At 38.9% G+C, this 69,085-nt stretch overlaps 1 protein-coding gene and 4 non-coding genes across 8 annotated transcripts; all 5 read left to right on the forward strand.

The window, feature by feature from the left end:
* Positions 1-29,407: 29,407 nt before the first annotated feature.
* Positions 29,408-55,792, forward strand: NOP58 (NOP58 ribonucleoprotein). 4 transcript variants are annotated; one of them, XM_004262840.4, is made up of 15 exons: positions 29,409-29,680; positions 34,922-34,998; positions 36,803-36,855; positions 40,221-40,342; positions 42,414-42,550; positions 44,142-44,206; positions 45,177-45,311; positions 46,465-46,610; positions 47,230-47,356; positions 49,009-49,172; positions 50,047-50,181; positions 50,434-50,495; positions 52,425-52,558; positions 54,937-55,097; positions 55,488-55,792. In XM_004262840.4, the coding sequence occupies exons 1-15, from the start codon at positions 29,636-29,638 to the stop codon at positions 55,536-55,538; spliced, it is 1,614 nt and encodes a 537-aa protein (XP_004262888.1). In that variant the 5' UTR covers positions 29,409-29,635; the 3' UTR covers positions 55,539-55,792. The 4 variants fall into 4 exon arrangements, with proteins under 4 accessions (XP_033285708.1, XP_004262888.1, XP_033285714.1 ...); XM_033429823.2 differs by lacking the exon at positions 29,409-29,680 and adding an exon at positions 37,059-37,178 and having other exon boundaries at positions 34,920-34,998; XM_033429817.2 differs by lacking the exon at positions 36,803-36,855 and having other exon boundaries at positions 29,408-29,680.
* On the forward strand, positions 36,158-36,246 carry LOC117201910 (small nucleolar RNA SNORD70). Its single transcript, XR_004484056.1, has one exon. It is a non-coding gene; the product is annotated as a small nucleolar RNA SNORD70 (small nucleolar RNA).
* LOC117201908 (small nucleolar RNA SNORD70) lies at positions 36,953-37,039 on the forward strand. The gene has a single exon (XR_004484052.1). It is a non-coding gene; the product is annotated as a small nucleolar RNA SNORD70 (small nucleolar RNA).
* On the forward strand, positions 46,664-46,749 carry LOC117201920 (small nucleolar RNA SNORD11B). The gene has a single exon (XR_004484065.1). It is a non-coding gene; the product is annotated as a small nucleolar RNA SNORD11B (small nucleolar RNA).
* LOC117201914 (small nucleolar RNA SNORD11) lies at positions 47,514-47,596 on the forward strand. Its single transcript, XR_004484059.1, has one exon. It is a non-coding gene; the product is annotated as a small nucleolar RNA SNORD11 (small nucleolar RNA).
* Positions 55,793-69,085: the final 13,293 nt, after the last annotated feature.

The following is a 69,085-nucleotide window of genomic DNA, read 5'->3' on the forward strand; positions in this document are numbered from 1 at the left end:
TCCCTGAATAAATTGGACTGTATACCTAGAACTCTAGTGCTTCTTACACTAGAGCTAGCATTTTTGGTTAACCAACCCTGGCCAAACACATGAACTTAATTAAAACAAAACATGATCCCATTGAGCAGGATTTTGATGGCTACTGATGAAAAAGATGCTCCTGAAAGTTCTAAACTGGTGGCGAGAAGAAGCTGACTCCCACCCTTGACTTCATTGCTTTGAATTAAAGAATGGTCCTTCTGTGAGTTCTTTAAAATATAGTGGCCGTGGGCTTCCCTGGTGGCGCAGTGGTTGAGAGTCCGCCTGCCGATGCAGGGGACACGGCTTCGTGCCCCGGTCTGAGAAGATCCCACATGCCGCGGAGCGGCTGGGCGCGTGAGCCATGGCTGCTGAGCCTGCGCGTCCGGAGCCTGTGCTCCGCAACGGGAGAGGCCACAACAGTGAGAGGCCCGCATACCGCAAAAATAAATAAATAAATAAAATATAGTGGCCGTACTGACAAAAGCATAGAGCATAAGGATATGGACAAACAGAACAGAATTGAGATTCCAGAATAAATCAGTAAATCCTCACACATCAATTAATTTTGGACAAAAATGCCAAGACAATTCAATGGTGAAAGAAGTCTTTTAACAAAACTTACTCGGACAACTGGATATCCATATGCAAAAGAATGAATTTGGATCACTATCTCACAATATTTGAAAAATTAAATTGGATCAAAGGCCTGAATGTAAGAGCTAAAACTATAAAACTCTTAGGAGAAAACATAGGTATAAATCTTCTTGACCTTGGATTAGGAAATGGCTTCTTAGATATGACACCAAAATCACAAGTAACCAAAGAAAAATAAATAATATAGACTTCATCAAAATTAAAACTTTTGTCTTTTATGTTGGAAAGACAACCTAAGAAATAGAAGAAAATATTTGCAAATAATATATCTGATAAAGGTCTAATATTCAGAATACATGAACTATTATAATTCAACAATTAAAAGACAAGTAATCCAATTTAAAAGTGGACAAAATATCTGAATAGAAATTTCTCCAAAGAAGATATACAAATGGACATGAAAAGATGCTCAACATCATTAGCTATCAGGGAAATGCAAATTAAAGCCACTATGAGATACCATTTCAGACCCATTAGTATATTGTCTATAAATTAAAAGAAAAATAATAAGTGCTGAAAAACATATGGAGAAATTGGAACCCTCAAACTCTACTTAGTGGGAACATAAAATGCTTTGGAAAACACTTCATTTGAAAAACATTCTGGCAGTTCCTCAAACTGTTTAAACATAAAGTTACCATGACCCAGGAATTCTACTCCTAGATATACACCCAAGAGAACTAACGATATATGTTCACACAAAAACATGTACACAGATGTTCACAGCAGCCATATTCATAATTCATAATGAATTCATAATTCATTCATATTTTTGCTATTCATAATAGCAAAAAAAAAGAAAACAACCCAAATGTACATCAACTGACTAATGGATAAAGAAAAGTGGTATAGCCATATAAAGGAACATTATTAAGCCATAAAAAGGAATGAAGTCTTCATATGATGTGGATGAAACTTGAAAAAATTATGCTAAGTGAAAGGAGCCAGTCACAAAGTATGATTCTGTTTATATGACATACACAGAATAGGCAAGTCTATAGAAACAGAAAATAGATTAGTGGGCTACTGCTCCAGCATTCTACTAGGGCTGGAGGATTAGTGGGGAAATGGGGAGTGACTATTAAAGAGCAGAGTTTCTTTCAGGGGTGATGAAAATGCTATAAAATTGCTTCAATGATGACTGTACAGCTCTGTAAATACACTGAAAAACTAAAAATTGTACACTTTAAATAGGTGAGCTCACAGGGAATTACATTCCAGATTTAAAGAAATGAATGGAAAGGATACGAAACATTAAAGTGTAGCAGGTTATTGTTCATACTTGTAAAGCACCTTATATGATTGAGAAAATAAAGAACAGTGCCTTAAAAGACAGACTGAAAGGTAGACTGTAACTTAAAATGTTGGTGATTTGTTCTTTCACATTAATGAAGGGAAAGGTTGGTCTGAGGATGTAACTGTTGATGTAAGCAGTAGTAAACCAGCTTTTAGATACCATACTGTTAGTATTTAATTGAAAACTTACCTACTTTATTTCAAGCCTGAGTAACTTAAAGGATGTTATACAAAGTCAGAAGCCTTCATCTATTGAATCTCCCAACATTTTACTTATGGCTGTTAAACAGTATAGAGATAAAGTTGATTTAATTATATTTTCCCTTGTACTTCAAAAAATTATCCTAACACTGTTGTACCTTAAAAGGATTTCCACGAAGCTTTCTGGAAAAGTAACTTCTGTAAGGCAAGAAAGAAAGAAGTTGTTTTAGAATCATTTATTAACTCTTTAAATGAGGCAATCATTTTAAGTTTTGAGACAGCAAACGTGAGCAGTATAATTTCAGAAAAAAATTTTAGTTTATCATATTACTGTAGATTTTTAATGATGATTGCCCTGGATAAACAGGTTGTACTTTTTCTTTCTCCTTTTCCATCCTTTCTTCTTCTCAGTTTCAATTGCTGTAGTATAATAAGCATGCATACTTTTATTTCTTTAGCTTCCTTATGAAGCACTAGTTTATTCAGGTTTAGAGGGATACTTCTTCCCTGTCTTTGACACACTGGATTAGTTCAGAGGCTTAAATCAGTTTAAAATGAGCTTTTGCTTTTCTAGGTCATTAAGGGTTTTTGTTTTAATTTCTTTAGCCTATAGTGGCTGTGTTTAGCACTTGGTTTTCAATATTTTATAGTAAGAAATGACAAGTTGCTTTGGTCCATTTCATAAGCCAAAATTCCTTACATTTAGATAAATAAAGGTTCTTAAAATGAAGATTTACTGTTTCTTCTTTACTTGCTGGTACAGCTAAAGTTTGTTTTACTTGCACATTGGTACATATACCTAAGTTTTCAAGTTCCTTAATTGTTTAAAATCTCTGGCTTCAAAAGTTTTGGGGGAAAGGTAGGCTTACCTCACATTTTTGTTTCCCTCAGTAGTAATATTTTAGGTACCTCACAAAAAATTTTATTATGGTTCCATGGCTACTAGTTTTTAGTGAGTGCTTTAAGATACAAGATTCAGTTGAAAATATACAGAATTTCCATTCTCCCAAAGTGGTAAAAATTAGCTACAATGGTATAATTGTCATTTACCTAGATAGGAATACCTTGCCACACATTAATGTTAACACTATAGCTATTTTTGTGAAAATATAGCTGATGAAGCCTCTCATCTTCTATAATTTTGAATACTGCTCTAACTGAATCATAATATGGAATTAGATTTTACAAAAAGAGCTCTTACAACAGAACTCACAGGCTTTCCCCCTCTTCCTTTAGCAGTTTAGTATCTTGGGCCATTAATAATTTTGGGGTTCTTTTTAATCCGGAAGGTATATAGAAACCTTTTCAGATTTTTCATCTGATTTGTTCATGCAGATTGTAGTTCTATTAAAATCCCTTATTTTACCTTACAGATATTTGTTGCACAGACACTGCTGTATTTAGAAATTTCTATTTCAGTTCATTAAAAACTGCAAAACCAGAGGGAGGGAGACACAAGAGGGAAGAGATATGGGAACATATGTATATGTATAACTGATTCACTTTGTTATAAAGCAGAAACTAACACACCATTGTAAAGCAATTATACTCCAATAAAGATGTAAAAAAACTGCAAAACCAATCTGTATCATGTACCAAACTGATTTAAAATAAATCTACATGTTTGCTGGATTAAGAAATAATAATAATAATAAATAAATAAATAAATAGGTGAGCTGTATGATAATTATATCTCAATAAAACTTTTGTTATATAAAACAAAAACAAAAATATAATGCTAATAAGTGTAGAGCTGCTAATAAGTGAAGTATAGCGTATTATTAAGGGAATATATAGGACCTTCACATCCAACCAGGATGGTCATGAAAAGCATGCAAAAAAATAAATAAAATCTAAATTGAAATCCAAAGGGGAAGTTGAAATAGGCTAGAGCAGCAGTTTCAAAACATTTCGGTCACAGGACTCCTTTAAACTTTTAAATTTTTGAAGACCCCCAAAGAGCTTTTGTTTATGTGTGCTATATCTATTGATATTTACCATATTAAAAATTAAAACTGAGAAAATTTTAAAGTATGTATTAACTCACTGAAAAATAATAATGTCTTTTTTTACAAGCCCACATTTTTATTATTAGATTCAGCAAATGTAAAATTACATTTCAATAATATAATCAGAAAAAAACACAATAAAGATGACCAAAACTACACATTGTTCATTGAAATTATGGATATAGGTGATTAATAAGAGCATTGTACTTGTACCTTTTTATCCTTTTGCAATTTTAATTAAACAAAACATTATTAATGAAATAGTGATTCCCCATTTTCAAAATCTCTACATACATTTTGAACATAACTGTGGATATCTATGTATATCTTTTTTTTTTTAACCAAAAAACTTCCTACCATTTTATTGACATCATGAAATCTCATATGTAATCTTTTTTTCTTTTTTTTAACATCTTTATTGGAGTATAATTGCTTTACAATGGTGTGTTAGTTTCTGCTTTGTAACAAAGTGAATCAGCTATACATATACATATATCCCCATATCTCCTCCCTCTTGCGTCTCCCCCCCTCCCACCCTCCCTATTCCACCCCTCTAGGTGGTCACAAAGCACGGAGTTGATCTCCCTGTGCTATGCGGCTGCGTCCCACTAGCTATCTATTTTACATTTGGTAGTATATATAAGTCCATGCCACTCTCTCACTTTGTCCCAGCTTACCCTTAATAATAAGTCTTTGGGGACTTCCCTGGTGGCGCACTGGTTAAGAATCCACCTGCCAATGCAGGGGACATGGGTTCGATCCCTGGTCCAAGAAGATCCCACATGCCGTGGAGCAACTAAGCCCGTGCACCACAACTACTGAGCCTGCACTCTAGAGCCTGCGAGCCACAACTGCTGAGCCTGTGCACCACAACTACTGAAGTCCATGTTCCTAGAGCCCGTGCTCCACAACAAAAGAAGCCACTGCAATGAGAAGCCCACACACCGCAAGGAAGAGTAGCCCCTGCTCACCGCATCTAGAGAAAGCCCATGCGCATCAGCAAAGACCCAACACAGCCAAAAAAATAAGTAAAAAAAAATTTCAATTAAAAATAATAAGTCCTTTACGTGTTAGCATAAATAACATATTTGTATGAAAAATGACCATGTTTTCCCAATACAAAAAAAGCTAGTGAGCAGAGTGGCAGTGTTTTTGAGTTTTGCAAATGTCTTTAACTTCCTTAATGCCTAATTGGTAGAAGACAGCAGGATAGTTATATCTACTTCATTCAATTGTTGCCATATTGGTTGCAGTTGGTCGAAATATGTAAAGAAAATCCAGCCTCATACAGACATGTAATTGGGAGAGGGGAGAAGGACTATATTAATAGCCTTTGCTGATAAATGTAAATATTTTCTTTCATAGCACACCCAAACTTGACGAGTATAGTTTCTTAATTGAAATGTGGAATTTGAAACCGTATCAATGAACTTTTTGTGCTCTGTTACATTAAAAATCCATTGGTCTGTCTTGCACTTCAGAGAGCTCTTTTACTCATGCATAATTCTGTAACATGATGGATTGGTCATTTAGAAAACATTGATTCACTGAGTTATACAGATCTCCTAAATGTTGACACATTTCATTATACGGTATCTAAAAATCACATTCATTGTTTTCACAGACTTAACAGAAAAAGTCTTTAAATACTGGGAAACTGTCAGATTCACAGTGATCAGTACAATTTTTCCAAAATGCTAATTTTTGTGTGAAAAGTCAAATTTTGTCATTGACAACAAATATTGTCAGTTGTTTTTTTAAGTGTTAGGCTCATCTGTTCATTTTTTGAGAAAATGTCTGCTGTATTTCCAAGTCTGAATAACCATTATTGACCTGTCATTCATTCTGTCACATAAAAATACTGTTCCTTTTTTTAAGGGCTAAACAAGCTTATAACTCAATCTCTTGTGAGCTTTTCCTAGAGATAGCAATCTTTTTTAAAAAATAAATTTATTTATTTTTGGCTGCATTGGGTCTTCATTGCTGTGCACGGGCTTTCTCTAGTTGTGGTGAGCGGGGGCTACTCTACTTTGTGGTACACAGGCTTCTCACTGTGGTGGCTTCTCTTGTGGCGGAACACGGGCTCTAGGTGCGTGGGCTTCAGTAGTTGTGGCACACAGGCTCAGTAGGTGTGGCGCATAGGCCCAGTTGCTCCCCGGCATGTGGGATCTTCCCGGACCAGGGATCGAACTCGTTGCCCCTGCATTGGCAGGTGGATTCTTTTTATCATTTAAATTTTATTTTATTTATTTTTTTATACAACAGGTTCTTATTAGTTATCTATTTTATACATATTAGTGTATATATGTCAATCCCAATTTCCCAATTCATTCCACCACCACCCTCTCCACCACTTTCCCCCCTTGGTGTCCATACGTTTGTTCTCTACATCTGTGTCTCTATTTCTGCCCCGCAAACCGGTTCACCTGTACCATTCTTCTAGGTTCCACATATATGCGAGAATATATGATATTTGTTTTTCTCTTTCTGACTTACTTCACTCTGTATGACAGTCTCTAGATCCATCCACGTCTCTACAAATGACCCAATTTAGTTCCTTTTTATGGCTGAGTAATATTCCATTGTATATATGTACCACTTCTTCTTTATCCATTCGTCTGTCGATGGGCATTTAGGTTGCTTCCATGACCTGGCTATTGTAAATAGTGCTGCAATGAACATTGGGGTGCGTGTGTATTTTTGAATTATGGTTTTCTCTGGGTATATGCCCAGGAGTGGGATTGCTGGGTCATATGGTAGTTGTATTTTTAGTTTTGTAAGGAACCTCCATACTGGTCTCCACAGTGGCTGTATCAATTTACATTCCCACCAACAGTGCAAGAGGGTTCCCTTTTCTCCACACCCTCTCCAGCATTTGTTGTTTGTAGATTTTCTGATGATGCCCATCCTAACGGGTTTGAGGTGATACCTCATTGTAGTTTTGATTTGCATTTCTCTAATAATTAGTGATGTTGAGCAGGTTTTCATGTGCTTCTTGGCCACCTGTATGTCTTCTTTGGAGAAATGTCTATTTAGGTCTTCTGGCAGGTGGATTCTTAACCATTGCGCCACCAGGGAAGTCCCAAGATAGCAGTCTTATGGAGAAGAAATGACTGCTTTTCTTCACATAGAATATTTTTTAAATGCTACTCAAGCATTAAAACTTAGCAAAATTAGTGTTTTAGTTTCCTATTGCTGGTATAACAAATTACCACAAACTTCATGGCTTACAACAACACAAATTTATTATCTTACAGTTCTGGAAGTCAGAAATCCTAAAATCAAGACGTTGCTGGGCCAAGTTGCTTCTGGAGGCTCTAGGGGATTTTTTTTTTTTTTTTTTTTGTCCAGGCTGCACTGCTTGTGGGATCTTAGTTCCCCCACCAGAGATCGAACCCATGCCCCCTGCAGTGGAAGCTCAGAATCCTAACTGCTGGACCACCAGAGAATTACTGGGGAGAATTTATTTTCTTACTTCTCCAGCTTCTAGAGACCACCTGCATTCTTTGTTTTGTGGCCCCTTCCTCCATCATCAGGGCCTGCTGTATCTTTAATAACTCCCCTCCTCCCCTCCCACCTTCCCTCTCTCCCTTTCTCCCTCTCCATCTCCTTAGCTTCTGTGGTCACATCTCCTCTGACTCTGACCCTTCTGTCTCCCTCTTATAAGAACTCTTGTGATTTCATTGAACTACCCAGATAATCCAGGATAACCACCGCATCTCAAAATCCTTAACTTAAATCAAATTAGCAGGAGGGAGTCAAGATGGCAGATTAGGCAGACGCAGAGTTCGCATCTCCGCACAACTAGGGCACCTACCAGGCACTGGTGGGGAACCTAGGACACCTAAGGGGATGAGAGGAACCCCCGTGCGACTGGGTAGGACGTGGGGGGCAGCGAGGGGGGGAGGAGAAGTGGAGGCGGGACGGGACTGGTGCCCCTGAGGGGCAGCTGGGGGAGGGGAGGAGTTCCAACGCTCAGGAGGGGCCCACCCACTGTGAGGGGATCAGCAGGGATGGGGAGGGACCCTCGGAGGACCGAGGATCGGAGGGGACATGTGGACGCGGGGGGCGGGGGGAAGGGAATGGTGGGATGAATTGTGAGATTAGGATTAACACATCTACACTACCATGGGTAAAACAGATAGCTAGTGAGAACCTGCTGTATAGCACAGGGAGCTCAGCTCGGTGCTCTGTGATGACCTAGATGGGTGTGATGTGGTGGGGGAGAGGTCCAAGAGTGAGGAGATATATGTATACATATAGCTGATTCACTTCGTTGTACAGCAGAAACTGACACAACATTGTAAAGCAATTATACTCCAATTAAACAAAAAATCACATTAGCAAAATCCTTTTTGCCAAGTGAAGTAATATATTCACAGGTTTCAGGGATTAGGAAGTGGACATCTTTGGGAGGCCATTCATTAGCCTACCATAATTAATTTTTTACTGTTTCATCAAGGACATTCTCAGGTGAAACTTTTTTTTCAAGTGCATCACAGTATGGAATACAATGAATACTAGTACATTTGGTGTCACTCTCTTGATTCATGCTAAAATGACAGCAGTTTAACAAACCATTGGTTTTGCACTATCAGTGCCAATGTCCACATAGTGAAAAAAAACAAATAATGTCTTAATATTATTATGAAAATAGTCTTGAACTTGCAGACCCCCTGAAAAAGTCCCAGGTCCTCTAGTAGTCCAAAGACCATATTTTGAGGTAGAAGAAGGGAAGTAAAAGCTTTTCCTGGCCTAGACAATTGACAAGAGGTAAAGAAGAAAGCATGACAAGCTCTGTATAGTAGGAGCATGGTTTGGAAAGTAGGAGCTAGAAGAAATCGCCAGAAAGGAAAGTAAGGGCCCATTCACAGAAAGTCTAGTAAACCATATTAAGAAATTTGGACTTAATCCTGAAAGGCATAAGGATGGCAGTGAAGGGGTGTAGGAGGCATAAAACGTTTCTAATCAGGGGAAGTGATAATACCAGCTTGCAACGTGAAGAAGCAAGACAAAAAAAAGAGGAAAATAAGTTAGGAGGCTGCAACAGTAGTCCAGAAGAAAAAAGAGAATGACAGGAAATTAGATCAATGGTAGTAAAGATGGAAATGGAGATGATACAATCAACAGGTTTTGGAAATTGATCAGATTCTGACTTGGGTAACTTGACGTGATGTTATCATTTTAAGATTTGATAGAAAACCTTGGAGAAAAGGAACAGATTTGCAAAGAAAAAAAAAGGATAAGATTTAGATGTAAGTATGCAGTGCCCAGAGTCACCCAGGGAAACATGTCTAGCAGGCAGTTGATGTGATTTGGAGCACTGAGAAATCCAGGCTGAAGATAAGAGATTTGGAAACCATTGGCATAAAAATGTTGTTGATGTTGATCATTCTTAACATTTATTGAGCTGCAGACCCTCTTCCAAGTACTGTACATTGATTATTTCACTTGATCCTATAAAGTATGAATAAGTGATAATGTTATCCTCACAGGTGCAAAAAGAGAGGCAAGAGAGATTGAACTCACCCAGATAAGTGATAGAGTCAGTATTTGAACCCAGGAGATCTTTACTGCAGTTCCTTCAGTGATTTATAACAGGTAGAGAAGGCAGGAGAAATGCTACCTGTAGAATGCTCATCAAAATCACCCGTGAGGGTTTTCAAATTAAGCAAACCTCTGAGATTCAGATGAATGCCCTTAGCAGTTCATTCCTTTCTTCCTCACTCCTCACCTTGAGAATCACAGTCAAGGTAAACCACAATTACTGTTGGGGGGTCTTACATTCCTCAGGTGTGTGATGGCAGTAAGACTGTGGCTTGAATTTAAGATTTCAGAGGTGAGAAATTCTTGGTGATAACACAGAGTAGGGTGAGGGCTCTGAAGTGAGTGGCTAAAGTGTCCTGAGAAATGAGGAGATAGAGCAATGTAAGATTAGGGTGTTGGATGGGTTATAACATAAAAATTGAAGTTACTCTAGATGACAGTGTAGCTTGGGAGTGTAGGGAAGCCAGTGACCAGTGAATGAGTTTAGTGTATGGCAGCAAAGAGGAAGAACAAGTTTTTAAACTAAACAGAAGAATGCTGGTCTGAAAGTAAGATTGGAGAGGCTCGGAAACAAGAAGAACTTTGACCAGTCTTCTAGTGTTTCTCAAACAAAATTCTTGGAGAAATTAAACATTACCTGCAAATCTGTTCTGCCTCCATGCCCTGGGCCATTCTTTGGTCATCAGCTCTTTGTCTCTTCTCTCCTTCCCTTCCCCAAAAAAGAATCACAGCAGTTTCTTCCTACACTAGCAGGACACTATGGGTGAAGCAGAATTCCACAGCTGTGTTAATTAATGGACAAACGAGCCAAGAATAAATTCCTGAGTTGAGGGATAAACAACTTCTTTGCCATCTGAGGGAGTTAAGCCCTGTCTGTGGAAGCCATTGGTAGTTGGAACATTCTTAAGGGCTGGAAAATGCATAAAACGTAAAAGTAAGGAATGGTGGAAAAATGGTAGAGAGTTGCCTTTGTTAGGATGTGGTACCTTTTGCCTCAGGTGCAAAAGCAAAGTAACAAAAAGTGGAAGCATTTCCCATCCATTGGCAGATCATCCAACAGGCTTAGAAGAACTTCAACTATTCCTATTTTTCTAATAATTTCCCTATTATAATATCAGTAGCTCTGAAGAAGAGGCCTTTTCAATAAGACTACATGTGCAATCAACGTATTGTCTACCATGAATAGAAACAGTGCATAAAATTAGAAACCGGTGAAGCCTGCAATTCCCATACTCATATTTTCTCACTGGGGAATGAAAAGAAGTCAAAAGATAGAGAGGAAGTTTTTAACCAAAAAAAACAAAAGGAAGAAAATAAAAGAAAAATTGAGTCAAAGGGAAAAATACATAGAATGAAAAATTTGACTTCTTTCCAACTTGATTTTTAGAGTCAAAATATGACTTAGTTGCTCTTTGGAATGATTTTGGAACCTAATCTATTTTTTGTTTTTGATTTCAACATTTTAAGTATATTGTATTTATTTCAACAAATCCATTTTTAAAAACCTGTGTTAAATATTGACTAACATCAGAGTAATTTTTTTTGGAAATCAAAAGGAAATAGCCCACTCAGATAAAAAGAACAGATGAACTTAAGAGGAAACATTACTAAACAAAATATTTTACCTAAGTCACCATATCTCATAAAAATTACAAAGTTGGGACATAGTGAGAGTAACATATCTTATTTTTTCCTCTTTAGAAAAAACCAGTTCAGGGCTTCCCTGGTGGCACAGTGGTTAAGAATCCACCTGCCAATGCAGGGGGCACGGGTTCAAGCCCTGGTCCGGGAAGATCCCACATGCCGCGGAGCACCTAAGCCCGTGCACCACAACTACTGAGCCTGCACTCTAGAGCCCGCGAGCTACAACTACTGAGCCCACATGCCACAACTACTGAAGCCCACATGCTCTAGAGCCTGTGCTCGGCAACAAGAGAAGCCCATGCACTGCAATGAAGAGTAGCCCCTGCTCGCCGCAACTAGAGAAAGCCTGTGCACAGCAACGAAGACCCAAGACAGCCAAAAATAATAAATAAAAATAAATTTATATTAAAAAACAACAGTTCAAGGGGACTTCCCTGGTGGTACAATCGATAAGACTCTGCGCTCCCAATTCAGGGGGCCCAGGTTTGACTCCTGGTCAGGGAACTAGATCCCACATGCATGCTGCAACTAAGGAGCCCACATGTCACAACTAAGGAGATGGTGAGCTGCAACTAAGACTCAGCACAACCACATAAATCAATAAATAAATAAAACAAAACCAGTTCGACCCGAAGTGTGTATGAAATTAATGATCTAACCATTAGTGAAGAATTATTTCAACGGCAGTAATTTGATTGTACATAGCAAATGGGATATATTCTAGGAACAAAAAGAACAGATTTTTTTTTTAAAAAGCACAAATCTTGGGGCTTCCCTGGTGGTGCAGTGGTTAAGAATCCGCCTGCCAATGCAGGGGACACAGGTTCAAGCCCTGATCAGGGAAGATCCCATATGCCATGGAGCAACTAAGCCCGTGCCACAGCTACTGAGCCTGTGCCCTAGAGCCCGTGAGCCACAACTACTGAGCCTGTGTGCCACAACTACAGAAGCCCACACACTTAGGGTCCATGATCCGCAATAAAAGAAGCCACCGCAATGAGAAGCCCACACACAGCAACGAAGACCCAACGCAGCCAAAAATAAATAAATTTTTTTTTAAAAAGCACAAATCTTAAATGAGTTAATATTAATAACAATGTTAGCAGTGTTATTCTGAAACTTTATATATCAAGTATGAAGTATATAAATATTTTGCTATCTTTTTAATGTCTGTAGAATCAGAAGATCCCCCCCCCCTTTTTTTTTTTTTGCGGTATGCGGGCCTCTCACCACTGCAGCCTCTCCCGTTGCGGAGCACAGGCTCCTGAAGCGCAGGCCCAGCGGCCATGGCTCATGGGTCCAGCTGCTCTGCAGCATGCGGGATCCTCCCGGACCGGGGCACGAACCTGCGCCCCTACACCGGCAGGCGGACTCCCAACCACTGCGCCACCAGGGAAGCCTGTGCCCCCCCTTTTATTCCTGATATTGCTTGTTTATACCTTCTCTATTTTTTCTTGAACGGTCTCATTAGAGTTGTATTAATTGTATCAGTCATTTCAGAAAATAACTTTTGGCTTTCTTGGTTCTCTATATTGTAGGTTTATTGCTATTTTATTTCTGCTTTTATCCTATTTCCTTCCTTCTTCTTTCTTTGGGTTTAATTTGCTCTTCTTTTTCTAGCTTCTTGAAATTAATACTGAGGTCACTGATTTTTAACTTCTTCTTTACCATCTATAAATGGTAAATATTTCATTGTAAATGCAGCTTCAACTTCCCTCCCACAAAATTTGACATATAGTGTTGAAATTTTCATTACTATTTAACTCAAAATATTTTATAATGTTCACCATAATTTCTTCTTTAACTCATGGATTATTTAGAAGTGTATTCCTTAATTTCAAAATGTATAGGAGTTTTCTACATGTCTTTTTGTTATTAATATCTAGCTTAATTTCACTGTGGTCAGAGAATATACCATATACAACTTCAGTGCTTTGCAATTTGTTGAGACTTGCTTTAAGGCCTAGCATATGGTTAGTTTTGGTAAGTGTTACACATGTGCTTGGAAAAAAATGTGTTATTCAACTGAACTCCAGTTTTTGTGCCCCCTGCTCCAAAGCTCTGTTTAGTTTCTCCATCTCTCAGCCACTGCTTTCTGTTCAGTTTCTCATTCCCCTAGTCATCACCTTTGGGTTAGCAAATTCCACAAAGTGAGAAGTGGCACCAAAGTAGGGGCTCACTTCTCTGGACTTCTCTCTCCTCTGACATCTTTTCCTTGAAAATCCTCACTACCTTGGTAAGCCTCAGATACCTTCAAATAAGTGTATATTTTTCTTTGTCTTTCTTTTTTCTTTTCTTTTTTTTTTATATTGCTTTGGTGTCGGCTGAAAATTAAGTTAACTGATAAGTGTCAGACTATCTGATATCTTGAAATCAGATAGTGTAAGTCCTTGAACTTTGTTCTTCATTTTACTTTTTTATTATTTTTTAAAATAATTTTTATTGGAGTAGAGTTGATTTACAATGTTGTGTTAGTTTCAGGTGTACAGCAAAGTGAATCAGATATACATATACATATATCAACCTTTTTTTAGACTATTTTCCCATATAGGCCATTACAGAATATTGAGTAGAGTTCCCTGTGCTATACAGTAGTTCCTTATTAGTTATCTATTTTATATATAGAAGTGTGTATATGTCAATCCCAATCTCCCAATTTATCCCTCCACCTCTAGAGTCTTAAAATAAACCTTGGGGCCCCAACATTTCGTGAGCAGAAAGTAGACTGACAAAGCAGAACAAACTCCCCCCCAAATACATGCAATGTCCACTTCACATATGACCAAGGAGAATAACAAAAAGAACCTCCCAGAATGCAGCAGCAAGAGGCCTGGAGAACAATGGACAAGGGAGTCCCTCCCAAGGACAGAATTAAGGCCACATTCCCCACCACAAGGATCAGGGGTCCTTGGACAAATGACTGCTGTGTATCTCCCATCCTTCCCCACTTTCCAAATGGGAACTTTATTATAGTTACCCTGTCCCTGCTCTACCTTGGCATTCTGAGTATGTGGGTACAGATATCTTGCCCCTTTCGTTCATAAGTCTCTCGATCAAAAGAGGCCCACACGTGGGCATACTGAAGAGATATCCCCACAGCTTCCATGACATAGAGACTACTGTGTATGACCCAGAAACCCTGGGCTGTGAGCTTGATGCTGTGACTGGATGGCGTTTTTGGTTTGTCTCCCTAGAGGGATGGCGAGTGTATTTTACTGCAGGAAGGAGAGTGAGCCAAGTATATTATGACCAGAAGAGCAGACTTTGATATTTGTGGATGCCATTCACCAAATATTTGGGACTCTCAACTGTTCAGGCACATGATAGGACTACTGGCTCTCCTGCAGTTGAGTGAGGTCATGTGACTAGTACTGGCCAGTGGGTTGTGATTGGAAGTGACAGATGTCATTTATTGGAGAACATGTAACAGATGTGTGATTAACAGTGTGAAACAGCCCCAAACCCTATTTTCCTCTGGTAGAGAGTTCAGCACCTTTGGAGATGATGGCTGCTCCATTAGCCTATGATGAGTAGAGCCCTTTCCCTTGCCAACACAGAATAGCCATGTAGTGTGAGCAAGAAATAAAACACTATTGTTTTAATCCACTGACATTTTGGAGTTGTTAGTTACCACAACATGATCTGGCCTATCCTGACCAATACAGAGTCTTAATGAAATCATGAGTTCCTAGTAATATATCCTAATTATAAGCAATGACTGCTCACTCACCCTACATTCATACAAAAGTGTTGGTCATGTGATTCGTTGCAGGAGAAAGGAATTGTTTTAACAAATTAAAAGAGCAAATCAAAATCACAGTGAGATACCACTTCATACCTAACAGGTGGTTATAATTTTAAAAATGGAAAATAACAAGTATTGTCATGGATGTGGAGAAATTGTCAAGGATGTGGAGAACCCTCATACATAGCTGCTAGGAATGTAAAAAGGTGCAGCTGCTGTGGAAAACAGTTTCACAATTCCTCAAAATGTTAAACATAGAATTAACATACAACGCAGCAATCCCACTCCTAGGTATGTATCCAAAAGAAATGAAAACATATATCTATGAAAAACGTGTACACGAATGTTTATAGCAGCATAATTCATAATAGCCAAAAGGTGGGACAATTCAAATGTCCATCAAAAAATTAATGTAATGTAATTGCAAGATCAGGAATTTGCAATTTTCTAAGCTCCCTGTATGAGATGTATGATAGTGATTTGAACATCATTGATTTGATAAGTTATTTTTAATGGAGATACCTCGGGATAAAGCAAAACTATCATTTAGACTACACTGTATTAGAGGAATGAATGTTAGCTTTTGCTGTGGTACAAGGGTTGATAATCTTTCCTAAGTACCAGCTGTGTCTTCATTGGTTCACCTGCTCAAAAACTGAAGGAATTGTGGGCTTTCATTGTTCTCAGTAAGCCTAACCAAGTGTGATGAAAAGACAGCTGATTCTTTTTATCCTAATGCCCATCCCTATAAAAAGGTCAACATTTCTAATAATAAAAGAAATACACATTAAAATGAGATCCAATCTTTCACCTACCTGTTTTGCAAAGATTAAAATGATAGATAATGCGTAGTATTGATGAGGGTTGGAAAATGAGTACTTTCAATCACGGATGGTGGAAGTATAAATGATATTTTTATTGGAGGGCAAATTGATGATGTCTACCCGTATTTTATACATACATAACTTTGACATGGCAATTTCTATTCTAGGAATTTATCCTTTGATAATACTGACATGATTGTTTACAGCATACATATTCAAGGTTGTTCTTTGTAACATTGTTGGTGATAACTAAAAAACTGTATACAATTCTATGTTGATCAATGGGGAATGAGATTTAAAAATTGCTACTTCCTTTTTTTAAAAAATATTTAGTTAGTTAATTATTTGGTTGTGCTGGGTCTTAGTTGTGGCAGGCGGGCTCCTTAGTTGCGGCTCCAAGGCTCCTTAGTTGTAGCATGAGAACCCTTAGTTGCGGCATGCCTGTGGGATCTAGTTCCCTGACCATAGATCAAACCCAGGCCCCCTGCATTGGGAGCTCGGAGTCTTATCCACTGTGCCATCAGGGAAGTCCCTACGCTACATCCTTATAATAGAATTATATGCCATTATTTTTAAAAGTGAGATTAATCTATAGAGACTGACATGGGAAAGATATCCAAGCTATACTTACTGTAAAAAAACAGGGGCTTCTCTGGTGACGCAGTGGTTGAGAGTCCGCCTGCCGATGCAGGGGACACGGGTTCGTGCCCCGGTCCGGGAAGATCCCACATGCCACGGAGCGGCTGGGGCCGTGAGCCATGGCCGCTGAGCCTGCGCGTCCAGAGCCTGTGGTCCACAACGGGAGAGGCCACAACAGTGAGAAGCCTGCCGTACCGCTAAAAACAAACAAACAAACAAAACAACAACAAAAATGCCATGTATGTTTATTATGATTTCCATTTCTGTGAAGGAAAAGAAACTGTTACAAAAGTAGTATCATTACTAATAACAGCAAACACTTACCGTTTGTAAGACACTGCCCTACACAAAGTATAAATTATTTCATTTAATCTTCAGAATGACCCTATGAGATGACATTATTTCCAGATGAGCAAAATGGGGGAGAAATAGGTTACGTAACTTGCCCAAGATCTCATAGACAAAAAACTGGAATTTGAACCCAGGCAGTCTGGCTCTGGAGTCCATCACCTTAACCCACTATATCAAATCACCTAATGTATGTATGTAAGCATCCACACACACAGTTTACAATAACATACATCAAACTCTTAACAATGGTTCTTTATCAAGGAGGGATTACAGGAACTTTCAAGTTCTGTTACTTTTTTGGGATAATAGTTAGATTGTTTGTTACACCACGAATATACTACTTTTGTAAATGAATAATTGTTTAGTTCCTGCCATGAGCCAGATACTGGGGAGAGCAGTATTTTAGTAACAAGGTAACTAGCTACTAACAAGTAACTCAAAGATCTCAATGTCTTAAAAAAATTAAGCTTTATTTTTATTCACATCACAGCCTGAATTGGGTGTTCAGCAGGCAGCCTTTCATATTTTGATTTGAGGATGCTGTCTCCAATCAACTTGTGGTGGCACCATCTTCTCAAGCAGAGATCTGCAAATATTGTCTATTAAGGGACAGATAGCAAATATTTTAAGTTTTGTGGGACATATTGTCACAACTACTCAATGCTACCATTGTGGCATGAAAGGAGCCCTAGACAACATGTAAATAAATGGGCATAGGTATGTTCCAATAAACCTTTATTTACAAAAACATTTGGTGGGCTAGATTTGACCCATAGGCCATAGTTTACCAATCCCTGTTCCAGGATCTTCTCAGAGTCCTGAACTGGATCCTCTCTGCATTCAAGTGGTCAAGAGAAAGAATGAGGCAGGCCTAGAAATGGGACATGACTTCAACCCATATCCCACTGGCCAGAATCTAGTCACATGGCCTCAACCAGATGAGTCTAGGATATGTACCTTTCTTGTGACTCAATGAAAGGAAAAGATGTTGCTGACTCGCTGCCAGGCTGTGGCACAGTCAGCTCTTTTTGTCACCATATATTGTTTACTATTTTTCCTTTGTATAGATAATGTTTCCTCCATCACCAAGGGGATGGCCCAAAGTTCCACCCAGTACATACATCCAGCTCAAAGTCCAGGCTTTCCAGGTAATGTCCAGTTTTCTTCATCAGGCTCAGATATGACTCTTTATGGTCTGGTGACCTAGGAACTAAAAAGACTAGTAATCTGCCAAGACACAGCCACACCCATTGGTAATGCAGGGAAGACTGCAAAGAACATTCTTATTCAGAACAAGGAAGAACTGAAGACACACAGTATTCACTGGGCCAGAGCGGTTCTGAAATCCCACTGGTAAATACTGTGAAGGTCTCTTTCTCTGGGAGTAGGTCAACCCCTTTGGTGTTCTGATACCTCACACCAGCCTGCTACCCCACAGGGATGCCCTCACTCCACTCAAGCTCTAATATCCTGCGCTGGACAGCCATCCACGTGAATGTCTCCCTCCCCCGTCCAAGTTCTGACATCCCTCTGCAGGACAGCCTTCTCACCCCAGGCTGTTCACTCCTATTCAGGTGACGCCAGGTCATTAGTTAATGACTCTACTTAATGACTTAGGGTGGAATAATTCAGGAAGGAAAAGAGAGAAAAAAGAAGAGAAAATGAAGGGAAAAGAGCTGAAGAGGAAAAGAAAAAGCTCAAAGACTATTTTATCTCTTACTATGGAGGTCTAGAAGCAGCCAGAGTTTTTACCTGCAAGGCTCTATTCCCTTCTATTTCTTACAATCCCATGAGGGAATTCTCTCCTGATATCATCTCTTTCTTATAATATCTTGCCACACACTGCTAAAAATAACCTCTGTTAAGTTTCTATTTTCTATTCCAGTCCCCCAGGACTCAGTAGACACATGGTCTGCTGCTCAAGTAATCTCAGGCAACAATTTTGCCAAATGTTTTGCCACTGCATCTCATGGCTAACCATCTTTTCAGCCACTAATACTAGGTTCATTGCAGCCCACCACCCACCTGCTCTGTAAATGCCACACAGGTATTTTTTTTTTACAGTAGTGTTCCACTTCAAGCAGTGAACAAAACAAATAAAGTGTCTACTCTCCCTGAACTTACATTCTATAGTATTCTTCTAACTCCTGATATGCCTTTTATTTTGGGAAGGGCATGCTTGTTTTAAAATGTGCTCAGGGAATTCTCTGGTGGTCCAATGGTTAAGAATTCGTGCTCCCAGTGCAGGGGGCACAGATTTGATACCTGGTCTGGGAACTGAGATCCCGCATGTCCCCCAACCCGAAAAAAAAAAAAAACCAATAAAATGTGCTCAGGATTTGTTTTAATCAAGTATGATAAGACATGCAGATATGGAAATGACTGTCATAAAGGAAAAAGTTTTTATATTCACAGATCTCTGGAAGCAGGAGGCATGGCACACCACACAGGACCACACGTGGAAACATCGCGAGGCACAGGGAGTGAGAAGAAAGAATGGCTAAAATTCTTTATTGTGAAAAAAAAAAAATGTCATGAAGAACCTAGGGGTAAGATGGGAATAAAGACACAGACCTACTAGAGAATGGACTTAAGGATATGGGGAGGGGGAAGGGTAAGGTGTGACAAAGTGAGAGAGTGGCATGGACTTATAAATACTACCAAATGTAAAATGGATGGCTAGTGGGAAACAGCCGCATAGCACAGGGAGATCAGCTCGGTGCTTTGTGACCGCCTAGAGGGGTGGGATAGGGAGGGTGGGAGGGAGGGAGACGCAAGAGGGAGGAGATATGGGAACATATGTATATGTATAACTGATTCACTTTGTTATAAAGCAGAAACTAACACACCATTGTAAAGCAATTATACTCCAATAAAGATGTAAAAAAAAAATCCTTTATTGTGGTTTTCACAGGAAGGAAAGGATGAGGCAGAGTAAGCAAGCTGAGCAGGTTTAGGATTCGACAGTTTGATTTTAGTGGAGAGCTGTAGGGTTGGTCCCTAGATGTCCAGTGTCTGGCCCTGGGGCTATTTTAGGGTATAGCATCCTGAAGGCTATTTTAGGGTAGAAGGATGGCATCCTGAACTACAACAGCCTGGTAAAAGGAGCTGGGTGGGGTGTGGACTCAGGATTGATTGGTTTGCCTGTTGCCAAGTTGCCAGACTTGCCAGGCAAGTCCTTTACTATCTCTGGGAATTAACAGGGAGGGACAGTCCCTCCCTAGGTCCTTAAGGTCATCATAAGATATGGAACATTTAAAAAACGTATTAATACAATACAGCTCTCTCTGACTAGAAGAGAATCCTATCCCGTTCCTAGTTCACTTCACTCGGATCATTCCTATCTATTTAGTAGAACTCAGAGTATCTCCATCAGCCACCTTTTCTCTTGCCCAAACATCCAGATTCAAAAACCATTAGGATTTTGCACAGTTCCTGCCTCTCTCTCTCACCATCTCTCTCTCTTTCCTGAGTTCTCTTAAGGCAACCCAGACATGTCATTTCACCCCTACACACTTCAGAATGCATTGCTCAAAAAATTAATATTTTCTTAAATTACATATTATTTCTAGATGCCTAGAAATAAAATCACACTTCCTTTAAAAAAGAGTAACCAATCTGTTGACAGTTTTGATGTCTGTGGTAGGCAGAATAATGCCCCCTCCCAAATGTCCATTTCTAACCCCCAGAACCTGTGAATATGTCACCAAACAGAGCAAAAGGGACTTAGCAGATTCAATTAAGTTAAGAACCTTGAGATTGGGAAGTTATCTTGAATTTTCCAGGCGGGTCCAATACTATCACAACAATCATTGTAAATAAAAGAAGGAGGCAAGAGAGTCAGAGTCTGAGAGGACATGTGAAAACTGCAGTAGGGCCATGAATGCAGGAAACCTTTAAAAGCTGGAAAACGCAAGGAAACAGGTTCTTCCCTGGAGTCTCCAAACTCTAGATGCCCTACTGAGACACTGATTTTAGCCCATTTTGGACTTCTGATATCTAGAACTATGAGAAATAAATTTGCGTTGGTGTTGTTTTTGTTTTTAATTTATTTGTTTGGTTGCACTGGGTCTTAGTTGCGGCAGGCAGGCTCCTTAGTTGCAGCACGTGGGCTCCTTAGTGGTGGCTCGTAGGCTCCCTAGTTGTGGCATGAGAACTCTTAGTTGCGGCATGCATGTGGGATCCGGTTCCCTGACCAGGGATGGAACCCAGGCCCCTGCATTGGGAGCACGGAGTCTTATCCACTGTGCCACCAGGGAAGTCCCAAGTTTGTGTTGTTTTAAGCCACTAAATTTGTGGTAATTTGTTACAGCAACAATAGGAAACTAATGCAGTTTCTTCGTATGTGAACATGAGTGTGTTTCCAGCCAACCTGAAAAGTACACAGTTACTGAAGCATACTCATATCAATAATTGATATCATTTTGATTCTATATAATTAACTTATAGAAGTTGAGTTTTCTTTTTTATTTAGCAGTTCTTCTCAAATTTTGAGCTTGAGAAACAAGAGAACTTTCATAGTAGTGTTGAAATAATTAAATATCCAGAGAATGCCAAGCATATTTAATTATAATCAGCATCATCTCCTTTGCATCAGGTGAAAAAGAACTTCCTTGTTGTTGTCTACTGCTGTCTAGGAAACTCCAAATAAAATTTAGGTGTAAAAGTCATCTGGACAGTTTTATTATTTTGAATTTGGGGTTTGAATTGCAGAAGGATTGTAATTAAAAGACTTATCAGAAGGAGACAAGGTATGAACATAAGTGACATAAGTAACTATTAATCTCTATAAGCCAAACAAAATAGGAGCTCTGTTAAACTTAAGATAATTTTTAGGGAATTCCCTGGCGGTCCAGTGGTTAGGACTCAACGCTTTCACTGGCCCAGGTTCAGTCCCTGGCCAGGAAACTAACAATAAGGTCCTGCAATCTGCATGGCGAGGCCAAAACAAAACAAAACAAAACAACAACAACAAAAAAAATATATATATATATATAAAAATATAATTTTTATTACTTTTTTTCTGGAGATAGGCAAAAGTATACTAACATATTTACTCAGAAAATATTTCACATTCACACAATAGTAGAATCTTATTTAAATCTCAGGCAAGCTAGGATTTTCTGAAGAATTTTCTTTCTTTTTTTAATTAATTAATTTATTTATTTTTGGCTGCGTTGGGTCTTCGCTGCTGTGCACGGGCTTTCTCTAGTTGCAGCAAGTGGAAGCAACTCTTCCTTGCGGTGCGTCGGCTTCTGATGGCGGTGGCTTCTGTTGCTGTGGAGCACGGGCTCTAGGCCCTTAGGCTTCAGTAGTTGTGGCACACGGGCTCAGCAGTTGTGGCTCGCAGGCTCTAGAGCGCAGGCTCAGTAGATGTGGCACATGGGCTTAGTTGCTCCACGGCATGTGGGATCTTCCTGGACCAGGGATTGAACCCGTGTCTCCTGCATTGGCAGGTGGATTCTTAACCACTGCACCACCAGGGAGGTTGCTTCTGAAGAATTTTCTAACTGGAACTCTCCCTGAGCCATCATGCACTGTGTGGTATAATATTTGTTCAGTCAGATTATGAATTAATCTAGGGGCACAACTTTAGGATTTGTTAATATTGAGTTGGCCAAAAAGTTCGTTTGGGTTCTTCCATGAGATGTTACAGAAAAACTTGAACGAACTTTTTGGCCAACCCAATACTTTGTTTATACATGGAGCTTTCTGTCACACCTTGACTTAGTTCATTTGTATATTTCTATGGGACTTTCCTACGTCCCTTTAAGAAAGGGGAGAGAAAAAGTCATGCCTCCAGAACCCTTTAGATTTCTTAGGAGGTTATGAAGCTCCAGACAAGTCATAAACAGTAAGTCCTACTTTATTTAGAGTTCCATTCTATCACACATTCAGGCTCATTCATATAGTTGTTATATAAAACAACTGAATCCATTTTAAAGTTCTCTTTTCTTTGTTCTAAATCCATATGCCTGGAGTTAGCCAAACTGAAGAGTTTAGAGCCATCTGTTCTGTTTAGAGAACACACAAGTCTTCCACAAGACTGCCCTCACCTTGGACACTAACTGCAAGTTGAGAGGCTTCCCAAAACCACTCTCAGGTTAGACAATTCACTAGAAGGACACACAGGATTTACTGAAAGCTGTTATACTCATGGTTACAGTTTATTACAGGGAAAGGATACAGGCCAAAATCAGCGAAGGTAAGAAGCACACAGGGAAAAATCTGGGAGAGTTCCAAACATAAAGTTTCCAGAGTTCTTTCCCACAGAATTAGGATGCTGTTATCCTCCAGCATCCATGTGTGACAATATTCAGGGGTATCACCAACCTGGGAAGCTCACTTGAGGTTTCAGGTCCAGAATTTTTATTGAGGCTTCATCATACAGGCATAATTGATTGATTGATTGATAGATGATCCATATGGTTGAACTCAGTCTCCAGGTTGGTCACATGGTTGGCCTTTCTGGCATGGCCAAGGCCAACCCCCACTTTAAAGGAGCACACTCCTATCAGGAGTGACACAGATTACCTCCAGAAGCCAAGGGCAAAGGCCAGACCTCTCTTTGAGCAAGGTCAAATTATTTACCATACATCATATGAAAAGAATTCCAATTTTTTCTTTTCTTTTTTAAAATATTATTATTATATTTTTTTGGCCATGCCGCGTGTCTTGAAGAATCTTAGTTCCCTGACCAGGGATGGAACCCTCGCCCTCGTCAGTGAAAGTGCAGAGTCCTAACCAGGGGACTGCGAAGGAATTCCCCCAGTTTCTTCTTTCATTGTATACATTTTCTCCCCTTTGATGGTGATTTTTCTGATTGCATACAAATGACAGATTTTTACGACCAATTAATCTCTAATAGTTTTCAGAGAGAGGGTAGATAGCTAAAGATACAAAAATATAAATTAACCATTATTAACCATTACTAGCTACCTTTCTTTTGCAGGGAAAGAAAAGGCTTTTTTTCATTCATACACAGCAAACCAGTAGCCATAGTTCTCCAACTTCAGCCAAGGGTTGAAAGGAAACACAGAACATATTACTCACCAGTTGGTTATAGCAGTTCCAGACCTCAAAAAGCTGTTTTCTGTTCACGGACACATAAAATATTTTTAGTTCTTTAACTCATAATGACCTACAGACAAAACAAACAACATAGACTGCCAGACCAAACAAACAGAAAGACAAACCAACAAAAAACTTAAAAAAAAACAAACATAGAAAGACAGATACTCTGACTTCTGCTACCCAGTCATGACCAGATTCCCTCTGTCTGCCATCTGGCGTAGACAAAAAGGTTACATCATAAACAAACAAACAAATAAATGCCGGATTCCATGTTGCTGCCACCAGCAGTTGTGCACAAACCAAAACCAGAACTCTATCCAGACTTGGCCATTAACTTGAAACATAGAACCGGAAACCCAGAAAGAGATCTGGTCAAACTCCATCGCCACATGAGAGTGAACTCAGGAATCAGCAAGACTATGTCTAGGTGAAAATAGCCCACTGGTTCCCTTCTCTGGCAGTGGAGTGTACTCAGATCTGATAGGGAAAATCCACATGGAGTTCTCAGTGGCATCTGAAACTGCCAAAAGAAGACTAAGGAGGCCAATAAATTAAGAAGGTCAGTATTTAAAAGGCTTGCTCACCACAAAACAAAGCAGAATAACTGAACAAACATCTTCTAAAAGGAAAATACCCACAAAGTACCAAGATTATCAAATTAAGTTTGTTAATAAAGGACAAATAGCAATTTTCTCACATGATTATCTTAGCTATAAAGCTTCCCCCCATATCTTCAGATATTAGCATGGCAAAAGTCAGAAATAGAATTGTTTTTGTTTGAGAGTCAGTAATTTAAAGGAAGGCTCAAGGTTTCATTTAATTTGGGATCCAGAACTAGACCCTGGTTTTGTCGTGTTTTGTTTTTGTTTTTTCAGTGTGTAAAGTGTTGTGCATGCGTGTTTGTTTCCTACCTGTAGGATGTGATACGTATGCTTATCCTTAGTAGAAGAAGGCAGTGTGGATTTTGTTCCATATTTCTTTTTTTTTTTTTTTTTTGCGGTACGCGGGCCTCTCACTGTTGTGGCCTCTCCCGTTGCAGAGCACAGGCTCCAGACGTGCAGGCTCAGCGGCCATGGCTCACGGGCCTAGCCGCTCCGCGGCATGTGGGATCTTCCCGGACCAGGGCACGAACCCGTGTCCCCTGCATCAGCAGGCGAACTGTCAACCACTGCAGCACCAGGGAAGCCCTCCACATTTCTTCAGTTTCCTTCTTGATATCTCCCTCCCCTAGTCTGTTTGAATTATTGTTTTAGTTTAATTTAATTGCATGGTAACAAAGGTCATTTACTGAGCACTTAAGTTATGTCAAACAAAACTCTTATCTTACTTAATAGTCACAATAACTCTATGAGGTAAATGTTACTCTTATTTTGCACACACACAAACACACACAAAAATGCCAAAGAAGCTAAATCATTTATCCAAGGACCCAAAGATCCATAAGTAGTAAGAGGCGAAACTGAGGTTTGGACTCCTGCTTACTTTCATCGTATTGTTGTTGTGTTGTGCTAGTTTGCTTTCTCCACCAGTCATAGGCTCCTTGACAGCAGGGATTATGTATTGCATCTATGAATGACCAAAACAAAATATATGGTGTAGTATGTAGTAGGCATATAAACAAATTAACTATCCTTTAGAATTTCATAATTGTCTAACATGGATAGATCTAATTTTTTTTATATATATATATAAATTTCTTTATTTTTTGGCTGCATTGGGTTTTCATTGCTGGGCACGGGCTTTCTCTAATTGCGTCGATTGGGGGCTACTCTTCGTTGTCGTGCATGGGCTTCTCATCGTGGTGGTTTCACTTGTTGCGGAGCATAGGCTCTAGGTGCACGGGCTTCAGTAGTTGTGGCACACGGGCTCAGTAGCTGTGGCTCGAGGGCTCTAGGGCACAGGCTCAGTATTTGTGGCGCACAGGCTTAGTTGCTCTGTGGCATGTGGGATCTTCCCGGACCAGGGCTGGAACCCGTGTCCCCTGCATTGGCAGGTGGATTCTTAATCACTGCGCCACCAAAGAAGTCCTAGATCTTATTTTAGAAAAAGATATTAAGCTCCCTGCAGGCAAGGAATGTTGAAGTTAAACCAGAGATGGTAATGTCAAAGGTAGATGCCAGCTAATGGTCTGCCTGGGCCCATACTATGAGGTAGTTCAGGATATGGACCTCAGCTTTACAAGTAAGAAACTCAGTTTTGGGGAATTCCCTGGCAGTCCAGTGGTTAGGACTCTGCACTTCCACTGCAGGGGGCCTGGGCTCGATCAAACTAAGATCCCGCATGCCATGTGGCCAAAAAAATAAAAGAAACTCAATTTTGACCATGTATCCAGATTGATTAGTTTACAGGGGATACTCATTTTGTCCAAGCTCACAAGAAAGTGATGAATGGGCATAAGTGTATTTTATCTGGTCAGAGATTAGATTTTCTTGGACAAGTTTGTGACTAGAACATAGAGCACCTTTGTGTTCTCTGGATAGACTAGGCTCCAAAGTTTTATGTTTCAATGTTCAGGAAACTCTAAAATGAGCATAGGAACTCAACTGAAACAAATGCTTTTGATTTACATAGGGCCCACAGGGTAAGATAAGGGAAAAACTTGTGTTACTTAACTTCTCTGAGAAGGAAAATGAGGGTAACAATAAGAGTACCTACTGCCAAAGTTTCTTATGAGCACTGAGAACCAATAAATATACTAGTTGTTACACTGGTAAAATTGTAACCCCTTTTTTTAAAAAAATTTATTTATTTTTGGCTGCGTTGGGTCTTCATTGCGGTACGCGGGTTTCTCGTTGTGGTACACGGGTTTCTCATTGCGGTGGCTTCTCTTGTTGCAGAGCACGGGCTCTAGGCGCATGGGCTTCTGTAGTTGTGGTGCACAGGCTTAGTTGCTCTGCGGCACGTGGGATCTTCCCGAACCAGGGATTGAAGCCATGTCCCCTGCAATGGCAGGCGGTTTCTTAACCACTGCGCCTCCAGGGAAGTCCCTAAAATTGTAATTCTTTTTTTTGTTTTTTTTCTTTTTTGTTTTTGTTTTTTTGGCCGCAAGGCTTGTGGGATCTTAGTTTCTGACCATGGGCCCTCAGCTGTGAAAGCTCAGAGTCCTAACCACTGGACCGCCAGGGAATTCCCTGTAATTCATTATTTTAAAATGGAGGTCATTTATAGTGACTCCAATACTGGTCCCACTGTTCTGAGAACGTACCAGGCTCCCTCCTGCCATGGTGTCTTTGAATACAGTGTTCTCTTTGCCTCTTTTCCTCTGTGTTATTTATTTATTTATTTATTTATTTATTTATTTATGGCCGTGGGATCCTAGTTCCCCAACCAGGGATCAAACCCATGTCCCCTGCTGTGGAAGTGCAGAGTCTTAACCACTGGACCACCAGGGAAGACCCTCTTTTCCTCTATATATCTTCATCTATTCAAATGTCATCTGCTCAATCAGGCCTTTCCTGATTATCCCAAAACATCTTATTTTTCTCTCCTGCTTTACTTTTCTCTGTAGCATCTATATAATCTAATACACTAGGTATTTTTGTGTTTTCTGTTTCCCCTTACTAGAATATAAGTTCCATTAAGTATGGAGGTTTTTCCATGTTGTGTTCACTGCTATGTTCTTAGTACCCGTAAGGATGCCTAGCAGAGAGTAGACACTCAAATATTTGTTGAATACATGAAAGATGTTCACTACATGAACTACGTGAAAGATCCAGAACATCCCCTTCCTATTACAAGGCACACAGGAGGTCTCTGGGCAAAAGATATCTTTTGCTAATACCAATAGGTCTCAAAAAGTACCTGGAAACCTCTGTTAGCACCTTGATATAATTGGATCCCATCATTCATTAATTCCAGTCATTCATTTACCCATTCACTATTCATACTCATGCAGTTCTTACTATATGCTAGATACTAGCTTAGTACTGGGGGTCCAACAATGAATTTTCACGGAACTTATTCTAGCTGGGACAAAGATGTGGTTGGGGATGTGGAGAGAACAGAAGAACCATGTTTCTTATTTTTGTCACCTTGCTAAGCCACTAGTTAATTATAAGCTCCTTTTTGGGGATATCTATGGTCTCCCATATTCTCCTCCTCATACTTTGTGTTGTTTGCACTTGACCTAGCAGTTTGTTTAATGAAGTATGGAATCTCTTGCTTTTCTCTTGTAACAGAGAATTTTCAGGCATTTACTGTATTTGGTCAAGATCCAAATCCAAAATCAGAGGCAGCTCTGAACCCCTGACTAACGCATCACTAGCTGATTATATAAATGGTAATGTGCAAAGACAATTTCTCAAAGATGCCACAGTAAAGATGCTTCTCGTTAATAAGTGGTTTCATTTCTCTTTGGGTAAAGGATGCAAGGAAAATAATTTTACTTCCTGCAAACATACACTCATTTAATGTTTAAGAATTACTTAATGAGATCTTACTTCATGCATAGCACAATATGATGCTCTATACGGATACAATAAGTGTAAGATATAGACTGCTCTCTAGCAGATGGCACTTCCATTAAGGAGACCAGACACAGCCATAGTGTTTCCACTTCATTCACCCACCCACTCCCTCTCCCCATCAAGCCATTTTGGTTTCTCTTGCCTCCCTGACCACATGGTATACTGTGGCTATACTCTTGTCTGTATCCTAGATTCTCTCATGCCTTGACTTTTCCCCACTTTCACCTTTTCTGTTACTCAGTTCAAGATTTTCATTCCTTTTGATCCCAGGTTGCAGAGTTGCTCGAGAAAATCAAGTAACTTAATATGACATAACTTTCAGCAGGTTGCAACTGAATGTTTACAAGCAATCTGCATACAGGGCCTGGGAAGTGGGGAAGGAAATTTTACTCCTATTGGAAGCCAGACTTGTGGAATAACTGAGGTATTTAAATCAGTCATTGAGACTGAAAAGACCCAAATTACACTAAAACAAGGAAACAAAGTCTAAATGCAGACGAGAGTCCTTGAAGCAAAAACGGGAAAGGTCTACATATATTTGGACGACATCTATGGTAAAAATCAGTTTGGCCAGAGAGAAGAGAACGGCTACGAGTGTTCGCAAAAACAGTGAGTCATGGTGAGGTCATTCTGATGACTTCAAAGCAGGGAGATCGGGGGGGGGGGTAAATTCTAGCGGCTAGCATTTCCCAAATTCCAAATGCTTAAGGAAAACAGATGAGACAGCTTCGCATTTCTCTCAAGTTAAAATACATCATATATGTGAGTTTAAAACAATTTAAAAAGCGCGATGGATTTCGCTTTCAGATTTCCGCGAGCCTAATCGTGTAAAATCACATTCTTCCCTAAGAACTCTCGCGATATTTTCGTGGTCCTCTGCGGCGGGAACAAAACGGAAGCCAAGGCGCACTATGCGGCACGTCATCTGGCGGAAGTGAGGTCGTAACCCAGAAGCCATGGAGAAGGAGAAACGCGTTCACGCGTTCTGGTTGTAGTGGAGTGTGGAACGTTTAGGCAACGTGATCTGGTTCTTTGCGGGAAGGTGGGCGCTCTGGTGCTTGGCCAGCCGCGGCGTTGCGGGCCTTTGGGGGCCGCAGATTTGGTCTTTTTTCACTGATATAAGAGCTCGGCGGCGGGCGCGCAGTTCCCTGACCCGTCCTCACCATGTTGGTGCTGTTTGAAACGTCCGTCGGCTACGCCATCTTTAAGGTAGGTGGGAGATTGAGCCGTTGGAAGGGGAAGGCAGGTGTTGGGCAGGAGAGGAGACGGAAAGACGTAAGGAGAGAACGACGGTGCTCAGGATCGCGTGGGTGCCTTTTGTGTCCCCCTGCTGTGAAAGGAAGGGGGAAGGCTTTGGGCCTGGGAGGCGCATATTTCGGTGAACACGTGGCCGCGCCGTTTGGGGCTCTGGGTTCAGTAAGAGGATTTGGCCCGGTTAGGGAGGTGGACAGGAGCCGTATTCGAATTTTACAGGTTATGATAAGGAGTATGGGTTTTGTTCTGAGAGTTTTGAGGAATGATTGGAAGGTTTTAACAGAGGACTGACCTCACCTAACTTTGTCTTTTAATGCACTTGTTTTGCTCTGTGCAGAATAGATTACGAGGGATGGGGTGCAAGAACGGAAGGAGGATATTTTTGCATTAATCTAGACGAGATGAAGTTGCTTGGGTTAAGGCTGGCATGGAGGGAAGGAAATATCAGGAGAAAATTAGAAGGTAGAACTGACGGGATTGGCTGGTTGAAGAATGCGAGGTTTGGGTTTAAGTAAGTGGGTTTGTGGTGGTAGGGAAGGGAAGAGAAGGTTTAGGAATTTGGGGGCTGGGAATGGGGAGGATACTAAAGAGTTGCAGTTTGGGTTGTGTGAAGCTTTCGATGTCTGTTAGACGTGGAGATACAGTGGTCATTTCAAATTTGAAGCCCAGGGGGGAAATCTGAGCTGGATATAACCAACCTGAGTTTTGGGTTTTTTAATAGGGAAAGTTTGAAATTAACTTCAAGTTCATCAGCAAGGAAATAACTGAGCAATGGGACATTCGTGTAATAGGGTGCTGTTGAGATGATAGGAAGCATCAGGTAAATTGAGTTCTATCTACGTATCGGACTCTTGGGTTCAACGAATATAGCAACGAAAAACAAATTTTTCATATATACTGACAAGTCAAAAAATGCTAGGTAAACTATATATAGTGTGATTCTAGTTATAAATCAAACACCTGTGTGGTACGGGTGCAGAGAGTTGGAAGGGTACATACCAAAATGTTTATTTGAGAAAGGTTTTCATTTTATTTTCCAAGTTTCTCTTTGACATTTGAAAATATACTTCTATTTGCATGTTACATTAAATACTTGTTATTTTTAAGAAAACCAATGAGATAATTAAAAACCGAAAGCTGATTTTGCTTCTTTTTCCTCTCATTAGAGTTGTCTGAGATTGTAGTATTAGCAATTTTAAGGGACTTTATAAAAGGCTTTGGAGCCCGGAAATGGGTCTGTTAGACTTTCCCCAGCTTTTTGCAGTCTTTTCTAAATTATTATTATTTTTGTTTAATATTTATTTATTTGGTTGCAGCGGGTCTTAGTTACAGCAGGCACGCTCCTTAGTTGCGGCTCTCAGGCTCCTTAGTTGTGTCATGTGAACTCTTGGTTGCAGAATGCATGTGGGATCTAGTTCCCTGACCAGGGATTGGACCCCGGCCCCCTGCATTGGGAGTGCAGAGCCTTAACCACTGCGCCACCAGGAAGGTCCCTCTAAATTCTTAGAGTTCTGCACATGCCCCCAAATTCTTAGCCAGAGTAGTCTGTCATATTTTGAATCAGCATCTGTGGATGAATTTCATCCAAATTGATGTTACGTATACTGTCCTGACCTGGATGCTAAGAGGGGAGGGGTGACTTTGCACTGTCCAGTGGTTGCTTCTAACAGTGGGGAGGAGTCGGTTTAGCAATTGTATGGTTTCTAGACCTGGGTCATAAAGTATAAAGTCATATGATTTATTGATTTCTACTAATAAAGAGTATTCTCCATAAAAATATGTCTTGAGTATTCTGTTGCAGTTTTTAATGTTTATCTGCAAGTTACTGTTCAACATTGTTAAAAATTGTGGTTTATGGTTTATGTAACCTAATATTAGAGAAATGACTAAAGGCTTAAATATATTGAAATATTGCTTCATTTATAAATATTTGGAGTTAGCAGCTGTTATTGATTCTTCCTGAATAAAATAGGCATACAGAGTATTCCGGAATTAGTGATGGTTGCACAAGTTTGTGAAAATTACTGAAAAGTAAATTTTACACCTTAAAGGGGTGAATATCATAGTACGTGAAGTATCTATGTGTGTGGAGATACGCAATACAAGGTTATTAGCTCCCTTTCCCGTAATCTTTCAAAATGCTGGGGTATAAAATTACCTTGGTTGCATAAAATTCATGCTTGAATAAGAATGCTTTAAGAAAGTTTTTCATACTTTTTTTAATCTCAGTTCACAGTGAGGAATACATTTTATATCATGACCCAGTATATGCATATCCATATATACACAGTGATTCAAAACGCATTTAAAACTTTCCAGAAAATGTTGCTTGTTAATAAAGTTATATATAAATGCAGAGACAATACCTGAAAAGAACTATTATTATTATTTGTAGAATATTGCAGAAACTCAAGCCTGTGTCCCTTATGTCACATGGCACACAGAGTAAGACTAGACATTCTTCAGTCTTACTCATCCCAGACATTTTGTAGCTGTGCTTCCCAGTATGGTAGCCACTAGCCACATACAGCTATTTAGCATTTGAAATGTAGCTAGTAAGCTGTGGAGATGAATTTTAATTTTAATTCATTTAAATTCTTAGTAGTCATGTTGTACAGTGCTGCTGTGTAGCATAGTGTTGTGTGTTCCTTTATTTCTCAAGGGCTCGAGGAAGAGCTTGTTATGTGAATACCAAAGTTCCTATATAACATGATTACTAAGCAATAAGTTTTTCCAGCTTTATTGGGTATAACTTACATACTATATAACTCACTTTTTGTAAATGTAAATAGGTACATATAGTACTTATTATAGTAAAACTAGCAAACAATATAACAGTGGTGCTAAAGATTTTAGTGGTGACAATAGCTAAATTATTCATTCCATCTTAATCCAAAATGATAAAACTTAAAATGGATTTACATATTAATGTTTCAGATTTCCTTGTCTGAAAATGAATGATTAAAAATTTGAGATAGATGTGTAACAGAAAATGTAGCAATTATTTCTAATTCTGTTTTTGTTCAGACTTTATTAGTAATGTTCTTTTCAGTATGTTATGCACGACTGGGAACATAAAGTAGCCAAGGTTTTGTTTGCCATAACAAAGTCCTTGGAGACCTTTCAGTGGTCATGAATTAACATTTCATTACATTTCCTTTGTTGCTTTAACTTGAAATAATATCTCTTTAATATGCCAATTTTGTTATCCAAATGTTATCTTCAAATATACTTGCTTTTCAACTAGAAAAAAATGTGAATTTTACTCATGAGTCATATCCCCTATTTGGTACGTATCCTGTCAACAATCATTGAACTTTAGGTATGGTTAACTGCATACTGAGTAAACTACTACTAAAAATCACTACTATTCTGTGAATTTCCTTTAACAAAAAAATACCTTTGAATTAAAGTTTCAGTGCATTCATGAGATTTGATGGAATGTCTTTGTGTTCTAAAGTTTTCATGATATACAAAATAGAACTGTTAGTGGTTTGTAATTTTTTAATACAAAACCGCGTGCTTTGCAATTGTTTACTGCTTCATTACTGTGATTCCTGTTTTTCCAGTTCTGTAAATATATTTGATTCAGCTGTGTGTGGGATTAAATTTAAACAACACAATAAATCCTTAAAGTCATCTTGCCACTCTCATCTGACAGAAAATACAGGTGTTGTGCAAAATCGTATTTCTTCATGTTTCATCATGGAAATATGTACTAGGCTATAACTGGGTAATAAGTCTTACCATGTAAATATTCTGTGGTACTGTGGATTTGGTGAAATGTGGCTTGTCGGTAAAGTATAATTTTTAGTTGATCAGCAGCCTTTTTCCACAAGATATGTATAATATCTATAATACTATATTTCATCAAGTATAATACACTGTTATTTTACACTGCTAGTTAAACTGACCTGCCATCAATTGTAAGACATCCCAATTTCAAGGATGTTAAATATGGGGGGAAATGGATTTTAGGATTGATCCTACCCTAGCTTATACTTGGGCAGCTGATTTATCACACAGTATTGGTGAGGGTGTAGGAAAAGAAGAACTTTTATTCACTCTTGATTTAAGTGAAAGTAATAGAAGCTTTTGAAGGCATTTTGATAATACATATGTCAACATGTGTTTCTTATATGATCATTTAACTCCACTTCCAATAATTTGTCCTAAGAAATACAACATGTATACATACAAAACTATGTATATTTATGAATAAGGGCATAAATGATGGTATATTCATGCAATGCGATTCTTGTTAAAACCTAGAATTATGTCCACAATATGTTAAGTGTTAACTGTATAGCACGATTCCTAAAAGCACGCATTAATAAAATGCAGCATAGACAGTCAAAAAGTCTTGAAGAATATATACCTAAATGTTAATGGCTGTGTTTCATAGATAAAAGTACCCCTTTTTTCCCTTGACATGTTAAAATTTCTTACATAAGGATGTGTCTTAGAACTAATGGTATCTTAGTTTTAGAGAAATCCGTAATTCTTGTCAGGATGTTCATAGCAATAAATAACAATTTTTTTTAAGTATTTATTTATTTATTTTTGGCTACATGGGGTCTTCGTTGCTGGGCACAGGCCTTCTCTAGTCGCGGCAAGCGGGAGCTACTCTTCGTTGCTGTGCGGGGGCTTCCCACTGCAGTGGCTTCTCGTTGTGGAGCATGGGCTCTAGGCACGCGGGCTTCAGTAGTTGTGGCGCGCTGACTCTAGAGCGCAGGCTCAGTAGTTGTGGCTCAGGGGCTTAGTTGCTCCACGGCATGTGGGATCTTCCCAGACCAGGGCTTGAACCTGTGTCCCCTGCATTGGCAGGCGGATTCTTAACCACTGCGCCACCAGGAAAGTCCCTAAAGAACAAATTTTATTCCGTAGAAAGTAGGCAAATAAATTCTTTTGATCTGTGAATATGACAGGCTTTGTGAAGGGGTTAGGGAGCTCCTTAAAAATAGAAAGTTTTAAACAAATACCCAGCTAGATCTAAACTCCATCCAGTTACTCATTGGGCTTCTTGATTTATTAGTTTGACCAAAAATTTATGCAGGGTAAGAAAACTGGTTATTTCAGAGAGAAAAATAGCTCCCACCACCCTCATTTTGCATGTACAATTGTACTTGAAGGGTATAGCTGTATATGCCTAAGCTGTGCAATTTAAAGAAAATTATTTTAAATATTTATTTACAGGTTTTGAATGAAAAGAAACTTCAAGAGGTTGATAGTTTGTGGAAAGAATTTGAAACTCCAGAGAAAGCAAATAAAATGTAAGTCATCTTGAAACTAAGAACTTAGCAGTTAACATTTAGAGGTTTTTGTTTTTGTTTGTTTTGTGTGTTTGTACCCCCCCCTTCATGTAATATATCCATAACTTTTTGTTTTGAACTCATTTCAGGAATAATATTGGTATGAGCCCAATTATTAGATTCCTTATTTGGAGCATAGGCCATCTCAGCTAATTTGTATTAATTGCAGATGAGGTTGGACAGCACCCAAAAAAACACTATTTTTGTAAGATATTTGAAAGCATAAATTGATTGTGAATTAAGTATAAATTTCTGTTTAAAGTAATAACTGTCAAAAGCATGGGCTGCTAATTGATTTAACTTATAATTTCTCTAAGTTAGTGATATTTAGGTGTTTTTGAACTTAATTCATAGTTTATTTATTCTTTATGACCTGTATTTCCTAACTCCCTCCCTAACTTCTTTATGACCTGTATTTCCTAACTAGCTAGTAAATACTGGAAAGGCGTACCTTTGTTCCCCAAGGTCTCTGGACAGGAATATAGAATATAACCTTGATGCCCATTCTAAGAAAGGAGTGGTGGGAGAGAGAGCTGGCTTTTCCTCAAGGTAGAGTCAAGAAGGCTATTTCACCATCTGTGAATCACCCTGTGAAATATCCTATTTGGTGAGTGTGGTCCTAGGAAGGAGCCGACTGATCTCTTGATTATGTCCTTGGATGCCAAAGGGCATTTCATAATTCATCTGTTCGTGCTAATAAAAACTCACTAGAATAGAAGGAAACTACTCAAGCTTGCTAAAGAGTGTTGAACCCCAAGAGATGTCATACTAAATAATTAGGAAAACATGGTATACTGGAAAACCATGCTTCAGAGTAATATGTATAACGTGATTGCATTTTGCAAGTGTTGCTGTACACCTATATATGCATTTATGCAAATATACAGAGATATGAACAAATGCCACTTCAGATGAGTGGAAATGGGGTTAGGTGGGATAAGGTGAAATAATTGCTTTTTTCTTACCTCTTTCTATTGTTAAGTGTGCATTTAAGGTACCACCAGGGTGTTCCCTGACGAGGTGAGAAAACCTTGCTTAAGATAACATTATTTTAGACACAGTGGAAGACTAGTTTTCCTTTTTAAAGGGCTATATGCTTTAGTTTTCTGAGTTAACTTGATTCATTGTTGTCGATGATGTATCCTTTTTGGACCTGAATTTACGTGATCTAACTCAAATATTCGTCACTACCACTGAGACAACAATGGATTAACTGTATGTGTTTGTTTTGATATAAAATAATGTTGCCCTGCACATAAGTGAGTAGGGAGGAAGGGGGTAAAGTAAGGGTAACAGGAATTAGATCTAACAATTAGTTATTTTTTAATGGAACCTGTACTGGATGCGCAAATCAATGTCATGAGATTTCTGACGTAAGAGGGACCCTTACACCTTTTCTTAAGCCACTTCTGTGCTGTATAGTAAAAGGCATTTGTGTCTAACTTTAAGCAGCAGAGGTTATGTTGAAGCTTCAACATCTTTCCTGTCGTTTAGATGTGGCAGCAAACGTCTTTTCTGTTGTTCCAAGTTTCCTTCAAAACCTACAACCTCTAATAGTTCAGACATTACTAGCCTGACATTTAGAGAAACTGGTCATTTTATTGGTCATTTTAGAAGAATATCTAACTTTACACCAATGCCCAATGGCAGGAAAGTTTTTTATTGGTGTATGCTTTGGAAACAGTCCAACACCTCTTCTCCTAAATATGTGGCTTTTGCACAATCAGTGTGCCCCCATAACATTTTTTTTTTCCCTTAATTCTAGAGTAAAGCTGAAACATTTTGAGAAATTTCAGGATACAGCAGAGGCATTGGCAGGTAAAGTCAAAGACTGGCTCTTTTGGTTTTTTTAGATATTGGTGATTTGTCATCCTCATTACAAGATTGTTTGCTTCAGTTGCCTGAGTTAACCCTATTCAATGTTGTCAATGATGCATTCTTTTTGGAACTGAATTTAAGTGATCTAACTCAAATTCGTCACTACCACTGAGACAACATTGAGTTAGCTTTTTTCACTATAGGGCTGGTTTTTTCCCTACATGTGATGAGAGGTGAGAAGTGGTTAAGTTGATCTCCCTGTGGAAACCAACAGCATAATGCTGAAGCACAATTCAGTAAAAGCTGTTCTACAAGGGATCAAGGTAATGTGGTCAAGTACACTGCTCTCTGATCATTTTAATCCAAGGGTAAAGTTGAGAATAGCCAGGATTTAGAGTTGGAATAATAATAAAACAGCTCTCCAGGTATATACATTTTTAGTTTAAGAAAGCACAGTATTATTAGAAGATTTAAGAAAACTAGTAGAGGGGTGTGTGTGTGTGTGTGTGTGTGTGGTGTTTGTTTTGTTTATTACACAAACTACAGAAATGCATAAGAGTTTACCTGAAGGGGGCATGATTTTTTTATGATTTAGAAGAATGGATGGCTGTTATATCCTTCAGCTAGTCCTAGGGATGAGACAACAGACATGAGTAGGGTTTACTAACTAGGCTTGGCTTCAGTAGGCACTTGGTCTCATAATGTTCTTTTAATGCTAGGGAAAACAAGATCAGATATAAAACTCTAATCATGAATTTTCAGTTGCTTAAATTCTGTATCTCAGATCAGCCAACTACTTAGTGGTATAATTTGAAAATGAAGGACCATAAGGAAGAGTGTGGCTTAAAATTAAGCCATAAGATTCATTTGACTGAACCAAGTAATTTTGTTCACCAGCCACAGGAGAAGGGTATAGTTCTCTTATATAGTGAAAATTAAGAATCTTATTAAATATGTTGGAATATTAATGGGCCACCCCAACCTTGGCAGAGGGGTGAGCTGAAGGAGGAGCCAACGAGGCCAATTTTCAAATTTTTAAAAATAGTTCTAGGGCTGCACACATCCAGTAATTGAAGTCTTATAGAGCCATAAAGCATAAATATGGTAATTTTTGCCTGGAAAATTTTTAAAAGATAGTTCTGTATATTACAGCTTTAAAAATAAATATGGGTAGAATTTTGGTAATATCCCAGGCAAGATTGTGTTAGCTATTCTCCAACTCTGGGGAGCATTATTCATATAGATTGATTTGACTAGCTCCTCTTGGAGTTGGAAAGTGCTGCAGCTCTGATCTCAAGTGGCCCTTTTGGGAGGGGGCAGGTATTCCTTAAAATAATGTAAGATAAATGGAGAAAATAGCATGCTGGGTAAGAATTTAAAGTCAACCCCACACACACTCAATCTAAATTCCATGAGGGCAGAGACTGTGTTGTTCACCATCAAATCCCTAGCACAAAAATATTTTTGGGTAAATGAATGAAGGTAGTGAGCTCTGTCAGGAATCTAGTCATAGAAATCTACAATGCCTTTTCCCATCAGTTTTCACCAGAAAGTTGAACATCATCTTATTATTATTAAGAGAACAGAGTCCTTCCTGAAAATTAACTTCCCTCTCCCAGTTATAAGGCAGTTTTGACATGACAGAACTAGAACTAAGTGGTTGTAGATGTCAGGGAATACATTTAAAACCTGTAGCCTAGGGCTTCCCTGGTGGTGCAGTGGTTGAGAGTCCGCCTGCCGATGCAGGGGACACGGGTTCGTGCCCCAGTCCAGGAAGATCCCACGTGCTGAGGAGTGGCTGGGTCCGTGAGCCATGGCCGCTGAGCCTGCACGTCTGGAGCCTGTGCTCCACGGCGGGAGAGGCCACAACGGTGAGAGGCCCGCGTACCGCAAAAAAAAAAAAAAAACCTGTAGCCTAAGAATGAGTCCAGAGTGTGTCAACTTATAGTGGTCTCAGTAGCTAAAATGTGCCATTTGCATAGCAAGGTTTATTTTTACTCTTGGTTAGACTTGTAAGTTTCACATCTTACAAACAGCCACAGTAAAGTTTGGAGCCAGCCTAAATTTGGATGAAGGGGGAAGACTGCTGAGGGATGCTGAATAGTGGCTAATAGAGAAGAGGAGAGATTCAGCTTCCCCTTATCCCTGTCACCATCTCTGTATACCATCTTTTTAAAATACATATAATGAAGAGTGATTAACAGGGAAGTTAAATGTTTGTGAATGTTAGAGTGGATCTAGAGTAGAAATTTTTTTACTTTTAAGAAATCTTAAAGGAGAACACTAGGTTAAAGTGTGAGTAAATGATAGGAAAGATTGAGAGCTAGAAGCAGGACATTGAATAAAATATTTTAAGTAGAAAAGATTAAACACTTGTAAGGAAAATACAGTTATTAGAGAAATGTATATTAGAAAGGAGTCAGTGTTTTACAATTAAATTGTTAGAACTCAACAAAAGTAGCTTGAATCTTAGCTTCTTAGAGTGTAGAGACCTCTTTAAGATCTGTGTGGTTTTTGTCCTCACCTTTCATCTTCCAGATAGCAGATGAAATGCACTTGAAATTCAAATGATTGGGAATTTGAATTCCCAAGGAGGAAAGAGCAAGTACCTGGCTGATTAAGCACAAACTGCTGCCTGACCTTAGAAATTGTGACAGACTTCCTGCCAGGCATACTTTAAGTTCAGCCAAAACCCAGACAACTAGAAGAGGTATTAGTATTAATTAGTCCATATGGGTCTAAAGGATCTAAGTATAGGTCTAAAGAAGGGTGAGAGTTACAAAGTAGCACATTTAGAGCTTGCCAGAAATGAAAACAGCCTCCAACTCAAATTGGCTGCCTTCAGTAGTAAGTTCTCAATCGCTGGAGGTTTATAATTTAGAGGCCTGTTGACACATCTGGATCAAGGATTAGCAAAAGTAAGACCTCCACTCGGACATACTTAAACTGTGGCAGAACCTTCAAAATGAATACACTCCTTTTTACCGGTCTTGACACGGTTTTTATGGTATTTCACAATCAGGCCAGTCGGTCTATAGTGACACAGGAGAGTGAATCAGTTTATCATTCCAAAACAGATTGTTTCTAACAACTTACAATTCTGAGTTCAGAAGGATTGTGTGACCATAGAGAAAGGAATGCTGGATCTGGTTTAACTCCTGGTTCTGGAGTGGAAATGAGGGTGGGAAGATCAGATGAGATTGTGAAATGTGTAACGTTTATCATTTCACTTCAGAAGTAATATTAAATTCAGCTCTTCTGAAAATAAGTGGGTTTTTTTCCTTTATTTATAAAATTTAAATAAAATCTTAAGCTCTTACGGTTAAAGTTTTGAGTTAACTCTTTTGTTTTTCTTCCTAAAAAAGCATTCACAGCTCTGATGGAGGGCAAAATCAATAAGCAGCTGAAGAAAGTTCTGAAGAAAATAGTTAAAGAAGCCCATGAACCCCTGGCTGTAGCTGATGCTAAACTAGGAGGCGTCATAAAGGTAGAGTTATAATTTCCTTTTATGCCTGCTGATCAGAGCTCACCGTACAGCATGAAGACTACAAAGCCTAGCCTTTGCAGTGAGTTGTTTATCATAAGTTCTCAGATTTGAATACTTGATCTTTTTCCTCTACGCTACATAATAATTGGTTTCCAATATGATTATCAAAACTAAGGTTATATAAGTGATGCCCCAAAATGATAACACTTTATGTATATCCTGGCATATTTTTGTTTAGTGACATTTTTTTCCCTTTCATCATAAATCACATTTCTTTTTTATTGTATGTGTTTATTAGAAAACTTTAGTAGGAAGTAGAATTGCTAAGGTTAAACATAAAGTGAGAATGGAAAGAAAGGCTGGATATGTAGGCTCCCAAACATGCAAGGCAGAAAATTTTAGAGGCCAGTTGCGATACTTTGTATGTATGTATGTATTTTTGGCTGCATTGGGTCTTTGTTGCTGCGAGCCGGGGCTACTCTTCGTTGCAGTGCATGGGCTTCTCATTGCGGTGGCTTCTCTTGTTGAGGAACACAGGCTCTTGGCGCGTGGGCTTTAGTAGCTGGAGCACGCAGGCTCAGTTGCGATGCACGGGCTTAGTTGCTCTGTGGCATGTGGGATCTTCCTGGACCAGGGCTCGAACCTGTGTGCCCTGCTTTGGCAGGCAGATTCTTAACCACTGCACCACCAGGGAAATCCCAGTTGCGATACTTTGATTTTCAATAGTTACAGTAGGTATTACAGTGCAACTTCATGAACATACCTCTCATTCTTTTTCTTTTTTCTTTTTTTTCTTTTTTTCTCTGGTACACCGGCCTCTCACTGTTGTGGCCTCTGCCGTTGCGGAGCACAGGCCCCGGACGCGCAGGCTCAGCGGCCATGGCTCACGGGCCTAGCCGCTCCGCGGCATGTGGGATCTTCCCGGACCGGGGCACAAACCCATGTCCCCTGCATCGGCAGGTGGACTCTCAACCACTGCGCCACCAGGGAAGCCCTTTTTTTTTTTTTTTTTTTTAATTGAAGTATAGTTGATTTACAGTCCTCTCATTCTTGAAGTAAGGATCAATTCTAGGTGTTTGGAGGTAGGAAAGTGCTGAAGAGATTAGAGGGGTTTTTTTTATTTTGAGGTAGGATTGTGAATTAAATAAGATTGTTAGGATAGATTATTTCTAATACCGTCAGGTAATTAAGTTTTCAGTGATATCAATTTCTATCTTCATCCTTTGAAGTGCGCACAAGTCTTAGTTTATATTTTTCTGTTAAAACGTTAAATTTTAGCATAATAAGCATACAGAAAGGCACATGGGACAGCAAATTGCTGGCTGGTGGGATTATGAATATCTTTAATTTTTTCTTCTCAGTTCCTCCTTTTGAAAAACTTAAACACTGGTTGTCTCTTGTATGCATACTAAATATTTGTTTCTTTAAATGTGATGCAACATACACAATTTTGCATGCTTGTCATTTGCATTTGATGCAATAGAACTGTAAATTTGTATAGAGTTAGCAAATACACTGCAAAGTGAAAAAAATGAAGGCGTCCAGAACAGATTCATCCTGTTTGCCTGGGGTGTGTAAAAATTTAAATTTTATAAAGATTTATGTATATGTGTACACATATACGTTAACATTAGTATAGATTTGGAAGTACTTCAGGGATCCTAACAGTAGGGAAAGGACCTAAGGCCAGAACTTGTGCTTTTCATTCAGTCCCCTTCCCTATAGTACTATTGATTAAAATCTTCTGTATGTATTACCTTTATAATTTTTATAAGAGGCTAAATAATGTAAGGTAGTAAAAGATCCCTCAAACCAACAAAAAGAACAAAATTACTAGGTTAAATTGTATTTATTTATGGCTTTGATTCATGTAGACAGGCTGCCTTTCTGGAAGCTTATACCAATTTTGACCTCTACCAATAGTATATTCAAGTGTTCTTCCCACAAACACGAGAAACTGCTTTTATGAAACTGAGAAATGTATACATTTAAATCAATGGTATTTTAGTATTTAAATAATTTTAGGAAAAGTTTAGTTCTTTATTTGATACAAATGTTCTTGTTCTTATAGGAAAAGCTGAATCTCAGTTGTATCCATAGTCCTCTTGTTAACGAACTTATGAGGGGAATCCGTTCACAGATGGATGGATTAATCCCTGGGGTAGAACCACGTGAAATGGCAGCCATGTGTCTTGGGTTGGCACACAGGTGAGATTTACTGGAAAATAGTCTTATTATTTTTATTTAATAAACAGTTATATAGCACAGTTCAAGGTATGTTACAAATACTATCTTAATCCTCAAGAATCTTATGAGGAAGGTAGTAATAGTATCCTCATTTAACAAATGAGGAAATTGATGCCCAAAGTCCATATAGCTGGTAAGTGATGAAGCCATAATTTGAACCCAGGCAGTTTGGCTCCATTGTCTGGGCTCTAAACCTGATGATAGACATTCTCTGCCTCTCTAGTATTAGATGCCACAATTCTTGGGCTTTCTTTTCTCTTTTACATCTTCTAAATCATTTGCTACCATTCCATCTACTTGCCATCTCCCTGAATTTTCTCATCTGGTAATGACCTCCTCTTCTGCGTTGTGTGTGGGGCTTGTTTTTTTGAGTTTTTTCTTGAGTTTTTATGAGGCAAAGAAAAACATTAACCTGTGATGTTTAGCCAGAGGTCCATTAGACCAGGAATTTCTGCTATACTGTGATATATATAATCCTGAAAAGCTTGGCATTCTTTGAAATTGCACTACAATAATAGGGTTTGTGAAATAAAAATAGGATTAAGGGTAAACCACTCAAAACCTAAGTATCTTTGTAACCCTAAAAAAATTAACAGTTGAAAAGACATGTTTGGGACTTCCCTGGTGGTCCAGTGGTAAAGAATGCGTCCTGCAATGCAGGGGACTCGGGTTTGATCTGTGGTCAGGGAACTAAGATCCCATGCCGCAGGGCAACTAAGCCCAGTGTGCCGCAACTAATAACCAGCACAGCCAAAAAATAAAGGACATGTTAAATTTATATTACAGAAATACTACAATAAACAAAGGTCTGGACCTTTGAACAAATAAAATATGAACATAGATTAATGAAAGGGTTAAAGCTGAGTTACAGAAATGAGCAAAATGCACAAAAGTCAGGAAAAACTTTGTAATAAACATTTCTAAGAGAGAACAAATAGCTAAACTGAGTTAGGGTCCAAGTTTAAGATTAATTGGCATTGTGCACAGCAGTAGTTCTCAATCAAGGGCAATCAGATACCCCTCAGAAGACATTTGGCAATTGGGGTGAGGCCAGGGATGTTGCTACACATCTGACAGTGCACAGAATAGACCCCACAACAAAGAATAATCAGGCCCACAGTGTTAATAGTGCAAAGATTAAGAAACCCTTATGTATAATATTGTTCCTACATGGCTTTCGTCTTTTCAGGTGTTACAGTGCTGTACTTATTTTTTTTTCCAGTGGCATAAAGCATTAAATATGCTGCAAAAATCGTATGTGAACCGGTATGGTTTGAGCTACACAGCATTATCCTATTTATCATTCATAAATTAATTCATGTTTCAGAAATGTAGGTTATAGCAGGACAGATGTATTCGTTTTCTTTTTAAATGTGTATTTTTAGATCTTAAATATTGTATTCTTATTTAGCTGATGTTTCCCATGCATGAAAAAGGTAAACAGTGTAGCTCCAGGATAGGGATTCTGGTAAAAGTCTTTTTAAGATGTTAATTAAATGCTTTTCCTAAATGCTTTTTTTTAGTGATTTATATTTTTCCCCCTTCTCCCCAGCTTGTCCCGATACAGATTGAAATTTAGTGCTGATAAAGTGGATACAATGATTGTTCAGGCAATTTGTAAGTATAGTACATGTGAGGACTAATCTGTTTGTCTCTTCGTTGTGGGTTTTTCCTACTGTTAAAATTGTATCTTTTATAATTGTTGAGGAAGAAAAGGGAGTTGAGCTAGAACTTTTAGTAAGTAAAGTAAATTGAAAAATGCAGAAAAGAAGAAAGGAAAAACTAACTATAATTTGACTAGTTGGATAATATGGATTACACTATTAATGTAAACTGATTGATTTCTCTTTTTCCATGAAAAATCATAAAACCATAAGTGGGATCTGTGTTGTGTTTTATTTTGCTTTTTTCACTTGTAGTTGTATATAATAGGTCATTCTCCCATGTCATTGGATGATTTTTGGACATCAAAGTCTTAACGATTTCCAATTTAAAAAATCCCTTTAAACAGCGATAGTATTTGTAGGTGTATATACCCAAAGAACTGGAAGCAGGTAGTCAGATACTTATGCAGCTATGTTCATAGTAGCATTATTCACAGTAGCCAAAAGGTGGAAACAACCCAAATACCCATTAACACAGATGAATGGATAAACAAAGTGTGACATATACATACAATGGAATATTATTCGTCCTTAAGAAGTTCTAATACATGTTACAGCATAGATGAATTTTAAACGTTATGCTAGGTGAAATAAGCCCCAGGCAAGAAGACAGATATTGTGTGATTCCACTTATGAGGTACTTAGAATAGGCAAATTCATAGAGACAGAGAGTAGAAGAGATTACCGGGGCTGGGGAGGTGGGGACGAGGAGTTATTATTTCATGGGTACAGAGTTTCAGTTTGGGTTGATGGAAGAGTTCTGTAAATGGATACTGGTGGTGGTTGCACAGCATTCTGAATGAATTTGAGTCACTGAAATGTACACTTGACAATGGTTAAAATGGTAAATTTATATTTCATCACAAGTTTTTTTAAAAATCCTTTTAAGTTCCTATATTCTTTTTCATTTTAATCTACTGCAGCCCTGTTAGATGACTTAGATAAAGAACTAAACAACTACATTATGCGGTGTAGAGAATGGTATGGCTGGCATTTCCCTGAATTAGGAAAAATTATTTCGGATAATTTGACATACTGCAAGTGTTTACAGAAAGTTGGTAAGTAATTTGATCCTTTAAGGCATTGAAAATAGCGATTTATTTTTATTTATTCATTTCACTGTGACTCATTTAAAACATGAGTTACAGTGGGGTTTTTTCTTTTTCTTAAACTTCCAAGATATTTTTATGTCTTACAGGTTTGGGGAGTGTAGCCATATTAATATCTGTTAGAGTTCAGGAACAAAATTAACTTTTATTTCGATGGCCTGTGCAGCAGAGAACATGGTTCTCTAATTTGGTTTTTCTCTTTTTAAAAAAAAAATATATTATTTATTTATTTATTTTTGGCTGCGTTGGGTCCTTGTTGCTGCGCAACAAGGCTTTCTTTTAGTTGCGCTGAGTGGGGGCTACTCTTTGCAGTGCTCAGGCTTCTCATTTCGGTGGCTTCTCTTGTTGCGAGCACAGGCTCTAGGCACATGGGCTTCAGTAGTTGTGGCACTTGGGCTCAGTAGTTGTGGCTTGCGGGCTCTAGAGTGCAGGCTCAGTAGTTGTGGCACACAGGCTTAGTTGCACCAAGGCATGTGGGATCTTCCCAGACCAGGGCTCGAACCCGTGTCCCCTGCATTGGCAGGCAGACTCCTAACCACTGTGCCACCAGGGAGCCCCTAATTTGGTTTTTCTGGAAATGATTTCTTATGGTTAACGTGTCTCAGTGAAATTACCATTAATAAGGACAACTGTGGACTGGGGGTATCCTGCAATATATTAATAATAATTAATATTAAAAATAGTATTGCTATCTGTACTGTGTTAAATTGTATACTATTAGTACAGCAATAGTAGTAGAAGAACGTGAGGATTGTTAATAAATATGAGTTACTTGGCTCATATTATCATATTACTACCCCTAAGAATTCATGGCCCTAGATTCAGTATAACCTTAGCTACAAATTGTCTATCACAGTATTGTAAGTCCTGTTTCATGGTGTATTTTGTTTTTTTTGTTATCTGTAGTATTTTGTAGGGAGGTGGTGGGGAGAAAAATCAAGCCTTTATATGAGGAAAGTTACTAGGTCAAACTTGTTCGCTTTTTGTTTTGTTTAGGCATCCTTTTCATTGGCTTATCTCTACTTTTTTTTTGACTGTTTGGTGGATTTTATATAATTTGTTGAAGAGTGATTCTCCCTCATCCTCTGCAAACATTCCATAGGCGATAGGAAGAATTATGCCTCGGCCACACTTTCTGAATTACTGCCAGAAGAGGTTGAAGCAGAAGTGAAAGCAGCTGCAGAGATATCTATGGGAACAGAGGTTTCAGAAGAAGATATTTGCAACATTCTGCATCTCTGCACTCAGGTAAACTATACGCATAGGGAAACTAGTTGTGGTGGTACCAGCTCTGTAATTTCTGATGGCAATGATGATTTTTTAATGTATTGCTCACCTGATAGATAAATATGAGGGTGTTCAGTCACTACCTCATCTGATGCCATCTTGATTTATACTTAGAGGGGGAGATATATACTAAAATGAAGTTAAGAGTACTGTCTAATTTATTTATATTGTTCGCATTATCTGAATAATAAATCCATTAAAAAGGCAGAGAAGTATAGCTTCAATTATTTAATTCTAACTTTTATGTTTGTAGCCTGTATTTTTTCTCCCTCTCATTTGAAGATAGCTATACGAGAATCACAGGGGATGACAGAAATGTCTAGCCCTTGGAGTTTTTTAAAATAACAGTAATATTGATTAGCATTATTTTTAGGCAGTGTATTAGCTTGTTTCCATACATTATCTTATAAGATCTTCACAACAGCCCTTTTGTAGGAAACTGAGGTAAGAAATGGTTAATTTTCCCAGGGTTGTACAACTGCTCTATGATAATTTGGGACTCCAGTGTTTTAGACATGTGAATTTTATACTATTTTTACTCTTGTCATTTATGACTTATTCATTTTGTTCCTTACACCAGGTGATTGAAATCTCCGAATATAGAACCCAGCTCTATGAATATCTGCAAAATAGAATGATGGCCATTGCACCCAACGTTACAGTCATGGTTGGTGAATTAGTTGGAGCACGGCTTATTGCTCATGCAGGTGATGATTTTAATGTAATTTGTAAACATGGGTATTGAGAGTTGAGTTGTTTTCTAGGTAGGATTTTTTTCTTCTTTTATCTTTAAACTATACTTATTAAAGTAATTCTAGGTAATAAATAGAAGTAAATGGTATATTTGTGAGGACTAAGGCCCAGGTGTTCAATGATGATTTTATTTGTACGCCTGATTTCCTTTCGGATAATGAAGGCATCTTTAGTCACTGCCTCTTCTGAGACACTTGTGATTCCTTGTCAAAAGTTTGTTATGGTTAATTAGAACAATCAGATGAATGCAGGAGGATGAAATCAGTTAGTATAGGCTTACCTCGTTTTATTGCACTTCACAAATACTGCCTTTTTAAAAAATTCAAAGTTTGTGGCAGCCCTGTGTAGAGCAAGTCCATTGGCATCATTTTTCCAACACCATTTGCTCACTTCATGTCTGTGTGCCACATTTTGGTGATTCCCACAATAATTCAAACTTTTTCCATTCTTACATTTGTTAACGTTGATCTTTGATCAGTGATCTTTGATGTCACTACTACAACTTCCTGAAGGCGAGTGTATGTTTGTTGAATTTTAAACACGTATCTAGTGGTTGAGCAACTGCATTAAAATTGATGTTTTCTAGGGAAATCCTTGGTGGTCCAGTCGTTAGGACTCCACGCTTCCACTGCTGGGGGCCCGGGTTCAATCCCTGGTCAGGGGACTAAGATACCACAAGCCGCGTGGCCAGGCCAAAAAAAAAGAGAAAGAGATTTTTTTTTTAAATTGTTTTCTGACAGAAAATCAGTGCAGCACATCTAACAAAGCATCAACTTTAATACCTAATTATTGTGCTTATATCTCCTCGTCCATATCTTTTTTTTTTTTTTGGTTGCGTTGGGTCTTCATTGCTGCCTGCGGGCTTTCTCTAGTTGCGGCGAGCAGGGGCTACTCTTTGTTGCGGTGCATGGGCTTCTCATTGCGGTGGCTTTTCTTGTGGAGCACAGGCTCTAGGCGTGCGGGCTTCAGTAGTTGTGGCGCACGGGCTTCATTGCTCCGCGGCATGTGGGATCTTCCCGGACCAGGGCTCGAACCCATGTCCCCTGCCTTGGCAGGTGGATTGTTAACCACTCTGCCACGAGGGAAGTCCTCCTCATCCATATCTTAAACGAGGGGTAAATAAAGTGTAAGAAGTTTATCACATAGATCTACTGAGATGTCCTAATACTAAATTTTCACTTTATTTATCTGTATGTTTTTTCATATCTATAGTAGTAGGATATCTGATGTCTAAAATAAATCTCAGAAAAATAGGGGCTAGATGGGGTGGTGTCTGTGAATACATGTGTTTTTATCTCTCCCATGGTATGCTAATGAAATGTGAAATAGTAATACCATCTCTTCAGGCAAATAAGTAAAATTGAACAAGTAACCTTCAACTTGTCATAGACATTTATCACAGACCTCTGCTTGTGGTGTTAATGGATGAATCACAAATGCTGAGACATCAGGAATTTGGGGTAATTCCAGACTATAGAATCCTGTATTATATCAGATTTTTATTTACTCTGATGGCTATAATATTAAGACTATAGGTCTTTTTAATATATGGAACTTTCAAATACTTGCAAGTACATTCCTGGTAACTACTTCTTTTCTTTTGAAGGTTCTCTTTTGAATTTGGCCAAACATGCAGCTTCTACAGTTCAGATTCTTGGAGCAGAAAAGGCACTCTTCAGAGCCCTCAAGTCTAGACGAGATACCCCTAAGTATGGTCTCATTTATCATGCTTCACTTGTAGGCCAGACAAGTCCCAAACACAAAGGAAAGGTCAGTTACACTTTTCCTGGAGTAGGCCTTTTTTTCCTCCAAACCATTTTCCTCCTACTGTTTCTTTTTCATCAAATAGAGAGTGGTGAATTCTTTAAATAAACCCTTATGTACACTGAAAGAAAAGATTAGAAGAAAGTGTTATTGCTTGCTGTTACTATTTTTCTAGACTCCACCCATTGGTGGGGACAGGGAAGGCACATCAAAAGTTTTCTGTGTGGCAGGAAACCAATTTAACATCAATATTTATGACCCTTAAAAAAATAATAGCATACACTGTGCTAACACTTGATAGGACTTTAGTGAATCCTCTTAATAGCCCTATGAGTTGTAGGTGTCTATTTTACAGAGGAGGAAACTGAGGCTTAAAGTACTTTCAAGCTTTTTACAGGATACATAGTTTAACAGGAATTGAAATGTTATAAAATTCAGAGCAGAGTGATGAGAGAGATAAAGGGTTCAGTAAAATAAAATGTTAGTTAAGCTTGTGGGGGCTGGGGGCTATACTTAATCTGGATGATCCCATGATGTAGGACTAATGTCACATAGTAGAAACTAAAGGAAGATGGAAGAATGGTTTGAGCTAGTTTTAGACATAAGCTACTACAATATCTTTTCATCCAACAAAATAATGGTGGTTGTGTATATAACCAGTTAGCCATCATACTGTGGCAAAGATTCAAATAGAAGATAAGTGGCTTGAGTTGTATCGTTTACAATACTTTTGTAACTCCTGATTTTTCAAAAATCCTAGAGTGAATTGTAGAGTCAATGATTCATCTGTAGTGTTCTCATGAATAAATTATTGAGAGAATTTTTTATATCTCATCTTGGAGTATAGTTTGAATGCCTCTAACTTCAAGTTCTCTATTAGATTTCTCGGATGCTGGCAGCCAAAACTGCTTTGGCCATCCGGTATGATGCTTTTGGTGAAGATTCCAGTTCTGCGATGGGAGTTGAGAACAGAGCCAAATTAGAGGCCAGGTTGAGAACCTTGGAAGATAGAGGGGTAAGAATCACACCCTGCATATTGCAGAAGTGTTACCTGTCAAAAGTTAATAAACCATGAGTAGTTTATGTACTTTTTCATTTCATTTGCTAACCAGTTTTACTCTTATGATACATTTTAGTATGTCTAATATATTCTTTTTCTGCCTGCTGTTAACAGTTTACCTAATATATACTAAGAATTGACATACTACCATATATATTATAAAGAGATTATGCCTTAGAAAACTATTAATGATTTTTCTTTTCTTAGATACGGAAAATAAGTGGAACAGGAAAGGCATTAGCAAAAGCAGAAAAGTATGAACATAAAAGGTGAGTGAGTACATTTGGGAGAGCATGAATGAACAATTTTTGCTTATTTAAATGTTAATTGTTGACAGTTTTTTTGTTGTTGTTTAAAACAACTAAGTATCCCAATTTATTTCTTTGCCATTTACAGTTTTCCATATTCACGTCTAGGTGTTTTTTTTTGGTTTTTGGTTTTTGGGGTTTTTTTGCGGTATGCGGGCCTCTCACTGTTGTGGCCTCTCGCGTTGTGGAGCACAGGCTCCGGATGCGCAGGCTCAGCGGCCATGGCTCACAGGCCCAGCTGCTCCGCGGCATGTGGGATCCTCCCAGACCGGGGCACGAACCTGTGTTCCCTGCATTGGCAGGCGGACTCTCAACCACTGTGCCACCAGGCAAGCCCCACGTCTAGTTTTTAATCATATACACATTTTTACGTTGTTGCAATAAGTACACATAATATATTTGTTTTGGCCTTTTTCCTTAATATTTAATTTACTCATTTCCAGATATTGATAATAAATATTTTTCCTTCATAGTTCCTATATAGTATAACATTTATCGAAACCAAAGTCCATTCAGAGTTAAGCCACAGGGAAACCTGTTTTTTTTAAAAAAAGAGTCAAAAGACAAAGGAAAAGTCTAAAAGTGGCTAAGAGGCATGATAAGTATTCAGACCTCACTATGAAATTACAAAAGATACTTGTGGGGAGAGGTGTTTTTGTTACTATTTGAGATAATGTTCAATACTGATGAGGTTGCAATGATAGAAATAGAATGTGGAAAAGAGATTGACGGTATATGTCAGCCTTAAAAACATTTCTAGTCATTAATCCATAAACTGTGCTTTTAGGACTTCTTACAGTCCTTCAGTAAAATCTTATAAGTGGGCAGGGAAAGCAATATAGTAACATCTCATTATAAATATGTATTTAGATATATGTTTTAGTATACACATTCATAAAAATTGTTTTCCTTTATTCTGGAAAGAAACCAAATGTATTCAGTTACAGGCATTAATTAACATTTACTTTTATATTGTGAATTTTCTAAGATCTCTACAATGAACATGTATTTTGTAATTTTTAAAGCTTAATTTGTTGTGTTTAGTTGAAAAAAATGTGGATCTTTGTTTTGGGGCTTTGTTTTTGTCTTTCTTTTTTTTTTTTACAGAAAGTCAGAAGTTTAATAACACATATATCTGGGAGAGATCCAGGAGAACCTAGTCACTACTTTGTTTCTTAAATTATAAATGTTTTTAACCTATAAAAGTTAACAGCCATGAGCCTGTAAGATAGCTTAATAGAACATTCCTTAGCTTGTTTTGAACAATGTTTTAATGTTCCCATGCCATTATGCTTATGACTTTAAACACATGTGCTTAAAGCACCAATTATGAGGTTTAGTTCACATTTTTGGCACGCAGTACTTTAATTTTTTTCTACTTTGTTAGAACAAAAGCAAACATTTGGGTTTCAAGGAATCTTTATCCATATATATCCCTTCTTGTTCCTCTGCCGCTTGGAATCTTGTGATGGAGTATTCTGTATTAAATTTGATTTAGGGTTTTTGTTTTGTTTTTCATTGAATTGCCCAGTGTTCTAAAACTCGAATTGGTTCAGTTTTTACTTTCTAGTGTAATCATTTGGTATAAAGAGATTTCCTCCATTTTTTCCCCTATGCTGATTGACTATTTTTCTATACTATAGTCACTACATTGATTACTAAAACAATTCATTTAGCTCACCACTTCTCTTGAAGTGTGAAGTGTGACCTACTGTTGACACCTCTTTACCTTTTGGAGACTTTTTCATAAACTGCCCTAAAGCCACTAAAATGAAACAGCATTGTATGTTTGTGTAAGTATTACCTAATGACGTTTCCTTTTAAATCTCTTTAGAATTATTTGATTACTGATATTTGTAGGGATTTTATAAAATTCTATGGCTCTTTCAGTGAAGTGAAGACTTACGATCCTTCTGGTGACTCAACACTGCCAACCTATTCTAAAAAACGCAAGATTGAACAGGTAGACAAAGAGGATGAAGTGGTTGAAAAGAAGGCCAAAAAAGCCAAGGTTAAAATTAAAGGTTAGTTTGAATTTTTTTTAATGTCATTTATACTCTTATTCCTTAAGAAGTACAGACTTCATAAATCTTGGGAAAGTACATACCATTGAACTTTATTGCGAAACCATCCATATTGAAAGCTAATGGTCTTTTAATAAACCATCGTGTTCTCTGGGAATAGTTAGGATATTGTTAAATTTATCATGTTTCATAGAGGAATGTGAGAAGTGCCTCTTTGAATATGTAGGATTATACTAAGTGTACTAAAACTTTAGTTTCTACCATGTGAACTATTTTGAGAATCAGCTTAAAATGGAAAAAAAAGGTATGTGGTTTCTAAATTAGTTGTTGAAATATTTCTGTTATATATATAGTAGAACACAATTGATGCAGCACTACTTTTCGTCATTGTTTCTGTTACATGGAAAGGACTAGAGTAGTAACTGGGTAGCCTGCCAACAGAGTGATAATATTTAATAGGTGCTCACCAGTGAACTAGGCTCTCTTGCAAAGTTGATAACTGAGCTCCCCCATTTATTAGCTGCACCTGTGTTGAGTTGCCTACCAGCTGGTCTAGCAAGAAAGGCATTAAAGCAATGACTGATACAATTTTTGGTTTCTAAGTAGCTTAGTGGTCAAAAGTACTATCAGCAAATGTGGACTCCTGCTCTGGGTGAAGAAAATATAAACAAGTTATTTATTTAAGTGATTCTATTTCCTTACTGAACAATAAGGAGATCCCTAAACCCATCAGTAACATTTGAAACACTCAACTCCAGATTTGTATCTTTACTCATATATTCATTAAGCTTTTCAAACTTAACATTCCTGGACCCTTACCACTCCCAACCTGTGGCTCCATAATATTCTCCATCTTAGAAATGGCAGTTCTAGTTGCTTTGGCCTTTAACACTGACTCTTTTTATAACCCAAGTCTATTTTGGCAGGAAATCCTCTTAATTCTACTTTTTTTTAAAAAAAAGGAAAAAAATTTTTTTGTTTGGTTACGCCACATCTTAGTTGTGGCAGGTGGGCTCCTTAGTTGTGGCATGCGAACTCTTAGTTGCGGCACACATGTGGGATCTAGTTCCCCAACCAGGGATCAAACCCAAGCCCCTCTGCATTGGGAGCGCAGAGTCTTAACAACTGTGCCACCAGGGAAGTCCCTTAATTCTACTTTGGAAGTGTATCTAGAACTGAACCACTTATACCCATCTCTGTTATTCTTAATGTAGTAGCTACAGTGGCACCCCCATTAGCTCTCTGACCTAATTCTACTCCTTGCTCACTCTGCTCCAGCCACATTGGATTCCTTGCTCTTCCATGAACCTGCCAACCCCCCTTCTTTCCTAAAATAACCTTAGCATTTGCTCTTCTCTTTACCTGAATATTTTCCCTCAATATAGGTGCATAATTCACTCCCTTCACTCTTTTATTTTATTTTTATTTCTTTTTAATTCCTTGGCCACACGTCATGTGGGATCCTAGTTCCTCTACCAGGGTTTGAACCCCCGCCCCCTGCAGTGGAAGCATGGAGTCTTAACCACTGGACCGCCAGGGAAGTCCCCTCCCTTCCCTCTTTTAGGTATCTGCCTGACTATCCTGTCTAAAATGTCCACATGTATTGCCCTCCTCAGTGTTCCTCTTCTTTATCCTTAGGACTGTTTACTATGTAAAATATTTTATAGCATATCTTTTTTTCTTTTTTTGGTCTCCATTCTACTACTAAAGTAAAAGATTCATAAAAGCAGGAATTTTTGTCTGTGTTGTACCTTGCTGTATCTCTAGTTGTCTAGAACAAGCCCTGGCGTATAGTAGGTACTAAGTAAGTATTTGATCAGTGAATTTCTAATGATAGCAACCAGTTATTAAGTCCTCATTCTAATGTGCCAAGCATTCATGCTAAGCATTTTGCATAAATTTTCATGTGTTAAATCATTAAATCCTAGAAATTGTCCAGTGAGATAGACATGACTAAATTTTATAAGGATGAGGAAGTTGAGTTTATAAAGGTTATTAAATGACTTACTCAGGGTTTCAACAGGTTGGATAAACCCAAGTCTCCTAACTCCAAACTCTTATTAATCATTTCTAATATAATTGACTAGTCTTCCCAAAAAAGTGGGTTTGGTAATCAGATGATTTGTTTTAATCCTGATCTCTCTATATAGCTACATGATCATGCGAAATTTACTTCTCTGAGTTTTCTATCATTTATAAAGTTAGTAGTAGCATACTAGGTAGATATTTGAAGGACCTTTGCAATTATAAAATTATGTAATAAACATTGGATAGTTGACCTGAATGACAGGAAAAAACTAAGACTCTCAAAGGGGTTTTGAGGGAGAGAAGTCTGATACAATGTTAATTGTAGTATCTTTACACTTAACCTTATTCAGTTGAAGAAGAGGAGGAAGTAGTAGAAGTAGAAGAAGATGTAGTAGAAGTGGTGGAAGAACAGGAGACATCTGTGAAGAAAAAGAAGAAAAAGGACAAAAAGAAACACATTAAAGAAGAACCGCTTTCTGAAGAAGAACCATGCACCAGCACAGCAATTGCTGTATGTTTGTTTTTAATTACCAATACTTTATTGACATGGGCAGGGTTTCTATATTTTATTCTACTCTGTATATTAGAAATGAACAGGTAGTTTTTAAAAAATGGTTTCATTGATGAGGAAGTACAACAACATTGTTGTGTTTATATTATAAAGGGCCATTTCCTAAACCTAGAACCTTATTGCAAAATGGGTTTTGTTTAAGGGTGGAAGAGAACATCATTTGGTACAGGTGATAAAGGTGGTTTTATATTTTTAGATTTTAGTCTTTGCTCCAAACTTGTTTTCCAGGGAAATAGAATAGACCTAATTTGCTTTTTATGAGGAAAAGCTGTTTTTAATCACTCATACATTTACAGGTCTTTCAAAAGCATTCTTGTTGGTTCTTTTCAGAGTCCAGAGAAAAAGAAGAAAAAGAAAAAAAAAAGAGTTAATGAGGACTAATGGAAGGAACCATTCTTTCAAAGATTTCTTAATTGAATCACCTGGATACATCATGTTTAAGATTCAGTCAGAAATACACCAGAGATGCTCTCTAAAATAATCAATGGGAGGTTGGATGAAACAAAATGATTAATCATCAATAGCATTTCATACCTATTTGTGTCTCAACATCACATCAACTGTGTTAATTTTATTATATCATTATTTCTTAGAACATTTGTTATACAAATAAAAATATTTTCTTTGTATTTTAAGGCAGTTCTGTGGTTTCTCTGTTTTATGTAGAGAATTTTTGGCCATTTCTGTGTGTTATTTAGCATTTGATGATTAGTATTTTGATAATTATACCTGAAAAGTGAGAGTTGTGAACCATTAATTTGAAACGTAGCCTTTGGAAGGTAACAATTAGATGGACCAGTTTAAGAATCCCAGTCTAATATGTTTCTCTTGCCTTTTTGGACTGTCTTTAATTTTTCTCCTGTCTTTAAGTAAAGTTGTCTTTTGTGTTCAAGGTTTTAAAATTAGGTGAGCAAAACATTTTGGTGTCTCTTCAGGAAGAAAAAAATTGTTCCTAACTTTGTTTGCATTTCTGAAAGGTACAAGAAAATCATTATTAATCTAGACACTGATTTATTTTTAAAGTAATCTAAAGTGACTTAAAGGATAATACGGGGCTTCCCTGGTGGCACAGTGGTTGAGAGTCCGCCTGCCGATGCAGGGGATACGGGTTCATGCCCTGGTCCGGGAAGATCCCACATGCCGCGGAGCGGCTAGGCCCGTGAGCCAAGGCCGCTGAGCCTGCACGTCTGGAGCCTATGCTCCGCAATGGAAGAGGCCACAACAGTGAGGCCCGCGTACCGGGGGAAAAAAAAAAAAAAAGGATAATACAAGATTATTTATAGTAAAGAATGGAGGGATTATAGAGGGAAAACAAGATGAGCAAAAATAAAATGTCAGTAGGAGTGAGGTGTAAACCAGGACATAGAACACTGAAGAGAAATCTTTGTTTCTAAAAGATGGTGTATAATAAATGAATGGCAGCCATATAGTCATGACAGCTACAAGTTTCATGGACTTTTATGTCTTGCATCTTTGGGTATGCCACAGGCATGGTGCGAAAAAACCCAATTTAATAAAAGCATTCAGCAGTGGAGGAGCTATAATGACTAAGCTTTTGAGTTCCACCTCTGCTTTTCGTGTAACCTTGGGCAAGTCAAGTCAACAGCTCGTGACATTAATCCCTCATTTGCAAATCAGAGACAATGGTCAACTTTCCTCCTAACAATCGTTTGTAGAAAATGAAATAGTACAAATTTTCAGAGATGGAAATACGTTTCTGACGTAGATGTTTTGATTGAAGTAAATGCTACATGAAGTACATGTAGCCATCTCTAGAAAATTTTATATAATAAAACTGGGTTTTTTGCCTCCAGGAGAATATTGTCATTTTGGACCACCTACTCCAGACACATCCTTGATTTGGGACATAACAGACTTTTTTTTTTTTGGCCGTACGTGGGCCTCTCACTGCTATGGCCTCTCCCGTTGCAGAGCACAGGCTCTGGACGCGCGGGCTCAGCGGCCATGGCTCACGGGCCTAGCCGCTCCGTGGCATGTGGGATCTTCCTGGACCGGGGCACGAACCCGTGTCCCCTGCATTGGCAGGCAGACTCTCAACCACTGCGCCACCAGGGAAGCCCCAGACTTATTTTTAACAAATTTTGATGAAAGGAGTCTGTTGATGTGTTAGGGGCTGTATAGTCCAGAAGCTTTATATCTGAAAAAAGATAGACCTTGAGAATACTAATTAACAAGCTTCTACTCGTTGAGTGGTCTCCTGTAGGCCTGGAGGAAACCTAGATGAATCACAGACCTATCCACTTTCTTAAGTGCTAAAGTCCTAACTATTTAAAACACTAACCAAGGGAATTCCCTGGCAGTCCAGTGGTTGGGACTCAGCGCTTTCACTGCCCAGGCTGCATTCAATCCCTGGTTGGGGAATGAAGATCCTGCAAGCCTCTCCGTGCGTCCAAAAGAAAAAGAAAAAAACACTAAGCGAAAGGTAGGTTGTGGTTCTTTGTGCTAAAACAAAACACTTGTCCTATTGAAAAGCCTTGGGAACTTAGGCTGAAATGGGAAGCTCAGGTGAATTGTATGTAGCTAATTTTGATTAGCAAATTTGAAGAATTTCTGTGACAAGGCCACATAAAATAATCCGTGCTTAAAAAGTTACTGATTGTCCTCCATCCCCTTCCCTTCAAAAATGCAAATTTATATTTTCTGATTTAAACTACTGTATCTCTCCAGGGTCTGCTGGGTCCTCAGTATGCTTACTTATCAAGACCTTGGCTGAGCTCTGTCCTCTCTCCAGAACTCCAGCCTCAGAACACTTTCTCCAGTTCTCTGTCCTTGAATTCTCTTCAACCCATTTGTTACCTTTCTAAGGCAACAAATTAAAACTTGGCTCTGGGGACTTCCCCGGTGGTCCAGTGGTTAAGAATCCACCTTCCAATGCTAGGGGACTTGGGTTCGATCCCTGGTTGGGTAACTAAGCTCCCACATGCCATGAGGCAACTAAGCCTGCTATACCACAACTAGAGAGAAGCCCGTGCACTGCAACGAAGACCCAGTGCAGCCAAATGGCTGCATATTTCTCAGTCTTAGCTTTGGTTGACTATCAATTTAACATGCTAAATCAGTGTTCATACCAGCCTCACCATTTTTTCATATCAAAGTGTTTAGTATTTTTCTTTCGAGTATTAGGAGTTTTTGTTTTTGCTGGTTTCTTTTGCTGTTTTGCTGCAAAGCTGCAGTGAATGTTTTTGTACATTTATCTTCATGTACTTGTGTTACTGTAGGATAAATTTCTATATGTAAAATTTCTGCATCAAAGGGATCAAGTGTAAAATAGTGTCAGTTTGCCTCCAAAATATTGTAATTTATATGCCAACTAATAGTGGTAAGAGAAAGCTCCTGTTTCAGGAACTGTCATACTTGTCTTTTTATTAGCATCTACTCCAGCCTCTTACTTGTTAACACAGTTTTGCACATGGTAGTTAAGTTTTTTAAAATACTAACTTGAATTAATTGGTTTGAAATTCGATAATTTCCCCTTTCTATTTTTTAAAATTCTGTAGTCAAGATGTACAAGAGGATTCCAGTTTATCAGTACAGAACTGAATCATATTCAAGATTATACACTCCCACCCAACCCTGTGCTACTTCTCCAAAGAGGGAATTTGAGTAGAAAAAGATAACTTTTCTTCAACACACTATACCACTAGGTGCCGGAAAATACAGATCAATGACTCCCACCCCAGGTTTGTGCACAGAACAACTTGCACGGTTGTAAGCATGGTGCTGCACCTCTGTGTTTCTTAATTATGGTCTACTATCATTTATTGGAAAATATGAAGTAGGAAGCCTAAAATGATAATTAACATTTATTGAGCACTTATTATGTGTCAGGTGCTGTTAACTTTTAGTCAAACAGCCCTTTCTAACAAATACTATTATGCCCACTTTATATGTGAAATGCACGGAGAGGTTAAGGAACTTAGTGCCATTCCAATCATTAGGAATGCCTCTAATGCTAATGCTCTATGATTCTGAAAAGTGCAAGCTACTCTATGTTGAAACATTTTCTTAATAGCGAAACATTTTCTTAATAGCCTGAAGATAATTCAAATCTTATTGAAATATGTGGTGGTGGATATATGGATGTTCATTGTATTTTTGTCTGTATGCTTGAAAATAATCGTAATTAAAAGGTTTATTTTTTTAAAGCAATAGCATGCTATTTATTTTGCTTTAATTCTGTGTTCTTTATCTCTGAAAACTTCTAAGATCGTTACAACATTGTTGATCAACAAGTATTTGGGGAAACCCACTATGGGCACTTGTTAGATGACCAGGAGAACTCAAGGGAACAGAAGATTCAGCAGCAGCTGCCCTCAGGAAGGTTACAAAGTGAACTTCAAACCTCACACCTTCCTGGGATGAAGGTCTTTTTTAAATCTGTTTTGAGGAAGGGGAAATTCAGGGAAGCGCTAGTAGAGATCCCAATAGAAGATGAGAATATGGAAATTATGAAGACAAAAGCTGCAAAGTGGAATTTGAATTTATGGAAGAGAAATCATCCCCCTCCCTTCTTCTGAAGGAAGCAGAGAACAGCAGAAATAACAGCAGCAGAGACCTACCCCTTGGCAGGTAATAGAGTTGTTAGTACATCTGCATCCCGTTGTACCCTGTATCCTCATCCTAAAACTGCTCTCCAACAGCTTTTGAAGCTTGGCAATTTTTTTTCGTTTTAATAGCAGTTATTACCATCTGTTGATCACAGCAGCATTTAGATTTTTTGTTTGTTTTGGCTGCGTTAGGTCTTTGTTGCTGCGCATGGGCTTTCTCTAGTTGTGGCGAGCGGGGGCTACTCTTCGTTGCAGTTCGCGGGCTTCTCATTGCAGTGGCTTCTCTTGTTGCGGAGCACGGGCTCTAGGCGCACAGGCTTCAGTAGTTGTGGCTCACGGGCTCTAGAGCGCAGGCTCAGTAGTTGTGGCACATGGGCTTAGTTGCTCCACAGCATGTGGGATCTTCCTGGACCAGGGATTGAACCCGTGTCCCCTGCATTGGCAGCCGGATTCTCGGCCACTGGGCCACTGGGGAAGTCCTGAGCCTTGGCAATTTGATACTCACTTGGAGCCATGCTGTGTCATAGAAGTGTGGGGAAGCCATCTTGTGAGTTCTTGGGGCCTCAAAACTCCTGCCTTCTTAACCTGAGCCGAGAAGCAGAGAAGGCCTTGGTTTCATAGCAAGAGTGAATGTTAAATGTGCCTGACTCCAGGGAAAAAAAAAATTGGTCAGACAACAAATGCATCTATTTATATCCTATAATCTGCTGGGCCAGCAACATGCTAATAACCAGCTGGGCATGACGGAGAGGCCACAAGCCGACTGTCAGAATGGGAAGATCCCTACACTAGTGGTCAATGAAAATAATCCACATGAAAGTGCTGCATAAGCCAAAACTGTATAAAGTATCCTTCCTGTTAGTATGAGCTGGTTTCACCACTTACTAGTTCATGTCCCTGGAGAAGTAAACCTGTGCCCTCTTAGAGCCTCAGTTTCTGCATCTATAAAATGGAAATAATAGTTCTCTGTTTATCTTAGGGCTCTTGGAAACTCAGGTGAGATCATTTATGCAAAAATTCCTTGTAAACTGGACAAATCTAAGGTATTATTACTCAAGATCTGTTCTAGTTAAAAACAGTAAGACTCGAGAATTATGTATGCCAGGGGAGAAGTCAGTGGGAGGGATTGGGGAACCTTGTGTGGCAGCCACTAGCAAGCCATTTACCATCTATCCCTTTCTGGGCACACGGCTTGACCATATTCCTCAGCTTTGCTTGCAGTTAGATGTGACCATGTAACTGAGTTCTAGCCAATGGAATGGTAGTGATGTACACCACTTGGAGGCCTGGTCCATAAAATCCCCCACTGCACTCCTCAATGCCCTATCACCCTGCTGTTGGCTTGATGCAGACAAACACAGTAACCTTAGAAGCCAGTGTTAAGATAGAAAAGCTACAAGGTAAAAGATACCTGGGGCTCTGAATCACCACCAGTGGCTTGGAGAAGAGCTACCCACTGATCTAGAACTTCCATTTTGGATTTTATAGAGGAAGAAATAAACTTTTGCTACACTTGGGCCATTATATTAGCTTGAACCATATGAAGCTGCCAATATTTGACTTTTCTACCTATATAAATGATAATTTCATATGATTCAACCTATTAGATATTGTTTGTTTCAGCAACTAGTGCACCCTTAATAACACCATCTTAGATAAGGTCAGTCTTTTTATTTTATTTTACTTTTTAAGTAATTATTATTTTAAAAAGTATTTATTTATTTGGCTGCACCAGGTCTTAGTTGCGGCATACGGGATCTTTGTTGTGGAGTGTGGGATCTTCGTTGCAGCATTCGAACTCTTAGTTGTGGCACGTGGGATCTAGCTCCCTGACCAGGGATCGGACCTGGGCCCTCTGCATTGGGAGCCCGGATTTTTAGCCACTGGACCACCAGAGAATCCTTTAACCTTTTTTAAAAATTGAACTATAGTCAATTACAATGTTGTGTTAGTTTCAGGTGTACAGTAAAGTGATACATTTATATATGTATTCTTTATGTTCTTTTTCAGATTCTTTCCCTTTTTTTGGGGGGGGGGTACGCGGGCCTCTCACTGCTGTGGCCTCTCCCGTTGCGGAGCACAGGCTCCGGACGCACAGGCTCAGCGGCCATGGCTCACAGGCCCAGCCGCTCCACAGCATGTGGGATCTTCCCGGACCGGGGCACGAACCCGTGTCCCCTGCATCGGCAGGCGGACTCTCAACCACTGCGCCACCAGGGAAGCCCTCTTTTCCATTTTAAGTTATTACAAGAGACTGAATGTAGTTTCCTGTGCTCTAAAGTTGGTCCTTGTTGTTTGAGGAAGTCTTTTAAAAACCATGTTCTCAGAGGTGGGACGGAAATTGGGATTGTTGAGCCCGTGGATAGTAAACTGCCTGCTTTTGGTTCAGATTCTGATGTAAAGATATTTGATTTGCTCCACAGAATGCTGGCCCACATAGTTTTAATTCACTGTCAAATAGAAAAAGTTGAATTCATTGCCGAATCAAAAATAACTGATTGTCATGCAGTCAAAATTTTTTTTTTCATTTGTTTTTTTACCTTTTAAGAATCAACATAGCAAAGAAAAAACCTAAAACCAAACTAAACAAGGCCAAAAGAACAGAACCTCTTTAATAGATAAATAATTAAGCTGTTTAGGTCTTAAAAGAGACAGAGAAATTTATAATTATGCAGGGAGGAGTTCTTTCTAAAATATAGGAAATTCAGAAAATGGGAAAAGGTTGATAAAATTGACCACATAAAAACTTGTATGGCAAAAATAGTGTAAAATAGTCAAAATATGACAAGGAAATGGTTTAATATGTAAAGAGGTTAAATTAATAATAAAAAGATAAAAAAATACAAATAACAGGTAATCCTAGAAAGAGTATACAAATGATCGATAAACGTAAGAGGAGTTATACCCTATCAAATTACCCTTATATAATAATAATACCCAGTGTTGACCAGATTGTCGGAAAACAGACATACATTATAGGTAAGAGTATAAACTGGTAGAAGCTTTTTGGAAGGCATTTGCTAACATCTATTAAAAGGACTAATCAAGCAATGATATTGCTAGTTTAATGTACAAATATAGTCATAAACATCACTAAGATGTAGGTACTAGGATATATATTATAGCATTGTTCATAGAGTAAAACAAACCAGAAACAACCCCAATAACCTATAAATAAGGGGCAGTAAATAATCATATGTCCAAAAACGGCAACCATTAAAATAAAGAAAAATCTCCCAGCTACCTATTTAGTGGAAAAAGCAAGTGCAGAACAGTGTGAAACCATTTGTGTAAAATCTTTGAAAGGATATATATGTAACTCTTTTCTTTTTTTCCACTGGACCCATCTACAAGAAAACTATTAACAGTTGCCACCTTTGGAGAGCAGTTGGAGATTTGGGGATCAGAGAATAGGGAGACAGATTTTTGCTTTCCATTCCTTTCTGTATCATTTCATTTTATGAAAACCATGTGCTTATGTTATTTTTCACATGTATTATTTTTATTTTTGTAATATAAAATAAACAAAGCCATAGTCCAAAGCTACCACAATGTACGTTTTATCTAAAGCTATGATACCGGCTATTTGTTTTGTTGTTTATTGGTTTAATTTTTTCCCTGCAGAGGGCAGGAGGGCTATATATTTTCTGTTAGCTTTGTGATCTCACCAGTGTAATCACCAAGGCTTTTCAAATAAAGAACAAAGTGGGGAGTGTAAAGTAGGAATGAACAAATTATTTGAGATTCATCAGTTCTCCACATATTCCCTCCCTTAGTCCCCAGTTACTAGTCTTTATACTTTAGGCTGAGAAATCGCCCTATGGTTTTTAAGGTATTAAGGTCTCATCCCCATTTTATTATTGTTATTTTTTATTTACTTATATTTTGGCCACACTGTGGGGCACGCGAGGGATTGAACCCACACCCCCTGCAGTGGAAGCAGAGCCTTCATCACTGGACTGCCAGGGAAGTCCCTCACCCCCATTTTATAGCAGAAGAACTAGAATCACAGAAGAGTTACGGTCACAGAATTATAACTCCAGCTTCCACCTGTTTAATATAATGGGAGAAACCTAATGTTTATGAAATGCTAGACTGGGGACCTAAGGGTTGTAGTTAAGTGTAAATTAAGGAAGATGATCTGATTTGATCTTAAATGATCTGTAATAATTTGAAAGAAAGCATAAATAGATATTAAGATTTTGTTATTCTTTACTTGTTCTAGATGTGCTTTTCTTTCTCATGGTCTTACTTAGAGCTTTCCTCCATCTCTCGTCAATTCTTAGAATTGGGTTTTCGGGCTTCCCTGGTGGGGCAGTGGTTGAGAGTCCACCTGCCGATGCAGGGGACACGGGTTCGTGCCCCGGTCCGGGAAGATCCCACATGCCACGGAGCGGCTGGGCCCGTGAGCCATGGCCGCTGGAACCTGTGCTCCGCAACGGGAGGCCACAACAGTGAGAGCCCTGCGTACAGCAAAAAAAAAAAAAAAAAAAAGAATTGGGTTTTCTTTCCTCTTCCCAAATCACAGATGTTTTCCCACCCTGTGAAATGTAGTGACTAGCTGGCCAGAGCTTACCATAATTGTGTTCTTCTGAAGGAAATCCTTTTTTTAACTGCCGGGAATTTCAGGCTCCAAACTGGGAGGTGAAGGGAGCATGCGGGGTCGGGGGGTGGGAGGGGGGAGGGGTGAATTTTTGGCATACCGCCAGGTAATTGCCTTCTTTTCCCTTCAGCCATCTGGAGGTGTCTGGCTGGAGGCCAAGGATAAAACCACAGCCTCCCAGGGCTGGAAGGGACAGACTCAGGAATCCTGGGAGGTTGAGACCAGTCATTTCCCTCCCTACAGACAGGACCTCTTTAAACCACAGCCTAGCCTAACTTTAATGCTTTCCAAAAGGAGAAATCATATAAACTCCATTGATCACATATCCCAGTGTTAAAAGCAGTATCATAAAACCTTTTCTTTCATCTAAACCAGAGTTTGGCAAACTTTTTCTGCAAAGGATCAGTAAATATTTTAGGCTTCACAGACCATATGCTCTCTTGCAACCATTTAACTCTGCTCGTATTATGCAAAAACAGCTATAGATAATATCTAAACAAATGAGCTTGGCAGTGTTCTAATAAAACTTTATGGACATTGAAATTTGAATTTCATCTAATTTTACATGGCACATAAAATAATCCATTTTTTCCCCAGCCATTTAAGACTGGAAAAACCATTCCTAGCTCATGGTCCATTCAAAAACAGGCAGCCGGGTAAAGTTTGTTGACTCCTGACCTAAACCACTGGTTTTCAGACTGCTTTGGCAAGTCCTCTGAGGGGTGAAAGAGCTGTTTGTACTAAGCTGTCCCCACTCAGGCTTCCATTATCCGTTCCCCTTTTCTCTGTTTTATATATTGAACTCCCAGGTTCCGTTTTATTTAAAGAAGGTGTTCCATTGCCAAAAGTTTAAAAGTTACTGATCTAACCGGCATCTCCCTTTTGCAACTTAAGCATATTTTCTTTTGCTTTTCCTCAGTGGAGATGAATAGTTTGTTATGTAACTCATTTTAAGGTCCTCTCAAGAAATAATTAACCATTCAATCTTAAATAAGCCTTGTCTTTTCATCTACTTCATAAGTCTGTCATATTTTGCCAATCCTTTATTTTGCATTTTTGATCTTTCTCCCCAAGTTCTCAAAGTCCTACAGAATTCTACAAAGTGAAATAATACTTCACAAGGAAGAGTACCTTGCTGCATATTCCAGCATCTTTTCTCTATTATTCAGGATGGCCAGCAGCACCATGGCCTGAGGGAGAGTCCAAATTGTGCTAGAAGAAAGAAACAAGTGGCAAGGCCAAGGAGACAGAGCTTGGAGTCCAGTCTGAGGACAGAGAGAGTCCCTACATGGGGAAAAAAGAAGTCCTGAAGGTCAGAATCTAGGAAAATCTTGAATGGACAAGAAACAAAGTGGTAAGTAGGTAGGAGAAAGCAATTCAGGATAGGTGCCGCGGGGAACAAGGGATGCCTCAAGATCATCTCCTACGCCTCCCTGATACACAAATAATACATGTTCATCATAGCATGTATATACTAAAAAGAATTAAAATCACCCATAATCCTACCACTCAGAAATAATAACTTAAAACTTTGGTGTGTGTCCTTCCAGAATTTTTTCTATGAACATGCATATATATACATTTTATACATTCAGTACTGCTACTTAGATGTCTCATGGGCAACTCAGATTCACCATGTGCCAAAAAAATTTCTTCATCTCCTCTAAACCTGCTTTACTCATATCCACTGCCCATTTCAAAACCTAGGAAGGAGTTCCTGACCTTGCATCTCCCTCACCACCATACCATGTCTCACCAACTCTCCTTGTTAGCTTTTCTCTTCCAGAAGTCAGAATAGTCACACTCTGACCCATTCTTCCTAAAACCTACATCTGATTCTTAAGCAAATATAAAACACATTTATTTCAAAGAGAGTTATTTACATTTGAATAACTAAAAACCAGGCTTCCCAGTGTAGATTGGGCAGTGTCACTGCCAGGTAATATTCTGCTACCTGCTGGACATCTGAAAGTTGTCCTTATCAGGGAAACAGATAAAGGCTGGTGCAAAGCCTTTTTCGAACTAAGACCTCAAACAGACAGACATCCACAATAGAATGAGCCAGTCTGGGCTGTTAAAGAGACTCTGGGTGGGGAGTTAGCTGCCCTGGACGTTAAGGCCAGAAATCTGCCAGGTATCCAATTTCCTGTGTCCACTGCTGTGCAAATTCATCACGTGCTGCTCATCTCCTAATTTAACAACCCATATGCAGAGTTACCAGAAACCTTTGGGATTCCAAAAACACTGTCATCCCATATAGCACTCACTTCAATAATACATAGCCCTTGCAAGCCACCAAAATGCCTGAAGATCAGTTACGCATTCATTCAGCAACTATGTACCGAGTACTGTGTTTCAGGCACTGTGTCAGATGCTGAGTACATAGTGAACAGGAAAACTAAAGTCTCTGTTTTCTTGGAGCATAGGAGAGAAAACAGTTGATAAGGGGTAAATTACAACAAGGTGTGAGGAATGATGTGATGGGAAAGTACACGACTCTAGGAAAACACAGAAAAGAGACTTTCCAACTTGGAGGTCAGTGGAAGTCTCCTTGAGGAAGTAACTTTTAAGTTGAGCCCTGAAGAAATAGACCTTAGCCACATGGAAGAGGAGGTAATAGGAGTCTTCCCTGGTGGTCCAGCGGTTAAGACTCCACGCTTCCAATGCAGGGGATGTGGGTTCGATCCCTGGTCAGGGAACTAAGATCCCACATGCCATACGGTGTGGCCAAATAATAATAATAAAGAAGAAAGAGGAGGTAATAGAAGGCGAGCGATCTAGGTGGAGGAAGGGTAGCCTGGTGGCAAGGATGTGGAGAAGCTGCCAGAGGAGAAAGAGAGTGAGGTCAGCAGTTGGAAGGGAAAGGGAGGTCCAGGGAAAGGTTTTTGTTTTTAATTTTATTTATTTATTTTTTGGATGCATTACGTCTTCGTTGCTGTGCACGGGCTTTCTCTAGTTGCGGCGAGCAGGGGCTACTCTTTGTTGCGGTGCATAGGCTTCTCATTGCGGTGGCTTCTCGTTGCAGAGCACGGGCTCTAGGCATGCGGGCTTCAGTAGTTGTGGCATGTGGGCTCAGTAGTTGTGGCATGTGGGCTCAGTAGTTGTGGCTCACAGGCTCTAGAGCCGCAGGCTTAGTAATTGTGGCACACAGGCTTAGTTGCTCCACGGCATGTGGGATCTTCCCAGACTAGGGATCAAACCCATGTCCCCTGCATTAGCAGGTGGATTCTTAACCACTGCACCACCAGGGAAGTCCCCAGGGAAAGGTTTTTGCTGTTGATATTTTTGAGGTTTTATAAGATGGGATAGAAAACAAATAAGGGTAAAATTAACCAACTGATGAATTTGAGTAAAGGGTATATGGAAAAGTTACCCCCTCCAAAGAAAAGTGATCATGTTAGTCCCCTGGTAGTAACTCTCTGATGGCTTCTGAAGACATGAAAAGGAAAACTCCTTAGGACTTACAAAGTCCCTGAGAGGTAGACCCTGCTTATCTCCCTGGCCTTATCTCCTTTCATTCTGTTCTTTGATCACAGCCTTCCAGCCACATAGATGGTGAATACTTTAAGCACATTCCTGCTTCAGGGCCCTAGGCTCACAGGCTCTAGAGCCGCAGGCTCAGTAATTGTGGCACACAGGCTTAGTTGCTCCATGGCATGTGGTATCTTCCCAGACCAGGGCTCGAACCCGTGTCCCCTGCATTGGCAGGTGGATTCTTACCACTGTGCCACCAGGGAAGCCCTCAGTTATTTATTTACTCGCCTACGTCTGCCTCCTCCAGTGGACTGTAAATTCCCCAAGAGCAGGATCCATTTCATCTTGTGCATCACCCCATCTCCTGCTCTTAATTCGTATAAGAATTAATGCTCAATAAATAGTTTTTGAATAAATAAATGAACAAACAAGGAAGGAGACTGTGGCCAGAGAGCACATTAAGGAAGGAAGTGGAGCCTAATGAAGGAAGTGGAGCCGTAATGACAACAAGGTTTGGGTGTAAAAGTGGGTGTGAGTCCCCGAAGTGCAGTGGAGACAGCTCTTTGAATGATGAATGGAGAGAGTAGATGTCTATGAAGGTAGGAACAATGATGTTGCACAGAAGGAGAAGACAGTTCCTATTGTTTCCCTATTTCCCTCCCTTCCTTGGAAGCTGCAAAAGGAGCTGCCAGGGATTAAAGCATTTGCTTCTACTCACTGTTAAAGCTGCATTTGAATCTTTGCAGCACTCCTAGAATATAGAAGCTGGAACACAGCCTAACATAGTCAAAATCCTGACTTTGATTCATAAACATGTTCAAAAAAAAGAAAGGAAAGAAAAAGAAATTGTAGTTAGGACCTAACCATAGTCAAGAAGTTTCTTTGACTTCCATTGGTTTGGTATTAATGGAAGCCTTTTATCTTCAGGACTTTGTACTTGGGCTGCCAAGCAGAGGAAGGGAAAATGCAGAAAGCTTGGTCTGCATAATCACACCCTCCCCAGATTCGGAGCTCCGCGTGAAGGCTCACCCCCTGGTTCTCAGAGGCCCCAGGCTAGCATGAGAAATCAGCGGGAAAATATTCCTTTAGATGTCAAATCCACAGCTTCTACCAGAGAACAAGGACGGATGAATAAAGCCTCAGGCAAGGACAGGCAGGCCCTAATGTTGCTTATGTGAACATTCTAAAAATTTACTCGTAAATGCTTAGCGTGGAGTTGCTAGACCAAATGCTAATATGTTCTGACCTAAAACACAGTTTATAAAATTAAAGGATCCTTTCTT

This window comes from Orcinus orca, chromosome 7 (genome assembly GCF_937001465.1).
Source record: "Orcinus orca chromosome 7, mOrcOrc1.1, whole genome shotgun sequence".
Taxonomy (NCBI): Eukaryota; Metazoa; Chordata; class Mammalia; order Artiodactyla; family Delphinidae; genus Orcinus; species Orcinus orca.

What these genes read in the sequence shown, in the direction of transcription:
- NOP58 (XM_004262840.4), top strand. Translation starts at nt 29,636, where the DNA reads ATGTTGGTGCTGTTTGAAACGTCCGTCGGCTACGCCATCTTTAAG. An exon ending in TCGGCTACGCCATCTTTAAG is followed by an intron (nt 29,681 to 34,921) that starts GTAGGTGGGAGA and finishes ATTTATTTACAG; the next exon opens with GTTTTGAATGAAAAGAAACT. An exon ending in AATGATTGTTCAGGCAATTT is followed by an intron (nt 44,207 to 45,176) that starts GTAAGTATAGTA and finishes AATCTACTGCAG; the next exon opens with CCCTGTTAGATGACTTAGAT.